The sequence below is a fragment of the Papio anubis genome, chromosome 9, assembly GCF_008728515.1.
Source record: "Papio anubis isolate 15944 chromosome 9, Panubis1.0, whole genome shotgun sequence".
Taxonomy (NCBI): Eukaryota; Metazoa; Chordata; class Mammalia; order Primates; family Cercopithecidae; genus Papio; species Papio anubis.
In genome coordinates, this window is record NC_044984.1 from 114,969,774 (window position 1) to 115,032,125 (window position 62,352).

The 62,352-nt window shown below is 49.6% G+C and overlaps 1 protein-coding gene and 1 long non-coding RNA gene across 4 annotated transcripts; one reads left to right on the forward strand and one right to left on the reverse strand.

Annotated features, from left to right (window-relative positions):
- Positions 1 to 13,566: 13,566 nt before the first annotated feature.
- LOC110740771 lies at positions 13,567 to 24,994 on the reverse strand. Its single transcript, XR_002515894.1, has 2 exons — positions 24,501 to 24,994; positions 13,567 to 14,453 (listed from the first exon to the last, which is right to left on the reverse strand). It is a non-coding gene; the product is annotated as an uncharacterized LOC110740771 (long non-coding RNA).
- A 23-nt stretch (positions 24,995 to 25,017) lies between these two features.
- On the forward strand, positions 25,018 to 51,239 carry CABP1 (calcium binding protein 1). 3 transcript variants are annotated; one of them, XM_009181846.4, is made up of 7 exons: positions 33,200 to 35,026; positions 40,383 to 40,562; positions 44,119 to 44,149; positions 44,420 to 44,563; positions 44,957 to 45,066; positions 45,297 to 45,444; positions 50,790 to 51,239. In XM_009181846.4, the coding sequence occupies exons 1-7, from the start codon at positions 34,982 to 34,984 to the stop codon at positions 50,813 to 50,815; spliced, it is 684 nt and encodes a 227-aa protein (XP_009180110.1). In that variant the 5' UTR covers positions 33,200 to 34,981; the 3' UTR covers positions 50,816 to 51,239. The 3 variants fall into 3 exon arrangements, with proteins under 3 accessions (XP_003907313.1, XP_009180110.1, XP_009180111.1); XM_003907264.4 differs by lacking the exons at positions 33,200 to 35,026; positions 40,383 to 40,562 and adding an exon at positions 25,018 to 25,802; XM_009181847.3 differs by lacking the exon at positions 40,383 to 40,562 and having other exon boundaries at positions 34,629 to 35,026.
- Positions 51,240 to 62,352: the final 11,113 nt, after the last annotated feature.

Consider the following 62,352-nt stretch of genomic DNA (forward strand, 5'->3'; position numbering starts at 1 on the left):
CTCTCGGGTTCAAGCGATTCTCCTGCCTCAGCCTCCTGAGTAGCTGAGATTTACAGACGCATGCCACCCATTTTTTGTATTTTCAGTAGAGACGGGATTTCACTATATTGACCAGGCTGGTCTCAAACTTCTGACCTTGTGATCCACCTGCCTCGGCCTCCCAAAGTGCTAGGTTTACCGGTGTGAGCCACTGGGCCTGGTGAGTAGGTGTTAGTTTTATCAAGAGTTTTTTTCTCATTAATTGACATGACCATGAAGTGAACCCAGATATATAGTCTTTTTTTTTTTTCTGTGCTTATGTTTACCCAGTTAACCCAGATGTATTCTTTTTTTAAAAAAAGAAACCTGAGATAAGATTCACATAACATACAACTATTTAAAAGTGAACAGCCAGATGTGGTGGCTCATGCCTGTAATCTAATCCCAGCTCTTTGGGAGGCTGAGGCAGGTGGATCACTTGAGGTCAGGAGTTCAAAACCAGCCTGGCCAACATGGTGAAACCCCGTCTCCGCTAAAAATACAAGAATTAGCCAAGAGTGGTGGTGCACACCTGTAGTCCCAGCTACTCGGGAGGCTGAGGCAGGAAGATCGCTTGAACCCGGGAGGCAGAGGTTGCAGTGAGCTGAGATTGCGCCACCACACTCCAGTCTGGGCAATAGAGTGAGACTCTGTCTCTAAATAAATATATAAATAAAATAAAAGTGAATGATTCAGCAACCACCACCTCTACCTAGTTCAAAAACATCTTTATCACCCCAAAGGAAACCCCACACACTTTAAATAGTCACTTCCCATTTCCCTCTCCTCCCAGCCTCTGGCAGCCTCTAATCTGCATTCTACCTCTATGGATTTGCCTATCTGGACTCCTCATATAAATAGAATAATTTCATATGTGACCTTTCGTGTCTGGCTTCTTTCACTTAGCATCATGTTTTTGAGGTTCATCTGTGTTGTAGCATGTGTCAACACTTAGTTCATTTTCTTTCTTTCTTTTCTTTTCTTTCTTTTTTTTTTTTTTGAGATGAAGTCTTACTCTGTCTCCCAGGCTGGAGTGAAGTGGTGTGATCTCAGCTCACTGCAACCTCCACCTCCTGGGTTCAAGAGATTCTCCTGCCTCAGCCTCCTGAGTAACTGGGATTACAGGTGTGTACCACTATGCCTGGCTAATTTTTGTATTTTTAGTAAAGACAGGGTTTTACCGTGTTGGCCAGGCTGGTCTCGAACTCCTGACCTCAGGTGATCTGCCTGCCTTGGACTCCCAAAGTGCTGGGATCACAGGCGTGAGCCACTGTGCCTGGACTACTGAGTTCATTTTCATGGCTGAATACTATTGCATCACTGTAGGGGTATAACAGGTGATATGGTTTGGCTGCGTCCCCCCCCAAATCTCATCTCGAAGTATAATCCCCACATGTAGAGGGAGGGTCCTGGCGGGAGGTGATTGGTTCATGGGGATGGTTCCCCCCATGCTGTTCTCATGATAGTGGGTGAATTCTCATGTGATCTCTTTTATTTTATTTTATTATTTTATGTTTTTAATTTTTGAGGCAGGGTCTCACTTTGTCATCCAGCCTGGAGGGCAGTAGTATGATCTCAGCTCACTGCAGCCTCAATCTACTGGGCTCAAGCAATCCTCCTGCCTCAGCCTCACAATTACCTGGGACTACAGGAACACACCACCATGCTTGGTAATTTTTTTGTATTTTTTGAAGAGATAGGGTCTTGCCATGTTGCTCAGGCTGGTCTCAAATTCCTGGGCTCAAGCAATCCTCCCACCCTGCCCTCAGCCTCCCAAAGTGCTGGGATTACAGGCATGAGCCACCATGCCTGGGCTCAAGCGATTCTCCTGCCTCAGCCTCCTGAGTAGCTGGGACTACAAGCAAATGCCACCATGCCCAGCTAATTTGTTTTAAATTTTTTGTAGAGATGGTGTCTCACTGTGTTGCTTAGGTTGGTCTTGAACTCCTGGGCTCAAATGATCCTCTTGCCTCAGCCTCTCAAAGTATTGGGATTACAGGCGTTAGCCCCCTTGCTCAGCCCTCGACATATTCTTAACCACTATTCTGTGCTGTCTGCCTGTGTGCCAGGTGCTGTGTTCAGTTCTGCACATACAGTGTGGAAGAACAGAGAACTGATTTTGCTCAAACTGAACCTAAGTCACTTCTGGAACTTAGTACTCTCTGTGGCGATTATGTATGTCCATCTCAGATCACACAGGGTCCTGTGAGGCCCTGCTCATTCATCTCCATAGCTCCAGTGTCTAGCGCAGTGCTGTTAGCTGAATAGATGAGTTTAATCTGAGAAGGCTTCATGGAGGAAGCAGCTTTGAGTAGAACCTCAGAGCTAGAGGAGTTGAGCAGTGTCCTTCAGCCCACAATGATTACTAACAACAGCCACGGTTTATCAAGCACCTTCCTGTGCCACACAGTACAATGAGCATGTTAACCTCCCAGGGACATCCAGCCAGTGAGGGGCAGAGGACAGCTTAGATTGGAACCCAGACCCACAGCCCTAATGACTACCTTATACTGCCCTTCCAAGCCTGGTTCCAAATTAGGGGTTGGGTCTTCCTACTCTGCATTCTCAATCCCCTGTTTCTCTTTTGCTAGGGACATTTGGATGGGACTAGAGAGTGACAAAATGATGGTCAATGTAGCAAAGCCCGGACTTGGGACACCTTGATGTCTTGGGAAAGACTTTTCACTGCCTCCCCTGCCAGGTCCTTCAGACTCTGGGGGACAGTGCCTTCTGCCCTGTCCTTCGAATCCTCCTTTCCTCCTTCAGCCCCCTCTCCCCCTCCTCCTTCCTTAGCCCCTCTAGTTCATCGGGCTGTGCCGGAATCTGTGGGGAAAGGAGCAGGATTTCAGCTAAATATAAACCAGGCTGTTCCAGTTTCCAAATAGAACAAAGGAGCAGGGTGTTAAGTTGATTTTTATAAATAAAGAGAGAGGGAGTGAGAGAATATTTTTTCGAGATGTTTAATAAAATCGCCTTGGGAGAGGCAGGAAAATCACTGGGCTGCGGTGGGAGGGTTTGCAGGAGGAAGGGGAGGGAGAGGAGGGAGAGTGGGGGATGCTTCCTTCTTTCTGCAGGGATTCTTTTCCTTGGACCAGGGAGAGAAGGTGGTGCAGAGAGGGGTGGAGGAGAATGGGGAGGGGCATGAGTGTCCCTGGGAGGAAGAGGAGGAGGACAGGGAAGGCTTGTCATCATAATAGTTACTGCGCATTATAGAATAGTTCCTGCATATTGAGCACTTACTGTATGCCAAGTTTTATGCCTGATTACTGCATCATCTCATCAAATGCGGTCAGGATTCTCGTCACTTGGAGCTCTGTGATCTAGCACCTGCCTACCTCTCTGACCTCATCTCCTCCCTCTTTCTCCCTAGCTCACTCTACTCCCACTACTGAGGCTCCACACACCAAATTCATCCCTTCCTCAAGGTCTTTGTACCCCCTAGGTCTCACAGCCAGCTCTTTGTCATCATTCAGGTCTCAGAATGAATGTCACTTCCTTCCTGACCACCTTATGGAAAAGAGAGCCCACACCCACACCAGTCAGGATTACATTCCCTTGTTTCATTTTCTTCATTAAGATATCACTTCCAAAACTATTTGCTTGCTTTATTATGTCTCCGTGCTTCCCCCAGCAAAATGAAAGCCCTATAAAAGCAGAAACTTTGGCTGGATGTGGCAGCTGATGCCTGTAGTCCCAGCTCCTTAGGAGGCTGAGGCAGGAGGATCGCTTGAGCCAGGAGGTCGAGGCTGCAGTGAGCTGTGAGCCAAGAGGTCGAGGCTACAGTGAGCTGTGATCACACCACTGTACTCTAGCCTGGGTGACAGAGCAAGATGCTGTCTCAAAAAACAAACAAATCCAGAGACTTTTGTCTCTCTCCTTCACTGCGGTAAGGCCAGGACCTAGACCGGTGCCTGGCACATGGTAGACACTGCTTAGTATGTATTTGCTAGATGAATGGATAAGTAAATGAAGCTCAGAGAGGTGAATGGACTTGCCCGAGGTCACACAGCTAGGAAATGACAGAATTCAGGAGGAAGCCCAAATTCGTCTGATCTCCAAATGCATGCCCCACTTTTTTTTTTTTTTTTTTCTATTTTGTAAGGCTTCCAGCAGGATGGAAGAGAGGATTAAAGGGGATCACTATGGAACCTTGGAATTTTGGGGGATGATCAGGCACAACCCTGATAGTGGGTCAGTGAAGCCAAATGTTACCATCACCCTCATCCTTAAGCAATGTGTGTATCATATAAAAATGGTTCCACAGGCTGGGCGCGGTGGCTCACGCCTGTAATCCCAGCACTTTGGGAGGCCGAGGCGGGTGGATCATGAGGTCAGCAGATTGAGACCATCCTGGCTAACACGGTGAAACCCCGTCTCTACTAAAAATACAAAAAGTTAGCCGGGCGTGGTGGTGGGCACCTGTAGTCCCAGCTACTCGGGAGGCTGAGGCAGGAGAATGGCGTGAACCCAGGAGGCGGAGCTTGCAGTGAGCCGAGACGGTGCCACTGCACTCCAGCCTGGGCGACAGAGTGAGACTCTGTCTCAAAAAAAAAAAAAAAAAAAAAAAGGTTCCACAGACAGATCTCCTTTGTGGGGGCTATTCCATAGTGAGAGTTTTACCCAGTACCACCCAAGGGAGAGCTAGTCTAGGTTTTGGGGAGGTGGCAGAGGGTTTCTCACCTTAGGAACTGGAAGGGATGGCCGGAGGAAGCACATATTGTACAACTCTACCTGCCCTGCCTTGCCACTCCTTGAATCTTTACTCTTTTACCTCCACACACAGTGGTGAGTCAGGAGTGGGTTGGGCTAAGTGGCTGCACGGGTCTCCGGGGCACCTAGTCATGTGATTATGTCTTCCTGCTGACACCAGGTCCTGCCTCACCAGGGATGTCCAAGGCATAACCGTGAACAAGTCATGGGACTCCCTCGGTGTCTCATTGTCTTCCTGTGTAAGACGGGGCTGGTGAAGCTTGCTTGGCTATGAAGATTAGAAATCCTGAATTAGGCCAGGCATGGTGGCTCACACCTGTGATCCCTTGGGAGGATTGCACAAGGCCAGGGGTTTTGAGACCCAGTCTGGGTATCACAGTGAGACCCTGTCTCTACAAAAAACTTTTAAAAATTAGCCATGCATGGTGGTGCGTGCCTGTAGTCCCACCTACTTGGGAGGCTGAGGCAGGAGGATTGCTTGAGCCCAGGGATTTGAGGCTGCCATGAATTATGATTGCGCCATTGCATTCCAGCCAGGGTGATGGAGTGAGACTTAGTCTCAAAAAAAAAAAAAAAAAAAAAATTGGGAACTCAAAGAACTTCCAAGCACATGACATGGTAGATGCTCAGCAGAACAGATGAAAACTGTTCTTCTCTTACTTATTATCACCTCTCTTTGGATTATAATCTAATTGAGCACAGGGACCATGACTCCATTAATTGAGCAGCTACTGTACGCCAAGCTCTAGGTTATGCATTTTGTGTGAGTTATCTCATTGAATCCTCATTCTAATTCCATGAAGTAGGTACTATTATTAGGTACTATTATTATTATTGTTATCCCCATTTTATGAATGGGGAATATTGAGCTCTCAGGGGTGAAGTGGCTGACCCAAGGTCACACAGCCAAGAAGCAATAGAACTAGGCCTGAAATCCAGGCAAGCCCAACTGTGGATCCTGGGCTTTCAAATATTATCCAATCCTGGCTGGGTGCAGTGGCTCATGCCTGTAATCCCAGCACTTTGGGAGGCCGAGGTGGACGGATCACTTGAGTCAGGAGTTCGAGACCAGCCTGGCCAACATGGCGAAACCCTGTCTCTACCAAAACTACAAAAAAGTTAGCCAGGCGTGGTGGCACGCACCTGTAGTCCCAGCTACTTGGGAGACTGAGGCAGGAGAATCGCTTGAACTCAGGAAATAGAGGCTGCAGTGAGCTGAGATCACGGCACTGCACTCCAGCTGGGGCGACAGAGCGAGACTCCATCTTGAAATATATATATAAAATCCAATCCTGTGTCTCAGAACGAAGGAAGTAGTGGGACTGTCTGGTGCTCCAGGAGATAGAGCCTGGCATAAGCGGGGAATAAAGAGGTCAGAAAGGGTCATGGTGAGAAGAGAAGCGGAGGCCTGACCTTGGTGAAGAGGACAAAGAGGGAGCCCAAGGTGGGATGGGGGAGGGATGCTGCAGTTCGGGGGGCTGTGGCTCTGCGCCTCTGACTCATTCGGACAGAGCAGCTTGATTCCCTGCGGCAGGAGATGCTATTTATAACCTGCAGGTTCTAGCATCCTCCTGAGCACAGAGCCCTGCAGCTACCTGGGGCCCTTCTTCCTGGACTGTAGGGCGAGGGGAGTAAGGAGCAGGATGTTGGGATGGAGGGTGTCTGGTGGCCAAGGAGAAGGCCGTGGCTGACCCTCCTTTCTCTTTGCTGTGGACTCTCCAGTCAGCACAAAATGCAAATCAAGGGCCCTGTGGGTCATTCTGGGGATGTCTAGCTTGTCATTAGCAGTGTGTCTGGCACCTAAGAGGAATGAATGAATGAATGAATGAATGCATAGAAGTAGCTTCAGTCTTTTTCATTTAGTCAGATCATGTCATGTCTCTGCCCCAAGCTCTTCAATGCTTCCCCATCTCCCCATCTCATTTGGAGTAAAAGTCAAAGCTCTTACAGTGACCTATGAGGCTGCTATGTGACCTGGTTCCTGTTGCTCCTTTTTTGTGTGTGTGAGACAGAGTCTCACTCTATCACCCAGGCTGGAGTGCAGTGGCGTGACCTCGGCTCACTGTAATCCTCATTTCCCAGGTTCGAGCAATTTTCCTGCTTCAGCATCCCGAGAAGTTGGCCTTACAGGCGCACACCACCACACCGGCTAATTTTTGTATTTTTAGTAGAGACAGAGTTTCACTATGTTGGCCAGGCTGGTCTCGAACTCCAGACCCAGGTGATCCGCCCACCTCAGCCTCCTAAAGTGCCTGGGATAACAGGCATGAGCCACTGCGTCCAGCCCCTGCCCCTTTCTTTGTCCTATCTTCCTGCTCACCCGCTTCACTCCTGCGGCCTCCTTGCTGCCCCTGGGAACGCACTAGGTCCATTCCTGCCTTGTGGTTCTGGTCTGCTTTCTTCTCCTGGGACACTCTTCCCCCAGACACTGGCATGTTTTTGTCCCTCACCTCCTTCAGGTCTTTGCTCAAATGCCAACTTCTCAGGGAGGCCTTCCCTGACCATCCTACTTAAAATTACACCCATGCAATATACACTCCTTATTTATTCCCTTTCCCAGCTTCATTTTTCTCCATCGCATTTATCACCATCCAGCATACTACGTATCTCACTAATTCATCTTTTTATTGTCTGGCTCCTTCTACCAGAACGCCAGCTCCAAGAGGATAGGAGTTTTTGTCTGTTTTGACTCTGCTGTCTCTGTAGGGGCTAGAATAGTGCCTGGCGCATAGCTGGCACTCAGAAAAATATGTGTTGGCTCCATGAATTCACTGGGATTCTCAGGGCCTTGCTGTGTGGCCCTGGGTAGTGAATCTCACCTCTCTGGGCCTCAGTCTGTTGAACTCACTGGCCTTCCAGTTTAGACATCCTAGGGCTCTGTCCCTTCATCCTGGCACTCAAGGGTTTCTGTTTATTTGTTTGTTTTGTTTTGTTTTATTTTATTTTGTTTTGTTTCTCCTCACAAAATCTGCTAAAAGGAGAACTGGCCAAGGCCTGGCTTGCTATTTTTCTCCTACGCTAGACTTTGAGCCAGGCACATGCCAGCACTCTTACATCTGAGTAAGGGGCTTTGACTAGATGCATTTGTGTGAACGACCTTCTATATGTGTTTGAGAACCTAGGGCGGTGGGCCGGGCGCCGTGGCTCAAGCCTGTAATCCCAGCACTTTGGGAGGCCGACGGGCGGATCACGCAGGTCAGGAGATCGAGACCATCCTGGCTAATATGGTGAAACCCCGCCGCATTTGTGTGAACGACCTTCTATATGTGTTTGAGAACCTAGGCGAGATGGGACATTCCAGCAGAATGTCAGCATAGGCCCGAATTCTGTCTGTTTCTTTTTGTTTGCAGTGGAGCAAAGAGTAGAAATCTCCAAGAGCACCGCAGACCCTTCTCTAATGTATCAGGGGAAACGCCCACTGCTCTGGAGACGTAAGGGAAGAGCCTGCTGGCTGTGATTCCCCACACCTGTAACAGGCTAGTTCCACTTCCTCAGGAGCCAGCTGTGACAAACCCACAGCAGAACTGCCCACCTTCCAACAAGGGAAGCCTGCAGGAGAATTGCAGGCTTCAATGGGGATGCCAAGCCCATTTTTAGATCTCATCTGTTCTTAATGAGAAATGGGTCCAACCTTGCCCAGGTTTCTAGAACAATCCCTGACAGGGCTTTGGAGTTTATTAGCATGTTCACACGCTATCTGGCTTAATTGCCAGATGAGCTCTTATCTTCTCTTCTTTTTATGTTACACTCCCTGGGACTAGCATAGTACCTAGCGTCTGGTAGGGATCACTGGATTTTTGTTGGAAGAGTTAGTTTTCATAAGTCATAAGAGACAGGCAATATTGTCATCATTTTTTTTTTTAAGAGGTGGGGCCTCACTCTGTTGCCCAGGCTGAAGCACGGTGGTGTGATCATAGCTCACTGCAGCCTTGAATTCCTGGAGTCAAGGGATCTCCCACCTCAGCCTTCCAAGCAGTTGGGACTACAGGCGTGTGCCACAGTGCCAGACTATGTCATCAATTTTTTTTGTGTGTGTGAGACGGAGTCTCGCTCTGTCGCCCAGGCTGGAGTACAGTGGCATGATCTTGGCTCACTGCCACCTCCGCCTCCCTGGTTCTAGAGATTCTCCTGCCTCAGCCTCCTGAGTAGCTAGGACTACAGGCCCGTGCCACCATGCCTGGCTAAATGTTTGTATTTTTTAGTAGAGATGGGGTTTCACCATGTTAGCCAGGAAGATCTCGATCTCCTGACCTCGTGATCTTCCCGCCTTGGTCTCCCAAAGTGCTGGGATTACAGGCATTAGCCACCGTGCCGGGCCTACGTCGTCATTTTATAGATAATGAAACTCAGGCTCAGTGGTGATATGACTTGGTCCAAGGTCACACAGCCAGGACATAAATCCATGCAGGCAGCTGGCTTGGGGTTACTAGGAAGGAAAAGAAGGAACTCCCTCCCAGTGGTGACTGCACTTTGGGAAAACAAACTTTACTTGTGAATACGGTAGGACTTAAGAGAGCTTGGGCCTTTGGAAGCCAGAGCAACTTGAGTTCAAATCCCAGTACTGCACTTGTGCATTTGGACAAGTTCTAAAGACAACAGGGGCCGGGCACGGTGGCTCATTCCTGTAATCCCAACACTGGGAGGCCAAGGCAGGTGGATCACCTGAGGTCAGGAGTTCGAGACCAGCCTGGCCAACATGGTGAAACACCATCTCTACTAAAAATACACAAAAATTAGCTGGGCGTGGTGGCGCGTGCCTGCAGTTCCAGCTACTTGGGAGGCTGAGGCAGGAGAACAGCCTGAAACTGGGAGGCGGAGGTTGCAGTGAGCCGAGATTGCGCCATTGCACTCCAGCCTGGGCGGTAAGAGTGAAACTGTCTCAAACAAACAAACAAAAAAGACAATGGGGCCTCAGATTTTCTATCTGTAAAATGGACACACCAGTGCGTGTGTCCCTCTTACACAGAGCCTTTGGGAGTATACAGTGGGAGAATGCAGTTCAATGCCTGCCACCGGGTGGTGCTCAATACACTCCAACCCCACGCTGACCTTTCAGGTGATCTCTGGAACCCCCAGCCCCACTGCTGCACTGTTGCCTGCCCTCCAACTTCGGGGTAGGGCTGGAGAGAGCCTGCTGAATAATTGCCCTGCGCATGTGCAGCTGCCACGAGTCATGTGGCCTGGTGCCACCCAAGTCCTCAAGGGCGAGGCCTCAGGAACTTTCTGTCAGTGGGGACCCTTGGGACAGCTTTGTTCTCACCTCAGCCAGAGCTCGGGGTCCTGGAACATCCAAGTGTGCACTTGAGGGGCTGAGAGAGAAGGCAAAGACCTTCTAGAACCTCAAATGAGGATTCTTTTGACCTTTGTCTGTTTTCTGCTTTGAGACAGGGCCTAGCTCTGTTGCCCAGGCTGGAGTGCAGTGGCGCAATCACAGCTCACTGCAACCTCCGCCTCCCAGGTCAAGCGATCGTCTTGCTTCAGCCGCCTGAGTAGCTGAGACCACAGGCTCGCACAATCACCCAAGCTTTTTTTTTTTTTTGAGACGTAGTCTCATCTTGTCTCCCAGGCTGGAGTGCAGTGACCTGATCCTGGCTCACTGCAACTTCCACCTTCTGGGTTCAAGCAATTCTCCTGCCTCATCCTCCCTAGTAGCTGGGATTACAGGCAGCTGCCGCCACGCCTGGCTAATTTTTTGTATTTTGATATAGACGGAGTTTCACCGCGTTGCCCATGCTGGTCTCGGGAACTCCTGAGCTCAGGTAATCCGCCTGCCTCAGCCTCCTGAAGTTCTGGGATTACAGGCATGAGCCCCCATGCCCGGCCCACCCAAGCTATTTTTTAAAATTGTTTGTAGAGAAGGGGATCTCACTTTGTTGCCCAAGCTGGTCTGGAGCTCCTGGCCTCAAGTGACCTGCCCACTTTGGCCGCCTAAAGTGTTGGGATGACAGGAGTGAGCCACTGCTCCCGGCCACCCGTTCTATGTTTGAGGGAGGCTTTGGCAGGCCCCTGGGACCAAAGGAAACCAACGAGGGAAATGGCTGGCCTGAGGCAGGGCAGCCCTTCTGGGCAGCCCTTCCTCATCCGTTCACCCAGGTAACAAATAAGCCCTTCTCTGGTGTTCAGCACTAAAGATACCGTGACATGGGCCCAACTGGGGAGATAGACTTTCCCTGGGAAGTGGAAACTGAGTAGAAACTGAAGGGATGCATCCGAGGTAATCTGGGGGAGCTGGGAGCGGAAGAGGTTGCAGATGGACCAGTGACATGGAGGAGGGTAAAAGCTTTCAAGGGAGAATGAGCCTGGATGGTCTCGAGAACCGGCGGGCGTGGGAACAGTGGCCCTGGGAAGAATTTTGGACTTGATCCTAAGAGCAGCAGGAAGCCACTGAAGCTGGGGGATAATGTAATCTTTAGAGTCCTCCACTGAATCATTTTGCTTTGCCTCCTCATTCGGAAAAATGGATTTTGAATTCCACACCTGCCACACTAATTTTTAAAACTTTATTTTCAGAAATAGGAAATAAGAGAATGATGGACTATGTGTTTCTTCTCAGGGTTAAATATGCTAAAAGATGCAAATTGCCTAGCATTCTATATGTGGTCTATAAATGGTAATTCCCTCTCTCTCCTCTAAATTCCATTCCACAATTTCCACCATTCTAGGAGCATCGAAGGAGATCAATCCTCCCTACAGACTAAAGAGAAATTTCATTTGAAGTACCTGGATGGATGAAAAATTTGATTGGTTCAAAAGATTCAAGGGTAATTATTTTACAAATTATTATTCAAATAGTATGCTCCCCATGACCATACAATGTATTATTGGATTTATGGAATTGCAATTTACATTCAACTTTTTAGAAGCACATTTATTTGTTTACTTAAAAAAATCGTTTTGAGACAGAGTCTTGCTCTTTCATCCAGGCTGGAGTGTAGTGGCATGATCATAGCTCACGCAGCTTCGATCTCCCAGGCTCAAGCAATCCTCCCACCTCAGCCTCCCTAGTAGCTGGGACCATAGGCATGTGCTACCATGCCTGGCTGATTTTTTATTTTTAGTAGAGATGAGGTCTCAGTATGTTGCCTGGACTGATCTCAAACTCCTGGGCCTGAGCAATCCTCCCACCTCAGCCCCACAAAGTGCTAGGATTACAGGTGTGAGCCACTGAGCCCGGCCTAGAAGCATATTTATTTTAGAAAACAAGACCAAGTTTCACAAAGGCAGGGGCCACGTCTATGTTCTTCCCCACTGTAAGATCACCACCTTGCTGGACGCATAGTAGACTTTCAAATATTTGTTAGATAGATTTAAATACTGGAATATATTTTCTGCTACATTGAAAGTCAGGGGCCTCAATTCTAGGGTTTTCTCTTTATAGTTGTTAACATGAATTTTGATGGCATGAAAATGCTTGTTCTCTGAATTATATTTAGCTCATACAAACTCTACTGCACAATTATGTTGTAAAGATGAATTAAGTTTTATCTTTAAGTTGTTATTATAGCCTTGGGAAAAGGTGAACATTGAGAATAACTACATGAAGTGGTAGCATATTGTAAAGTTTGCTACTTTTTTTTTTTTTTTTTTGAGACAGAGACTCGCCCTGTTGCCCAGGCTGGAGTACAATGGTGCAATCTTGGCTCACTGCAACCTCCGCCTCCCGGGTTCAAACAATTCTCTTGCTTCAGCCTCCTGTGTAACTGGGATTACAAGCGCCCGCCACCACGCCCAGCTAATTTTTGTATTTTTAGCAGAGATGGGGTTTCACTATGTTGGCCAGGCTGGTCTCGAGCTCCTGACCTTGTGATCCGTCTGCCTCGGTCTCCCAAAGTGTTGGGATTACAGGCATAAGCTACTGCACCTGGCCCTACTTTTTCTTTTTAATGTGGTGTAGGGCCTAGAACAGACTGTCACGTGTGAAAGGTATGTCAGGCAGGGTCTGTATAAGAAACAGATGGCACATTCAAATTAGATCATTAGAAGAAGATTTAATAAATGGACTATTTACAAGGTTTAAGCAGGGCGTGGGGAAGCTATAAGGGATAGTGCAGTACCCACAGGGCCTTTACCACTCTTAGATCTAAAGGTTGAGGGGAGGAAGAAATGACAGAACCCAGAAAGAGAGAGTTGTGTGGAGCAGGCTGCCTTGAGAAAGAGGGGTGACCTTTTATCAAAAGGCACAACCAACCTAAGGCCATCTGGCAGGAGGGAAGTGGGGAAAGCAACACTTCACCCATGCTCTCCTCCTGCCCTGCCATCTCCTGCTGCCGCTCCCATTGGCTGTGCCCGCTGGAAGCTAGAGGGCAGGAGAGCTGCTGCAGTCCATGTAGGTCAGCCCGCCAGGGCCAAGGGCAGCACGGAGAAGGGTGGAAGAGCAGATCCAGAGGGCAAATGGAAACTATCTGGTAGAGGAGACTTCATGTGCATGTTGGATAAAGACTTGATATTTAAATCCTGGTATCTTAGGGAGGCTGTGAAACCTTAAGGGATGGAACTATGGCAGCAGGTTCAGGGTTCTCATTTGTTCATTCCTTAGATCTCCTGAGGATACTAGAAAAAGTATTGTGCTGGGTATTTGAGAGAAGCCCAGCAATGGCAAAGCACTCTGAGAAATTCAATGCATTTTCCTTCCTGATGCATATATATATATATATATATATATATACATATATATATATACACACACACATATATATTTTTTTCTGATTCATATATTTTTAAGAACACATCCCTCCTCTATCAAGAGCACTTGTTTAGAGCTCTGAATAGTAAATACAATCCCACTGGTCTCAAAACGAGACACTGCTTCCCCAGAAGCAAGAAAGTTCAGGCAAAGCACACAGGTTCTGATTTTTTATTTTTATTTATTTTGAGACGGAGTCTCACTCTGTTGCCCAGGCTGGAGTGCAATGGCATGATCTTGGCTCACTGCAACCTCTGCCTCTTGGGCTCAAGTGGTTCTCATTCCTCAGCCTCCTGAGTAGCTGGGGTTACAGGTGTGTGCCACCACGCCCAGGTAATTTTTGTATTTTTAGTAGAGATGGGGTTTCACCATGTTGGCCAGGCTGATCTTGAACTTCTGACCTCACATGATCCACCCACCTCAGCCTCCCAAAGTGCTAGGATTACGGGCGTAAGCCATGACGCCTGGCCTCCGGCTCTAAATCTTATGGCTAGCAACTGACAATTATGTCCCTCACCAGGTCGGTACCCTTTAGGTAGTCGCTGGATAGACATTTTTTCAGGCCGGGGGACCAGAATAGAATGTGTGAGGGCGACTCTGGAAAGTGGACTTGCTCTTATGAATGGAGTGGATTGTGGTCTCACATTTTCTGAATCTGTGAAATCATTCCACTCGTTAATGAGGTCCTTTTAGAAGAGGAGGGAATAGATCTCCTTTAGTGACATGACTTTGACAAGCAAATCAATTCGTTCCATTTGTTTCCTCTTTGAAAACAGCAATCCTCGAGCGTTACATAATCTAATCTTCATGCCTCACTGGTTTGTTCTGTCCTCCTGAGGAATTGGCAGATGGTGCCAATGCGGAGACCCGCGCACACGCCTCGCAAGCCTCATGGTAACAGGAGAGTTGCTCACAGTGTCTGTCTCTTTGCTGTGGGGTCCCTCGCTGGCATTTGTTTCCCTGGATCGGTTGGCTCTTTAGCCTCCCTCAGGCACTGCTGGCTTCTTGCCCTCGGCTCTCATTCCAAGATTAATTGGAAATGCTGAAAGCAGATAAAAAGAGAACAGAAAGTGAAGTTGAAAGGGCAGAGAATTTGCTGGATTTTTTTCTAAAAGCCCTCCTCCGTTAAAGGCTGAGTATCTTTGGAGATTTTTAGCTTCAGAATGGTGACTCCCTCCTTTAGCCTGGTGCCTGTGTACATCTTTGTTGCTGGGTTACACACAGCACAGGGACAGGGCTGGCTGTGTCAGAGCTGGGAGAGTAGAGATCTGCTTGATAAGGTCTCTGAATTTCTCCAACAGCGAGTCACATATCTGCGAAATGATTGTTCCCCAGATAGGGCAGTTACCTGGAGTCCACCTTCAGGTCGGTGATGTCACTTACAAAGGGAAAATTATCTCAGAACTCTGTAAGGTGAGGAGCCTCCCGGCAAGGCCCTGTCAGCCAGAATCACAATGCTGAGATGTCCTAGTAGAGGCATGGCCTATACATCTTGTTTAAAAATCTGGAAGTGGCAGCTTCCAAAGGAAAGGAGTATGGGCAGAGTTCTAACATTGAGGACTGGAAAGCAGCTGATGTGCTCTGGTATTGCTTTTCTTTTCTTTTTTTTTTTTTTTTTTTTGAGACGGAGTCTCGCTCTGTAGCCCATGCTGGAGTGCAGTGGCCGGATCTCAGCTCACTGCAAGCTCCGCCTCCCGGGTTCACGCCATTCTCCTGCCTCAGCCTCCCGAGTAGCTGGGACTACAGGCGCCCGCCACCTCGCCCGGCTATTTTTTGTATTTCTTAGTAGAGACGGGGTTTCACCGTGTTAGCCAGGATGGTCTCGATCTCCTGACCTCGTGATCCGCCCGTCTTGGCCTCCCAAAGTGCTGGGATTACAGGCTTGAGCCACCGCGGCCGGCCTGGTATTGCTTTTCAATTGTTAAAATATTGAAATACTTCCATACTACTGGGTAAAGAGTTGAATCTTTGAATTCCCCATGCTCCCATCCCTCTGCTAATACTTAAGTCTGTTGAGAGGATCTTATTTTATTTAATTTCATGAGGAGCTCTACCCGTCCATGCAGCAATGGGAGCTTCCTTTGCTGAACCCACTTTGCTTTCACCGTGAGCTACCAGTAGGCCTTCTTGGTGCACGGCCAGGCACCACTCCAAGTGCCACAGATGTAACCGCCCTGCTCACAGACTGCACTGTTGGCTGACTGCTTTTGGATGGAACCTCCAGGCAATTATAACACAGCACCCTCCTGCCTGTGGCGAAAACATGCCTGGTCCTTAAAGGTCACATACACCTTTATGCTTGCGGTCACTCAGGATCCAGGTTGTATTTGCACGCAACAGAAATGAGCTGTCTGAAGGAGAACAATAGCCCCTGCTGCACCTTCTTTTATGGCCACCCTCCCCCACCCACTGAGTCCAGGCATAGAGGACTCATTTCCATAAAAGCAATAATGGGCCAGGTGCAGTGGCTCACACCTGTAATCCCAGTACTTTGGGAGGCCTAGGTGGTTCGAGAGCAGCCTGGTCAACATGGCAAAACCCCATCTCTACTAAAAATATAAAAATTAGCCAGGTGTGGTGGTGCACGCCTGTAATTCCAGCTACTTCGGAGGCTGAGGCAGGAGAACTGCTTGAACCTGGGAGGCAGAGGTTGCAGTGAGCCGAGATTGCACCACCGCACTCTAGCCTGGGTGACAGAGCAAGACTCTGTCTCAAAAAAAAAAAAGAAAAAAGAAAAAAAGCAATAATGGTTATCTTTTCAAAAATTTGTTATTCATTCACTAAATAATATGATGTGAGCACCTATTATGCTATTATGTTTTGGTCACTGTGCTAAGTCCAGGATATACCTAAAGCAGAGCTTGTTTCTGCTTTCATGGAACGTCCAGTTTAGTGGGATGTTGGGAGACAGACCATAAAGGAGGCCGCAGTGGCTGAAATGTGGTGGGGTCATCTGAACATGCGTTGCTTTCGTCTCATGGAAACTGCATAGATGTCGTGGGTGGCTTCTGGTGTGTGGTCAACTTATCGAATGTATCTACCCTGTTAGAGTACCGGGGTGCAAGGCACCAGTATTAAAGGTGCAAAGCATAGGGGGTGACTACTTCCTGCATCCAGTGAGGATCTCAGAGAGGCTGGGAACTGCTCTGGATTAGGCAAAGAAAAGGGGGAATATTCTGAATGAGGAATGATGGAGACGATAGGTTCTAACATTTGGAGATCAGGCATGCTATTTATTTATTTATGACAGAGTCCCGCTCTGTTGTCCAGGCTGGAGTGCAGCAATGGGATATTGGCTCACTGCAATCTCCACCTCCTGGGTTCAAGCAATTCTTGTGCCTCAACCTCCCGAGTAGCTGGGATTACAGGCTCCCGCCACCATGTATGGCAAATTTTTGTATTTTTAGTAGACATGGGGTTTCACTATGTTGGCCAGGCTGGTCTCAAACTCTTGACCTCAAGTGATCCACCCACCTTGGCCTCCCAAAGTGCTGGGATTACAGGCATGAGCCACTGTGCCTGGCCAAGTGTGCTGCTGGAGTCCAATGGCGCGATCTCGGCTCACTGCAACCTCTGCCTCCCGGGTTCAAGCGATTCTCCTGCCTCAGCCTCCCGAGTAGCTGGGATTACAGGCATGCGCCACCAAGCCTGGCTAATTTTGTATTTTTAGTAGAGACGGGGTTTCTCCATGTTGGTCAGGCTGGCCCCGAACTCCCGACCTCAGGTGATCCGCCTGCCTCAGCCTCCCAAAGTGCTGGGATTACAGGTGTGAGCCTCTGTGCCCGGTCCCAAGGGTAACGTTTTTAAAAGATGGTAACTTCTGACCAATCAGTCATCTGTAAGGAATAGGATTTCCTTCATCAATGCTTATCCCTCCTTTGCCTCAGTAACCAAGTGAGTTCAGTCACCAAAATCATAATTCATGCCCCTAAGATGGTCCAGTTGACCGTTGTGCTTGTCAGTATTAATTATTTTTGCTCTATCTGTCCTGATGGTTTGATTTTTCTTTTTATTGAGTTATTATTTATATGCAGTGAGATGTACAGTCTTAAGTGTATAGTCAGTTTTGACCCATGCATATATTCTTGCAACCCATACCCCTTTTCATTTTTATGTTAAAAATCTTGGAGGCCAGGTGCAGTGGCTCAAGCCTGTAATCTTTGGGAGGCCGAGGTAGGAGGATCTTTTAAGCTCAGGAGTTTGAGAACAGCCTGGGCAACTGAGCGAGACCTCATCTCTACCACAAATAAAAAAAAAAAAATTAGGCTGGGTGTGGTGGCTCACGCCTGTAATCCCAGCACTTTGGGAGGCCAAGATGGGCAGACAATGAGGTCAAGAGATCGAGACCATCCTGGCCAACATAGTGAAACCCTGTCTCTACTAAAAATACAAAAATTAGTTGGGCATGGTGGCACGCACCCATAGTCCCAGTTACTTGGGAGGCTGAGGCAGGAGAATTGCTTCAACCCAGGAGGCGGAGGTTGCAGTGAGCCAAGATTGAGCCACTGCACTCAAGCCTGGCAACAGAGGGAGACTCTGTCTAAAAAAAAAAAAAAAAAAAAAAATTGGTCCAGTCAACCGTTGTACTTGTCAGTATTAATTATTTTTGCTCTATCTGTCCTGATGGTTTGATTTTTCCTTTTATTGAATTATTATTTATACACAGTGAGATGTACAGTCTTAAGTGTATAGTTCAGTTTTGATCCAGGCTTTTTTTTTTTTTTTTTTTTTGTCTGAGACGGAGTCTCATTCTGTCGCCCAGGCTGGAGTGCAGTGGCACAGTCTCCGCTCACTGCAAGCTCTGCCTCCCGGGTTCACGCCATTCTCCTGCCTCAGCCTCCCGAGTATCTGGGACTACAGGTGCCTGACACCGCGTTTTTTTTGTTGTTGTTGTTGCTGTTTTGTTTTTTTGTTTTGTTTTTGAGACTGAGTCTTGCTGTGTCACCCAGTCTGGAGTGCAATGGCACAATCTCCACTCACTGCAACCTCTGCCTCCTGGGTTCAAGAGATTCTCCTGACTCAGCCTCCCAAGTAGCTAGGACTATAGGCATGCGCCACCACACCCAGCTAATTTTCGTATTTTTAGTAGAGCCAGGATTTCACCATGTTGGTCAGGCTGGTGTCGAACTCCTAACTCAAGTGATCCACCCGCCTTGGCCTCCCAAAGTGCTTGGATTACAGGCATGGGCTGCTGCACCCAGTTCCAGGCATAAATTCTTGTAACCCATACAAACCCTTTTCATTTTTATTTTAAAAATCTTGGAGGCCAGATGTGGTGACTCACATCTGTAATCCCAGTACTTTGGGAGGCCGAAGTGGGAGGATTGCTTGAGCTCAGGAGTTTGAGACCAACCTGGGCAACTGAGTGAGACTTCATCTCTACTACAAATAAAAAAAATTAGGTGGGCATGGTGGCATGCGCCTGTAGTCCCAGCTGCTTGGGAGGTTGAGATGGGAGGAATGCTTGAGGCTGGGAGGTCAAGTCTCCAGTGAGCTGTGATGGCACCACTGCACTCCAGCCTGGGCAACTGAGTGAGAATTTGTCTTGAAAAAAAAAAAAAAATCTTGACATTCTCTCAAGTGATGGACATTTGGGTCCAAGGGCAGATTATTGGAAAAGAATCTTCTATGTAGTCCACTGACTATTACCCCCACCCTCTAAAATCTCATCCAATCCTTTCCTGAGTTTTGCAATCACACAGAGGACTTAAAACCGTAAGAACATTTTGTAATCGCAGCTTTCTGAAACCCAACAGAGATATTGTCGTCTGAAAACAAGGGGAGATTACGTGCAAAATTTGATTCTGACAATAGCAGAAAGGAACAAGTTAGACAAAGAACGTCACAGAGAATTAATTCAAGCACCACCGTGTAAATGCTCCACAACCTTTTTCAAGACTCTAAACATGACATACAGTCTTGGTGAGGAAACAACAATTTTTAAAGGAGTTTGCTACAGGGACATGGCATCATCAAACTGAGATCTGTTAAATGAGAGATCCAGGTACATTTTAGGAGTTTTGCTCTTAACCCTGCCTTACTCTTTCTGGATGGATTCTCTTAGACATGAGGCATAAAGACAGCGAAACACACTGTTCTCTCTACACCGATGCAGTCCTCCCAAACCCACCTTTTCCATTCCACTGCCCATGTATGCTGAGGTGCTTTTCCTGCGCTGCAAAACAGCTCTTTTTCTGCCTAGTTTTCACCCATGATTATACAGTCAAATAATATAACACCATGTAATTATTTAATAATTACAATTTGTGTAACACCTAAAGGCAAATAGAGGCTTTATGTGAAAATGCTCTTTTTGTGAGATGGAGTTTCACACTGTCGCCCAGGCTGGAGTGCAATGGCGCGATCTCGGCTCACTGCAACCTCTGCCTCCCAGGTTCAAGCGATTCTCCTGCCTCAGCCTCCTGAGTAGCTGGGGTTACAGGCACCCGCCACCACGCCCAGCTAATTTTCGTAGTTTTAGTAGAGACGGGATTTCACCATGTTTGCCAGGCTGGTCCCGAACTCCTGACCTCAGGTGATCCTCCCGCCTTGGCATCCCAAAGTGCTGGGATTACAGGCTCGAGCCACTGCGCCTGGTCGTGAAAGTGCTTTTAAAGCTGTAAAGGTATATACAATCCAAAAATACTCTTTTAAAATTGTTTTTACATGGCAGGATACTTGGAAGCAACTGGATTTCCATTGCATCTCACAATCAGTGAGCAAGTCATTCTCATTTTCTGCATTCAGGATTTTCCATGTCTTAATGATGGTATTTCTGGAATATTCCTGGATCTGACCCAGCCTCTGAAATTAGTCCTCATGACCTCCCCACCAGACTTAAAATCCATGAAGAAAGGTATGATATTCACTTATTTACTATTCTATTGACGAGGCCTAGCCCTTGGTGGGCGCTCAGTAATTTCTGTTAAGTGAATGAACCTTATTGGTCTTGCCTTCAGTCTCCTTCCATCCTACCTGACAATGTATTTTTTGCATTGCATTTTTGAAGCATCATTTCAAAACCACAGTTCTGGGCTGGGCGAAGTGGCTCACACCTGTCATCCCAGCACTTTGGGAGGCCAAGGTGGGCGGATCACTTGAGGTCAGGAGTTTGAGACCAGCCTGGCCAAACTGGTGGAACACTGTCTCTACTAAAAATACAAAAAAAAAAAAAAAAAAATTAGCTGGGCATGGTGGCGGGCACCTGTAATACCAGCTACTCGGGAGGCTGAGGGAGGAGAATTGCTTGAACCTGGGAGGCGGAGGTTGCAGTAAGTCGAGATTGGATCACTTCACTCCAGACTAGGTGACAGAGCAAGACTCCATCTCAAAAACAAAAAGCAAAAACCAAAAAATCCACAGTTCTGCTTGCATTTTGCATTGCATTTTGAAGCATCATTTCAAAAACACAGCTTGCATCCTACACAAACTCACAAAACCTTCAAGGATTCTCCATTGCCAATAAAATAAAGTACAAACTGCTGAATGTCACACTCGAGATCTTTCATGGTTTAGTTCCAAACCACCATTTTAGGCCCATTTCCCAGCCCTTATTCTCTCTCCCTGCCCAATCGCCAAATGATTCCCAAGCACGCCATGCAGGTTCACACTCCCAACCCTGACTTAATCTATGCCCCCTGCCTGACATGACCTTCCTTTGGCCCTCTTTATTCATCTGATCGAATTTCACTTATTCTTCAAAAAGCAGCTCAAATGTGACCTCATCTAATGCTTTCTCTAGCTCCCCTTAGGGTTCTCCCATATAATTTAGGTCACAATCCTCTTATTACATGTTTCCCAGTTTAGCTGGTTTTCTCCCCTGACTCTCTGCCTTTTTTTTTGTTTTGTTTTGTTTTGAGACAGGGTTTGGCTCTTTTGCTCAGGCTGCAGTGCAGTGGTGGGATCTTGGCTCACTGCAACCTCTGGCTCCCGGGCCCAAGCCATTTTCCCATCTCAGACTCCCAAGTAGCTGGGACTACAGGTTCATGCCAGCAAGCCCGGCTAATTTTTGTATATATTTCTTTGGTAGAGATGAGGTTGTAGGCTGGGTGCGGTGGCTCACGCCTGTAATCCCAGCACTTTGGGAGGCCAAGGCGGGCAGATCATGAGGTCAGGAGATCGAGACCATCCTGGCTGACACAGTGAAACCCCGTCTCTACTAAAAATACAAAAAAAATTAGCCGGGCATGGTGGCAGGCTGTAGTCCCAGCTACTCAGGAGGCCGAGGCAGGAGAATGGCATGAACCCATGAGGCGGAGCTTGCAGTGAGCTGAGATTGTGCCACTGCACTCTAGCCTGGGTGACAGAGCAATACTCCATCTCAAAAAAAAAAAAAAAAAAAAAAAAAAAGAGATGAGGTTGCACCATGTTGCCTAGGCTAGTCTTGAACTCTTAACATCAGGTGATTCTTCCCGTCTTGGCCTCCCAAAGTGCTGGGGTTATAGGCATGAGCCATTGTGCCTGGCCCCAATGGTGCTTTAATAATGCCAACTATCATATGCCACCCACTGCTGCAAACCCACCAGTGGCTTCCCTTCACGCAAAGCCTTGACTTTTTTGGCCCCTGCTTTCCTCTCCAGTTTCATCTCTCCTACATTCCCCCTCGCTCACTCCAGCCTCCTTTATCTCCGCTTCTCCTGGAACATGCCAAGCTATTCCCTCCTCAGGACTTTTGAACAGCCTCCCCTCTGCCTGGAAAGCTCTTCTCCCAGATATATACATGACTTGCTCCTTTACTTCATTTGAGTTTCTACTCAGATATTCCCTCTGCAGAGAGGCCTTCCCTAATCACTGTCTAAAAGAGCACCCTCAGCCAGGCACAGTGGCTCACGCCTATAATCCCAGCATTTTAGGAGGCCGAGGCGGGAAGATTGTTTGATGTCAGGAGTTCAAGACCAACCTGACCAACATAGCAAGACCCTGTCTCTATGCAGAAATATTCAATAAAAATAACAATAAAAATAAAAAATATTAAATAAATAAAAATAAATATTAACGGAGGGCACCCTCCATTAAGCCCTAATCTCTTACTTGCTTTATTTCTCCTCATGGCATGAAACACCAACAGTTTGTCACCATTACTTTTCCATGCATTTATGTATTTGTTTATTTGTTGCTGAGGATAGAGACCATTTTGTTTGCTATCATATCCCTGGTACCTAGAACACTGCCTGGCAGATAACAGGCGCTCAATTATTTGTTGAATGAATGGATCAATCTTTGTATCCAAGATGACTACTGCAGTGTCTGGTGGTATACATATTTGTCAAATAAGTGATCAAATTAATACATTTTACAAACGAAATGGAATCCTGGCATATGTCCAGGATTATCTGGGATATGAGTGCAGGTGTTTCATCCATTTGCTTCATGGACATAATTTTTATTTATTTACTCTAGTAATCATAGGTAACATAATCAGATTCTTCAGTTTTTCAGAAACTAGTTGGTGATCGAGGTCTTGCCCAAAAATATTTAGGGCATTCCAGAAAGGTTACCAACAGTGGCACAGCAGGGATTTAGAATACCAGCAGTCCTCTGCCTCTCATTGGCTCCTGAGGGTTTCTGACAAGGTTCTTTATCTCCTGTGATTTATATTGAATGTGCCTTTGTTTTTATACCTGCCAAACACTGATTATTCTGAGGGCTGGAACAGGTAAGACATTGACTGACCTCAGAACTCAAAGGGTGGACTCATTACACCCTGCATATTCCAGCGGACCCTGCAGTGAGCCTTCAGGGCTGCAGTGCCCCAGCCTGCTTCAGGATTTGGGCTTTGGGAACCTGAGTGGCTTTGATGTGGCTATTCAGTCCCTGAAGGGTAGCTGATCTGGGGAACAATTTGCCACACTTTCTAGTTCACTTTAGCCTCTGGGCAGTTGCTTTCCCAGCCCATCCCATTTTCCTTAATTCCTTGCCTATGGGTAAGTAAAAGAAGCACACAGGGCCCAGCGCAGTGGCTCACGCCTGTAATCCCAGCATTTTGGGAGGCCGAGGCAGGCAGATCATGAGGTCAGGAGATCAAGACCATCCTGGCTAACATGGTGAGATCCTGTCTCTACTAAAAATAAAAAAAATTAGCTGGACGTGGTGGCGGGTGCCTGTAATCTCAGCTACTCGGGAGGCTGAGACAGGAGAATTGCTTGAACCCGGGGGGCAGAGGTTGCAGTGAGCTGAGATCGTGCCACTGCACTCCAGTCTGGGCGATAGAGTGAGTCTCTGTAAAGAAGCAGACACTGCAGAGAAGGATGAGCTCTCGGCATGAGTGAAGTGTAATATTGGCAATCTGTTCGTGTATCCTATTGTGGTTTTTTTTTTTTTTTTTTTTTGAGGCAGGGTCTCATTCTGTTGCCCAGGCTGGAGTGTAGTGACCCAATCTCAGCTCACTGCAACTTTTACCTCCCAGGCTCAAGTGATTCTCATGCCTACAAGTGGCTGGGATTACAGGCGCCCACCACCATGTCTGGCTAATTTTTGTATTTTTAATAGAGTCAGGGTTTCACCATGTTGGCCAGGCTAGTCTTGAACTCCTGACCTCAAGTGATCCGCTGGTCTTGACCTCCCAAAGTGCTGGCATTACAGGTGTGAGCCACTGTGCCCAGCCTTGTGTATCCTTTTAATGAGGCCGAGCAGTGACCAGACTGTGGATGGCATTGGGGCCAGGGACCAGAACAGGGAGAGCCTGGGAGGAACCCCTCTAGCCCCCTGCAAATCTCAAGCACCGGATACTAAAGAAGAGTGGTAGATGGGGCCTCATGAGGTGCAGGGGGAAGGGAACTGGCTTAACTGGATGGTTCCCTGTCCAAGCACTGGGCTAGGCCTTTTGTGTGCATAGTATCGTCTACTGTTACCAAGAAATTAGTTATACTTATCATCTGCATTTTACAGAAGAGGAGAACAAGACTCAGAGAGGTTGGTGACACCTGCCCAAGTTACCCAGATGGCAGGTGGCAGAGCTGGGATTTGAGATTCAAATCAGGCCTGGGAGGCTCTCTGGCTGCCCACCAAGAGCAGGAATTTCTGTAGCATCTAGAAAGGCATGAAGGTGAAAGAGGCGACAAGAGCTGGAGGGGCAGCAAATGGGTCCTACCTGAGAGTTGACCATCATCAGGTGCTGTCCAGACCTGGCTTCTCTTCTATTCTGAGAACTGATATCCTGTGACTGACTTACCAGGCTCGTCCTAGTCCCCCCGCACGATATTGGGAGTGGAGGCAGCCCTCCACGGAGGCGCTGAGAGCCTTTACTCCCAGCAGTGTCCTGTCACTGCATTCCAGCCCCTGCGTTTGTAGGCAGTGGTGTCATAGAGTGCCTTCATGCTCCTCGGGTCTCCGGTTCTCCCTGGACCTCTGTGGTCCTCACTGCCAAAGTTGTACCCCCTGGGGAGTGCACCCTGCCTGCGTTTCTGGAGGTTCGGGAGGTTCCGGGACTCTGCAGGAGCCTCCAGGCGTGATAAAGAGCGCTGCCGGCACTCTCGGGGTCTCGGCCTCTTTGGGGCCCCTTGCCAAACCCCTTCCCTCCTCGCGCTCCCGCTCAGCGTTGCAGCGTCCCCTTCGCCGCCAGGGGCCGCCCGGAAGCGGGGCTCCCCAGGGCGGGGCGGGGCAAGGGGCGGGGCGCGGCGGTACCTGGGCCGCCAGGGAGCCGGGGGTGGGCTCTCCGGGGACAGCCGGCAGCGCCCCCAGATCTGCACCGCCAGCCGCCGGGAGCTCCGGGCTCCGGGCATAGAGGCTGCGCTGTCACATGGGCGGCGGCGACGGGGCCGCATTTAAGCGGCCGGGGGACGGCGCCCGCCTCCAGCGCGTCCTCGGGCTTGGCTCCCGCCGGGCGCCCGGTTCTCTGCCCGCCGGGGGCCCCGCGCCACGCCGCACCGCGCCGCCCCCGCCGGGCCATGCGAGCGCGGGCCCCGCCGCGATGAGCTCGCACATCGCCAAAAGCGAGTCCAAGACGTCGCTGCTGAAGGCGGCGGCGGCGGCGGCGAGCGGGGGCAGCCGGGCTCCCCGCCACGGCCCTGCCCGGGACCCGGGGCTGCCCAGCCGCCGGCTAACTGGCTCCTGCCCGGGGACGCCGCAGTCGTCCGGGGACCCCAGTTCGCGGAGGCCCCTGTGCCGGCCGGCGCCGCGAGAGGAGGGCGCGCGGGGGAGCCAGCGTGGGCTCCCCCAGGCGCACTGCAGGCCCCGGGAGGCGCTGCCGGCCGCGGCGTCCCGACCTTCGCCGTCGTCGCCGCTGCCGCCGGCCCGCGGGCGGGATGGGGAGGAACGGGGACTGTCCCCGGCGCTTGGCTTCCGGGGCTCTCTGCGAGCCCCGGGCCGCGGGGACTCCGTTCCAGCCGCCGCGTCCGAGGCGGACCCGTTCCTCCACAGGCTGCGCCCCATGCTCAGCTCCGCCTTCGGCCAGGTAAGGGCCGCGCCTCCCGTCAGCGCTCCCGGGAAAGGCGCTCGGGACCCTGCTGGCCGCGGCTGCGCGTCCACAGCCTCCTCCTGCGGCCCGTGGCCCCCCTCCCCCGGGTCACGCCTCGGCTCACCTCGTCCTCCCCGGGCCGGCGCCCTTGCCGGCACTCCTCCTCCCCGTGCCTGGTTCAGCACCCCGTGCGCTGTCCACGCTCCGGGCCTCTTCGGGGCAAGGCCCTCCCCCATAACCTCCCTCATACCTGCCGGAACCCGCCAGTCCTGGAAGAGAGCGACCTCTATGACCCTCCTGGAGATTTGCGGGGGTCGAGGAGGGGCGCTCCGAGCAGGTGGCGCCAAACCCACTCCTCTGGCCTCTGGCCAGTACCGCCGGGGAGCGACTCAGGAGAGCAAGCGGTTTGGAGTCTGGGGGTCAAGAGAGGAGACCTCAGAGAACACAGAATTACTTGAGGGCGAGGGACATTAGCCACTGCCTATCATGTCCCTGGAGGCCTGGGAAAAGTTAGGAGATTCAAAAATATGAGGAAAGAGAAGAGATATCTGGGTAGGCATGGAGGGACATGCAGAGCTGTGGCTCAAACTGGAACTTTGGAGTGGTTTAAGGAGACTGTCACTTCAGGGATGCCATTGTAAGGGTCAGAAAGGCCACGAAGAGGTCATCAGTGGTTCCCGCAACCTTTTCCTCAAGAGTCCCAGGCACCTGGGCACCTGCTCTTTAAAAACTGCTCCGTAGTCACAATCCAGGTCTACAGTTGGGGGCTGTGCTGCTGGGGAGACAGCTCAGTAGAAGGAAACCTCTGAACTCCCGAGCAAAAAAGCCAGGGTTTCCCCTAGTTCGGAGTCTGTAATCAAGTCAAACTCATTGGCACAGCTTTGAGACAGTTCTGTGGCAGCCTCTGAGAGGTGTCATGCAGAGGTCTGATTAGAGCGTTTGCATGGTTTGTAGGGAAACAGGGGGGCCTGCGCCTTTCTGTGCTAAGATCTAAAATAAAAAAGCTGTTTCAAGCTCGTGGCTTGCCATGCCGGATCAGAATTCCAAGGAGGCCCTGTGTGTTTTGCTTCAGATCTGCACATTTCTTTTCAAAATACTACTCTGCAGTGGCTGATGCTGGTGGAGGTCTGACATGAAGGCAGCTGCACATGGATTTGGGTTGCGTGGGGCTGCTGTGGTGGGGCCATAGGGCAGCGGTGTGTGGCTTTGTTCCTGCAGGGAGCCCTCGTTAGCCGAGTTAGCTGGAAACAGTTCTCTGGAGTAGAGGTTTGGATGCAGAGCCGTGAGAGTTAGTGAGGCGATGTGTTAGGGGAGTTCACTGCAGTGGTTTGTGTTAATGAGGAGGTGTAGGCTGTCAGGGCACTAGTGGTCTTTGGATTGGGGCTGGGTTGCAGCAGGAATGCTGGTTTGTTGAATGGGTGATACCGATTCATTCATTTATCAATCTTCTTGAGCATTTATTAAGGAAACCTTCAGGGGTTTCCTTAGTTCCTGTGGTTTGTTTGTTCAGACATTTGCTAGACACCAGGAGGACAACGGTGAACCAGGTAGCCAGGGCCCTGGCTGAACCTAGCAGTGTGGAACGGCAGGTCATTGGCTAGAATCATACACTTTCTGGTTACTCAGTTTGCTGCTGATCTGACTCAGCTCCTGAAAAAAAAAAAAAAAAAAAAAAAAGAGTCCTTTCTTTCCTGTCTTGCAGAATTTGCCTGCATGAGCCCTTTCTGAGCTCCGAGCATTGTAGTGACGTACTTTTGTTTTTCCTTCTAATTTCTCAGTCATTAAATGAATTATCCAGCCCAATGTTCTGAAATGTCACCAGGGTCACCTGAGTCAGGAGGAGCTGGAAGTTCCCATCAAATATTTACTACCTCCCTCTGGAAGCTCTTGCGTCTCAGAGCTGCGGGCTTTTACTTTAAAGCCCAGCACATTCAGTTTGGGCTTCCATTTGACACCTCCAAGTCACCTACGTGAGCCACAACAACAAACCCAGGCTGGGACTTTTATGTCAGAGCCTCCAGTCTCCTGTGACAGAGAGGAATTAATCTTTTCTTCCCTTTTCTCTGAATTGAGATTTCGGTCCTTAGAGGTAGGGTCAGAACCAAGAGAAGGCAGATGGGGTTCTGAATACAGAAACTTTTAGTTAAGATCTGCTTAGGACAAAATACAGCCCTGGGGAAGTATAATTTTCATGTCTCCCCAAGTTTCATTTGTTTTTAACTTAACTGAATTGCCTGACCTCATTAAGTCTATTTCTTTTTTAAAAAATATTTTTTATAATAGAGACAGGGTCACACTGTTTTGCCCGGGCAGTCTGGAAGTCTTGGGCTCAGGTGATCCACCTGTCTCAGCCTCCCAAAGTGCTGGGATGACAGGCATGAGCCACCATGTCTGGCCAAGTCTATTTTTTTACCTGCAACGTAGGGATCATCAGGGTGCCTAGGAGATTAAATGAGACATGGAGAGATAGAGAGAGCTTGGCTCAGGCCTGGCACGGAGCCCTTGCTAACTCTATCAGTGTTAGTTATTATTCTTGTTGTTGTTATTGTTGATTAACTACCAAGGCCTTCTTCCTTTTCATTTGTAATAACCTCAGAGAGCCAGGGTTCAGAATGACACTGAAGGCATCAAGATGAATTCCTACCTTAAAGGAAACAGGGATGAAAATTCTCCCAGTGATCTCATAGAGCATCCTTATTGCATATGCATGGCGACAGCATGGTTTTGAGGCTAAGGCATGGAATGGTGGCTTGGGAGATAGCAGAGATGCAAGTTCTAATCCTGGCTCTGTCACTTTCAATCTCTGTGACCTTGGGCATGTTATTTTCTCTCTGTGGTCTTGGTTTCTTCATCCAGGAATGAGATTGACAAAAACTGCTTTGCAGTTATTAGGAGGCTTACACAAGATTAAGGATATCAAATGCCTGACTCATAGTGGGTGCTGGATAAAGGGCAGCTTCCATTAATGTTATTGCTGTTATTAATAGGGTAATTGAATGAGGGCCTGTGTAAGGTACTTTGAAAGCTGATTCTGAGCCAGGTGAGGACAGCTATTAAGGGAAGGAGCTGAATGTCAAAGGATCTTCCCTACTCCCGCTTTGTGGCCGGCTAAGGACATGCCACCCAGCTGCCTAGAGAAGATGTGATGTCAGAAATTAGCTCGGCAGAGGCATGATGACATGGGGCTTTGGGTCTTGAAAGAGTATTTTAAGAAACAGGCTTTCTGCTCCTTACCCTGAGCTTGAGAAGAAACATGCCTTGTGGAGGAGGCAAATGTGGATAAAACCCACAGCTTTGTCCCATCTTTTCCATTTTTCCAGCTGTAGAAACACGTCTCCTAATACAGATAAGCTATCCTTGTTCCCATACTGCTTTGCACATAGCAGGATCACAGTATTTAATGAATGAATGAATGAGAGAATGAATGGTATCACCAGCCTCTGGACTTCAGAGGCTTCCTTAGTTCCTGTGGTTGGTTTGTTTGTTTATTTTGAGACATAGTCTCACTCTGTCACTCCAGGCTGCAGTGCAGTGGTGTGATCTTGGCTCACTGCAACCTCCATTTCCAAGATTAAAGTCATTCACGTGCTTCAACTTCTTGAATAGCTGGAATTACAGGTGCCTGCTACCACACCTGGCTAATTTTTGTATTTTTAATAGAGATGGGGTTTCACCATGTTGGCCAGGCTGGTCTTGAACTCCTGACCTCAAATGATCCACCCGCCTCAACCTCCCAAAGTGCTGGGATTAGAGGCGTGAGCTACCGTGCCTGGTCAGTTCCCGTGGTTTAGATGGGGAGAGAGGCCATGGTGGTTTTGTTCATGGGTTTAATTGCACTAAGCCTATGTTCCTAAGATAGGGCTGTGTCTATTCCTCACGCCTGCTCCAGTCACGTGTCTCCCTCCTTCTCTCTGAGACCGCTTGGAGCCCCTATAGCCTTTCTCCGGGTCCTGGGGAGAGGCAAAGTGAAGGTCAGCTTGTGGTTAGCATCAGTCATAGGTGATAGGAGTGGCTTGGAGTCAGTTCAGTGAGAGTCCTCCAGGAGGTGGACCTTTGCCTCCAGCTGTTTTTGAGAGGCAACAATCGCACTTGAGGCCTCAGTCTAGAGCCCACTGAACAGTGGACAAAGTACCTTCTTATCTTCACAGCTACCTGTGAAGGTTAGCATCATCAACCCCCACCCCGCCCCCACCACCACAATTTTAGAAATGAGGAAGGGTTGGCCAGGCACGGTGGCTCACACCTGTAATCCCAGCACTTTGGGAGGCCGAGGCGGGTGGATCACTTGAGGTCAGGAGTTTGAGACTAGCCTGGCCAACACAGTGAGACCCGTCTCTACTAAAAATACAAAAATTAGCTGGGTGTGGTGGCGGGCGCCTGTAACCCCAGCTACTCGGGAGGCTGAGGCATGAGAATTGCTTGAACCCAGGAGGTGGAGTTTGCAGTGAGCTGAGATTGTGCACTCCAGCCTGGGTGACAGAGGAAGACTGTCTGGAAAAAAAAAAAAAAAGAAATGAGGAAGGCTGAAGAGAGAGGAAGTGACTTGTCCAAAGGCCATATAGTAAGTACATGGCAGGGCCAGGTGTAGTGGCTCACATCTGTAATTGTAGCACTTTGGGAGGCCAAGTCAGGAGGATCGCTTGAGCCCAAGAGCTTGAGGCTGCAGTGAACTACGATTGCACCACTGTACTCCAGCCACAGTGACAGAGCGAGACCCTGTCTCTTAAAATAAGTCAATAAGTAGGTGGCAGGACTGTGCTGAGAACTGTGGTCTGCTTGTCTCCAAAAATACCTGCCTGTTCTGTATGTGCCATGCTGCTTTGGTGGGAAGTCATATAAGTGTGTTCCCTGTTCCTCAGAAGCATCTGCAAAGCACCTCTCATGTTACAGTCCAGCTTTCCCTGAGTGTCTTGGTACCGGGCTGTCATCCAAGTTCAAATGCTGGTGATAGAACTGACCAGGGCCAAAGGCCAGCCTCCCTTCTAATCAGGAATAATCAGCAATGAGTTTATCCTTCTCATCCCTCTGATCCTATTATTCCATTCTAGCACTCAAAGTAGGGCTTCTGGAGGCCCAAGGGCTGCTGCCACAGTGGATAGAGATGGGAGGTGGGGGCATACAACATGCTTCACTCCTTATAGGGAGCCCCCACCGTTCAGCCTTTTGTGTTTTTTGTTTTGTTTTGTTTTTAAGAGACAAGGTCTTGCTCTGTCACCCAGGCTGGAGTGCAGGGTACAATCATAGCTCACTGCAGCCTCAAACTCCTGGGCTCAAGTGATCCTCCTGCCCCAGCTTCCTGAGTATCTATGACTAGGGGCACAGCCGCCATGCCTGGCTAATTTTAAATTTTTTAATAGAGATGGGGTCTTGCTATGTTGCCCAGGCTGGTCTTGAACTCCTGGCCTCAAATGATCCTCCCACCTCAGCCTCTCGAAGTGCTGGGATTACAGGCATAAGCTGCCATACCCAGCTGTTCAGCCCTTTTAAAATTTCCTACTGAAGGCTGAGCCATCTGTCCCTCCTGTCTACCTGCCCAGCTCAAGTTAGCTTAAGTAAGCTTTAAAGCACATCGAAATCCCTGGATTCCTTGCTATCCTCAAACCTCAAACTAGTATCAGCTCCTGCACCTGCCTCCAAAGCAGGATGGGATTTCTTCAAAGTGTGTGATTTTTTCACAGGGGCGTGGTTTTGCCAGCTCCTGTCTCCTGTTTGCAAGGACAGAGGCAAATCCCCAGGTCGACAAGTGGGTGCTATGCCCGAACTGGCCTGCAGGGGGCAGTAACCACCAGATTTGCCTGAGTTGATGCCCTGCTGAACAAATGGATGCCACACTTGGTCCTTTAAGACCAATGCTGGGCAGGGGAAGAGGGTGCTTTCTAGATGCTTGGCACGGTGCCAAGCCCTTTGCATGTATTATCTCATTAGCTCCTCACAAGAGCCCTGTGGGAGGTGCTATTAGAATCCCTATTTTATAAATGAAGAAACTGAAGCCGAGAAAGATCAACATGTCCTCTAGGCCACACGGTTACTAAGCAGCACACAAGATTTTTTTTTTTTTTTTTTAAATAGAGACGAGGTCTCACTATGTTGTCCAGGCTGGTCTCGAACTCCTGGGCTTAATGATCTTCCCGCCTTGGCCTCCAAGGATTACAGATGTGAGCCACCATGCCTGGCTGGAGTGCAATGACATGATCTTGGCTCACTGCAGTCTCCGCCTCCCGGGTTCAAGGGATTCTCCTGCCTCAGCCTCCCGAGTAACGGGGACTGCAGGCACCTGCCACCACGCCCAGCTAACTTTTTTCTTTTTTTTTTAGTAGAGACGAGGTTTCACCATGTTGGGCAGGCTGGCCTCGAACTCCTGACTTCAGGTGATCCACCTGCCTATGCCTCCCAAAGTTCTGGGATTACAGGCGTGAGCCACCACGCCCCGCCCCAAGCTCTTAGCCTCTACATCAGTGCTTCCCAACACCGGCTGCAGGTTAGAATTACCTGGGAGTACTAAGCAACACCAGTGCCCATCAAAGACAGAATTAAGTCAGAATTTCTGGGGAAGCTCCCCAGTCATGCCAGTCTACAGCCAGCATTGAGAATCTCTGCTTTACACTGTGCTGTTTTGGCCTTTTTATATATCCACCCATTCACACCTGGACCTTAACCTGAGCATCCCTCTGAGGTCCCTAGTGAGTACTATTGTTTCAAAGGAGCCTACGTATGGTCTATTCTCTAGATTTTGCCTGCAAGTCTTTCCTGATCCCCTAGACTCAGACAGATTCCCCTCATTCACATTCTCAGAGTTTTGGTGTTTTCCCTTCATAGTATTTATCTGAAATGTAATCAGATAACTGTGTCCCAGCTCTAATATCTCCTGCCCACTTGCTAGAACGTAAGCGTCCTGAAATCAGGAACTGTGTTTCTCTTATCCCCCCACAACGTTCCCAGAGCCAAGCACGGCACCTGACATTTCTCCATTGGACAAGTGATACTTCTTTCTTCCATGTAAATAATTACTGATCCAGTAGCTATTTGGTGTCTCACACTTTCCCATGTATGCTATATAAGCAAGCTAGGGAAGGCCCCATTTTCCAGTGGAGGAAACTGAAGTTCAGGAATGGGAGGCAGCCACCACCCAGTCAGAAGCTGTCAGTGCTGGGCGCCGGGGCTCCCGCCTGGAATCCCAGCACTTTGGGAGGCCAAGGCAGGTGGATCACCTGAGGTCAGGAGTTCAAGAGCAGACTGTCCAACGTGGCAAAACCCCGTCTCTACTATAAATACAAAAATTAGCCAGGCATGATGGTGTGTGCCTGTAATCCCAGCTACTCAGGAGGCTGAGCCAGAAGAATCGCTTGAACCCAGGAGGCAGAGGTTGCAGTGAACCGAGATTGCGGCACTGCACTCCAGCCTGGGCAACAGAGCAAGACACTGTCATTAAAAAAAGAAAAAAAGATAAGCTGGCAGAGCCAGACTCAATCCTAGGCCTCCCTGTCCTTCCCATTCATCGGAGTCTGCCGACCCCTGCTTGAGTCTGCTTCCTTCATGCTGTTTCCAGGAGACACGCATCATCACCCTCTTTTCTGTTCTTTAGTCATCCATACCCGCCCCCTAGTCTCCTCCTCCTCCATCTCCCCCTTCAGAGGTTTGGCCCAAACAAGGCTGCTGAGTAACTCCCCTGATTAAACCATTGCGTGGCTCTCAGCAGCCGCACTGGGGAGGTCAAGGAGTCATCCAGGGGCCTCCTTCCCAGCTCCCTAGGAGTGAGCACCCTCTGGGCAGCGCCCCCACCCATCTTCCTAACAGGAGTTCTGAGCAGCCACCCCACACGGGACAAAAGTTCCTGGGAAAGGAGATTCTCCGGGCTGAAAACTGAACTAGCGTGCAAGAATCGGCTGCATCGGGGGCCTGGGAGGAGTTCGGCTTCCAGTCTATCTCTGGTGCCCCCTGCTGGAGAAAGCTGGGTGCAGGAAACAGGGATACTTGCACTCGGGGAATCTGGCTGGGGCTGTAGGTCTCAAACAGGACATCTGAGGAGTGAGATGAATTCATATCAAAACCGACCCTGGAGGGACGAGGAAGAGCCAGTCACCTAAAAAGCTCCAGCTGTGTGAACTCGAAGAGCGCTTCGTAAAGGGCTTCTTCTCTGCTCGGCACCCCAAGGAAGCTGGGGAGAGGTCTTTGCTCCGGATGAGGCAGGGGGCGAGAAGGAGGAGGTTCAGAGACCTTTTGTTCATGCCCTCTCTGCCTGCGCTGCCTCCGTCGTGCTCCCCTCAGGGCCATCTCCTGGTTTCCTTTGGGTCGGAGATATTGCACACAGAGCAGAAGGATCTGATCTGACTGTTGGCTCATCTGCACTGCCGGCCCCGGAGCCTCGTCCCATTTCAGTGACAAGGCAAGTGTGAAAAATGGAGCATGGTGGAGACGTCACCAGACCTCCCAGGCTCCGGACTGGAGCCGCAGCTCTCAATGCAGCTGGAATTGCCAGGGGCAGTGAGTGCTTGTCCAGCTTACTGCTCTTTGGAAGGGGCATACATCTCCCTGAGTGCTTGTGTGTGCATGCATGTGTGTGTGTGTTTGTGCGCGCATGTGTGTGTGTGCATGCACGTGTGTGTGTGCGCGCATACAAGGCTGGGAGCTGTGTGGCAGGCACCCTGGCTTCGGGGACCCAAACTAGCCAGCTTCCCTTTCTGGGCCTGCTGGCCTAATTCCCAGCCGCAGCTGCCATTCTGGGCCCCCCTCCCTGAGGCCATCTCCCTGCAGATTTGGCAGCGGGGAAAGGAGGGGCCGAGAGAAGGGGAGAGAACCAGAGAGAGGACTGAGTGCTAATCTGATGTAGATGATCCGGCAGCCTTCTCCAGCTTGGCTGCCCTCTGCCATCAGCTCTCCAGGTGATTTTCCCTGTGCCCTGCACTCTCCCCTTCTGCTTTCATCTCCTTAAGAAAGTGCCCAGAGAGTTAAACCCACACACAAACACACACAATCCACCCAAAAAAAAAAAAAAAATCAGAGAGCAGGAGCAGGCAGACGAGTAAGAGAGCACGCGCGCAAGAGAGGGCTCACATCCGTCCTGGAGGAAGAACGGCACAGACGGAGGGAGGCTGGGGTTGGCAGAGACTGGGACAGAAGTCCCTCAGGAGCCTCCTTCATGGACCCGGGAATCCCAAGAGGGGCTGCCTCAACTTAGGATGGGCAACTGTGTCAAGTCTCCACTGAGAAATCTCTCAAGGAAGGTAATGTTTCTGGAGTTTCCAAGATCTGGGGCTGGGGATTGGGGGTGTCTTACCATCTGTCCCAGAGGTTGGGGACAGAAAGGGTGGCTGGAGCTTGCTACCCTTCCCAGGGGTTCTGTCCAGGGCTGCCTCCCTGCTCCTACCCCGGACACCCTCCTGCTGCCGTTTTCTGTGTCCAGGCTTTGGGCATGGGGGTGAGGGTGAAACTGTGTTTGGGAATTTATACAAGGCTTGGGAAAGAAACTGTGTAACTTTGGGGTTTCTAGGGTGTAAAATGAAAAGGGTGGAACCTTAAGATGTCAGTGAACTTGACTGGCACCTTAGTCATTCAAGGGACTGGCCAAGTTCCTTAAAACTGGCGAAATCTGAAGACCCTTCCCAGCAGCAAGGCCAGGGACTCATTCATATCCTTTGAGGGTCTGTGAGCCTCTCTGATGACCTCTAAGCCTTCAGAATTGTGGATTTTGAAGTAGATCTCATTGCTACTGAAAGGAACCAAACAGAGTATATCCCCTTCTGCCCCAGTGATTCTTGAGTTAAGTCAGAGCATCTCAAACAGGACCCGAGTGGTTTTAGGGCCCAGGAGTTTTTCCATTAAGAAGGAGGCTGCCTGGGCGATGTGTTGAGCAGGGGTTGTATATAAGTCACTTTCTGTAGTGGCTTTATCGCTCATACACTTGGAATTTTTTTTTTTTTTTTGCAAAAATTCCTTTTAGAAAGAAAATGATCATCTCTAAAGCATCTTTCATGCAAGGCTGGGTTTGCACCTATAGGGTTTTGGGTTAGGTGGGCTCTGCCTATTTTGCTAGCCCTCTGTAGCCAGGCCATAGAAGAGACTCAGATATTATTTAAAGGAAGAGGGAATGATGGGGTGGTTTTCTTCCAATTCTTCCATTTTCCAGAAAAGGAACTTCATTGACATTCAGAGGGAGGGGGTTAAGTGACTTACCTGTGGCCTCGGGTGAGCTATTGGCGTCTCTATCCCCAACCCCATCCTATCTCGGTCAGTTTAACAGCCTCTCAATTTAGGACATTTTGGGCTTTTCTGCTTGTCGTCTTCCTCATTTGGCTAAGCTGCTCACATCAAATTCCTTCTAATCTTTGCTGCTCCTTGGATCCTTCCAAGGGCTTGTTGTTTCTTCCGTGCACACCTCCCCCATAATCTGGTGTCTTCTTAGGGGAGCCTTCTGCATCGGAAGTGGCCTCCGCGCTGTTTCAGAGAAGCAGAAAGTGATCCGAATTAGCCCTTGTAATAGGTTCCATCCAGAGCCTGAGGAAGTGAACTTAAGAACAAGAATCATCCTTCTGTCCCCCCCCCCCCATCCTCCCTTACACAACAATGTGCTTAAGAGTCAGACTACACAGGCCTCCTCTTTCTGGCCATGTGACCTTAGACAAATTACTTAACCTCTCTGTTCCTCGATTCCCTTGTCCATCCATCAGTTGGGCATACTAATATCCACCTCTTAAGGTGATTCTGAAAATGAAATAAAGTTCTGTGCACAGTGGCTGGCCTATAATAGTCAATAAATGTTAGTATTCTTGTCATCATAATCATAATTGTTCCACTCTGGGTTTTAGAGAAGAAGGATGGAGGAGAAACAGGAAATAGGAGAGATTTTTCAGTCCATAGAGTAAAAGAGAAAAAAAACTTACTGCATTCAATTTCATGTTTCTATCATATTCTTAATAATTGCTTTTTTTTTTCCTAAATATCTACAACATACCTAATGCCTGTTGTCTCATTTTCTCTTTTCCACTACATAGTCATTTTGGCTATTTTATAGAGAAAGAAGCTGGACTCAGAGATAGAGCCTTCCTAAGGTTACACAGTCGATAGGAAGCAGAGCTGGGATTTAAACCCTAGTCTGTATAAAATCAGAGCTGGCATTTTATTTTTATGTTTTCCTCTACGAGAGGCTGCCTCTCTCTTTCCCCTGCTGTCAGAAATGTTATTCATAGATTTCAGGATCTGACCTTAGAAGTCATCTAGTCCAAATTCCCGCTCAGTGCATCAGTCCCCTCCCCGCTCACCAGGCTCTCTCTCATTCAGCTTCTCCTTGAAGACCTTCATTCAGCGAGAGGGAGCTTTGACGTGCATACTCTTGGCCAGCTTGTGTTATTAGAAAGCTGTCAGGTCATGAGGCATGCTTGCCCCTCCTGTTGCTATGCCACACTTAGGAGACGTCACCTTGGTGCCAGGAGAAATTATCTGTCCATGGGCCGCTGCCCACTTGGCTTCCTGAGCCGTATTTGGGGAACTGGAAATGGTGAGAGGCAGCCTGCACCAGGCTCAGAGCTGGGCAGGACCAGGCTGTCAGGTGCCATCATTGGCCAGAGATGAATTGCAGCCTCTGGGGCAACTTGGTGCCAGGCAGTATTATGATCAAGAGATGCAGTGGAAAATCCCCAGCCACCACTGCTCCATTCTTCATGGGAGCAAATTCCTCTCCATCCTTCTCATTTCTTCCTGATTGGCAGATGCTCCCCCACTTCCTTTGCAGCCAGAAGTAAATGCCTTCTGGCTCCCAATATCTCTTAAATTACATCACTACCACCACCATCATCATCGCCATCATTGCCATCACTATGGTAACTCTATTTATTCACCTCCTCTTGCCATGCCCTAGCCACCATGTGGAGCACTTGATGTGTATAACTCATTTACTTGTCGCAGGAATCCTGTGACTAGTCATGATCATCTCCCACGGTATGGAGAAGGAAACTGGAGCACAGAGAGGTGAAATTACCTGCCCAAGGTCACACAGCAAGCAAGTGGCAGAGCCAGAATTTGTCCCTAAGACTGTTTGAGCCCAAAGCCAGCAGACTAAACTGCCTTTTAAAGTTTGTTTTGTTTTGTTTTGTTTGTTTTGAGATGGAGTCTCGCTCGGTCACCCAAGCTGGAGTGCAGTGGTGCATCTCGGTTCACTGAAACCTCCGCCTCCTGGGCTCAGTGATTCTCCTGCCTCAGCCTCCCAAGTAGCTGGGATTACAGGTAGCCACCACCACACCCAGCTAATTTCTGTATTTTTAGTAGAGATGGGGTTTCACCATGTTGGCAGGCTGGTCTTGAACTCCTAACCTCAGGTGATCCACCCGCCTCGGCCTCCCAAAGTGCTGGGATGACAGGCGTGAGCCGCTGCGCCCGGCCTGCCTCTCGGAGTTCTGTGCCACCTGCTGCCTCCCCAGCTTCCTGGGTTATGCCATCTCTGAGCCAAGTGCAGAAGATTCAGCCAGAAACAAAAACGCTGACTCTCTGCAGACACCTCCTGAGACTGGTTCCTGGGTTCGGCCAGTCACTGTCATCTCAGGCATGCTTTGATCCACTATCCCAGACGGGAAGGTCTCTTGTTCTGCCTCGCTCTAGTCTTGTCTCGCTCTAGTCTAGGTCCCAGAAGTCTGAGTGAGTGAAGCCGAGGCTCTGAATCACAACTGTTTGGGATATCAAACCGGGGGGGGGGGCCCTCGGCCTGTCTGACATCCCTTAAGTTCTGGGATCACCTAAAATGGGCATTTATGGCACTCATCGAACTTGGCCCTGGAACTGAGTTTCTTCACCTCCAGCCTGAGAAGCTGCTTCCCCTTTGAGGAACCAGAATACTGCACCACCCTCTCTAGGCCTGGAAGGGGCTTAGGAAGATGGAAGGGAGTCTCGGTCTGTAGCCCCATAGGGCTTTGGGGAGAGGAAGCAGGAGAGGACATGGTGGGCAGGGGCTTGTTCTGCGTCTCAGCCTGGAAGGACAGGCTGCCCCTAGGTTTTGGGATGTTCTCCTAGGCAGGGCCTTCTTTGCCTTGGAGGAATCTGGCTGCAAGTAGAATGCAGTAGGATGGAAGGATAGGGCGCGCAGACCTGCAGTTCTCAGACAAAGACAGCCCTCAGGGTTTCAGCTCCTGTCGCTCCTTGGGAAGGTCCTACTCTAGCCAAATCCCCCCACATTGAAGGAAGGTATGCCGACTCCAGGCTGAAGGCAGAGTGCAGGAGCTGGATTCTGGAGGGGCACTGGGCATCCTGGGAGGTCGGGGCGAACTGAATGTTGTGTCTGGATGCTGCTGTTGTCCTAAGGGGAAGGTCTGTGGGCAGTGCTGACTTTTTATAGCTGCATGGGAACCTTCAGGGCGGAGGACTGGCTGGTCAGGGCCTGGGAGCACAGCTATATTAGGTAAGCAGAGAAGGCCCCTGCCTTAGCCTCTAGAGGTCCGGCACTCTGGGCCAGGCAGGGAGCCAGGGAAGGCGGGAGGGAGGAAAAGAACTGGTGGATGGCAGAGAATATCTAGTCTTGAAATCACAAACTGGGTGGAATCCTACCTACAGCTGTGCCTTGTGTGGCCCACCCGGTGCTTTAAATCAGATCTGGTTACACTGGGCTGGAGTTAAGTAGTGCTACCTCTTCAGAGGGGGCACCATCTCAGGCTAGGTGCAGTGGCTGATGCCTGTAATCCCAGCACTTTGGGAGGCTGAAGCAGGAGGATCACCTGAGGTCAGGAGTTTGAGACCAGCCTGGCCAACATGGTGAAACCCCATCTCTACTGAAAATACAAAAAAAAAAAAAAATAGCCATATGGTGGCGGGTGCCTGTAAACCTAGCTACTCGGGAGGCTGAGGCAGGAGAATCACTTGAATCTGGGAGTCAGAGGTTGCAGTGAGCCGAGATCACACCACTGCACTCCAGCCTGGGTGACAGAGTGCACTAGCCACCAAAAAAAAAAAAAAAGGAGGGGGCACCGTCTCCACTTTGCCCCAGTCCCCCCCCTCACACCCTGCCTGCTTCATTTATGTCAGCAATGGCACCTGCGTGTGCAATCTCCGGTCTGGCAGACCAGCCAAGCCTGGTCTCCATGCTGCCAGCTCCGATTGCCCTCACAGCCTTCCAGCGGGGATCTGGCTGGGGTAGGGCAAGTCCGTTTGGGAGCTGGGAGGAATGACTTAGCCCTGGAGATTGATTGAACTGGGATGTTGGGAGCATTTTGGAAAAGGATGTTGTTTCACTAGGCTCTGAGTGAACACTTGCCATTGATGAGAACAGAAGCCCCCCACTGCTCCTGTCTCTTCATGCACATGGGTGTGTGAGTCTGTGCATATGTGTGTGCCTATGTGTGTGTGTGTTTGTGCACGTGCGCATGTGCCACACAGAGGGCATCACATTCAGCTGTCGCTGGAACCACCATTTCCGTCAAGGATTGGAGACTCCGTCTGTTGGACCGATTTGATGCCTGTGCACGCTCAGGGCTCTCTGAACCCCACTCCTTGACTCTCAGGGTCCCCTCTTGCGGAAAGCCCCTCCCGGGACCAGGAGCCAGGCTGGGCAGGGAGGTGACAACCTGCCTCTCTTTTGCATTTGCTTGGTGTTGGCTGAAGATGTGCCAGGAGGAACAGACCAGCTACATGGTGGTTCAGACAAGCGAGGAGGGGCTGGCGGCCGACACCGAGCTCCCAGGACCGCTCCTGATGCTGGCCCAGAACTGCGCAGTCATGCACAACCTGCTGGGCCCTGCCTGCATTTTCCTGCGCAAGGGCTTCGCTGAGAACAGGCAGCCTGTACGTAAGTTGGCCCAGTGGAGCCCGCTGAACTCGGCTTCACAGGGCGTGAGGAGGTGCTGGGAAGAAGGAGTCTATACAGAGCTCACACCCCCAACTTGTGAATCTGATCCCCAAAGTTTTCCACTCATGGCTACAAAGTGCTGGTGAGTCCATATCCACCAGCAGAATAATAATAATAAAAATAATATCAGATACATTGTTATGAGCACTTACTAGGTGAGCCCTGTGCCTAGTGTGTTGGCGGACTGCCTCATTTAAGCCTCAGAGCAACTCTAAGGGGTAGGTGCTTTTATCGTCCCCATTTTACAGATGAGAAAACTGACTTGGGCTGGGCACAGTGGCTCACACCTGTAATCCCAGCACTTTGGGAGGCCTAGGTGGGTGGATCACTTGAGGTCAGGAGTTTGAGACCAGCCTGGCCAACATGGTGAAAGCCCATCTCTACTAAAATACAAAAATTAGCTGGGCGTGGTGGTTCATGCCTGTAATCCCAACTACTCGGGAGGCTGAGGCAGGAGAATCGCTTGAACCCAGGAGGCAGAGGTTGCAGTGAGCCAAGATCGCGCCACTGCACTCCAGCCTGGGCAGCACAGTGAGACTTCATCAAAAAACAAAAGAAAGAAAGAGAAAGAAAACCGACTTGCAGAGGTCACATCCTCAAGGTAACAGCTTGGTGGTGGTAGAGGTAGAGTTCACACTTGGATAGTCTGACTCAAGAACCTCTTGTGCTCCTAACGACAACTCTGTATACGTGGCACTATCCGGTAGAACTTTCTACAATGATGGAAATATTCTAAATTCCGTGCTGTCTGATACAGTAGCCACTAGCCACATGTGGCTATTGACCACTTGAAATGTGGCTAGTGCAACTAAGGAACTGAATTATGGATTTTATGTTATTCTTACTGAAATTTACATAGCCACATGTGGCTAGCGGCTACTGAATTGGCCAGCTTTCTACAAGTAGCTAAATAGTTCAAAGAGAGGAGAGGACTAATGAGGATGTTATAGACGTAAATATTTGTAGGTTGCATTTATTGAATGCCACATGCTAAACATTTTAATAGCTTGTCTCACTGAATGCACACTAAGGCCCTGTGAGGTGGGAAATGGTATTAACCCATTTTACAGATGAGGAGACTGTGGCTCAAACAACAGAGTGACCTGCCTGAGGAAGCAGATCTGAGCTTCATACTCAGGTCTGTCTGCCTCTAGGGCCCAAGTGTGTCTCCCCAACCACATGAATTGGGGAGAAAGGCATGTTCCTGCACCGCATTCCCACCTGACCCTGAGTTGCTGCATGTGATCTTCCTGGCACATTAGTGGGCATCCCTGGCTCTACTCCAGGGCAGAGAACACACATTGCTACTGCTGTGCCCGGGGAGTGTGATCCGAGGACCAGCCATCAGTGCTCAGCAGACCAGCTCTGGTGGCGGGCACAGGCCGTGAAGGGGCACCCGGCTTTGCTGCCCCCTGGGCTCTGGGTGTACAGGAGGAACGGAAGGGGCTGCGATGGAGTCAGCAATGCCTGTTCCTCCTGAGTCCTGCAGAACTGGGCCCTGGAGAAGTGGGAGGCTGCTTAAAGCCTGATGCGTGGGGTCCTCGGGGGTGTGCTCTGCACGGATGTGTACACACGTGCTTACTCGCTCGCTTTCACTGACTGCTGGGATGACCCATTGCACAAAACATCCTTTTTGGATGGTTTTTCCAACACATATGGGTTTGTGTTGGAATGACTGCGACCTACCCTTGAGCCAGGCACCATGACCAGCTTTTTTGTTTGTTTGTTTGTTTTTGAGACAGAGTCTGACTCTCTTGCCCAGGCTGAAGTTCAGTGGTACAATCTTGGCTCACTGCAATCTCCGCCTCCCAGGCTCAAGTGATTCTCCTGCCTCAGCCTTCCGAGTAGCTGGGACAACAGGCATGCACCACCATGCTTGGCTAACTAAAACAGGTGTTTTTTTTTTTTTGTAGAGATGAGGTCTCACTATATCGCCCAGGCTGGTCTTGAACTCCTGGTTTCAAGTGATCCTCTTGCCTTGGCCTCCCAAAGTGCTAGGATTACAGGCGTGGGCCACCGTGCCTGGCCCATGGCGAACTTTATAGGCGAACGTCCATGCAGTCATCTCAGAGACACGCCTCCCTTTGGGTGACTCCTACCCCCGGCCTGGCGCAGCTGGGAGCTTGCAGTCTGCTCCCTCCAAGGTCACACACACTCTCAACGCTGTCCTGCCACACAGAGCCACCTCTGAGCTCTTGGTCCTATGCACCTGGTTGTCCCATGAGATGTGACTCAGCAGCCCTTCCCTTTCTAGATGATCTGCAGATTTTCTGGTGTTGTCTTTTGTCCTGGGGCCAGTTTGGAGTGACTGTCTCCACCCACCCTGGCCCCGTTGGCTGGAACGGCCTGCATGCACAGTGGAGGTGCCACACGCTCACTATGGCATGCCCGCATGTCTGTGTTCACGAGAGGTATGCCCACAGCTGTGCGAGCCTCTTCAGGATGGGCACACCTGCCTGGTGTTCTCCCTGCCCAAAGGCAGAGAGCTGCAACACGGGGGAGGCTGGACGCTGAAGGCCACTTTTAGAGTGTACTAACCAGGTCCAGCTGGGCACCTGTACCCATTTCATGCCCGTCTGTCTCCCTCCTGGGCAGGCCTGGGACAACTGGCACCTCACCAACCTGAGCTTCCTCCAGGCCTGCTCCTCGGAGATGTCTCTGCCATCTGTTATGACGCCTGGATTCGGGGTTGCCTTGATTGCGCAGGAGACCTGGGCACTACTTGAGGTTGGAGACATGTGCTTTTTGGACCCTGGCTGCAGCCAGAAGCACTGGTGGCCCCTGGGGTCCTATATGGTGTCCTGTGACAGGGCAACATATAAGGATGGGGCTCAAATTGGAGAAGGTGGGGCAGTGCCTGGGAAGCAGGCACAGCCCCATTCTGCTGCCACGTCTCCTCCTGATTCCTCCCTGTCCTCCTACCCCCACTTCAGGATGGCCCTGCCTTCTCTCCCCTCCAGCGCCTCATCTGTTGTCTTGCAGCCTCTGTCGCCCTGCTCTTCCTGTTTCATTGGGTGGTGTTCTCTTCTCCCTGTTGTGGCCTCCCTGGACCCTGTTTTATTTGCAGGTTTTTGCCACCAGACCAACTCTGTTCCCTGACTCATTCTTTTTTTTTTTTTTTGAGACAGGGTCTCACTCTGTTGCCCAGGGTGACAGAGTGCCATGGTACCATCACAGCTCACTACAGCCTCAAACTCCTGCTCATCCATTCTTGTATCTGGAACAAGGGGCTGGAGGCGCAGAGGTTCTGTGCCCAGACTGGTGGGGCTGGTGGCTCCTTGGGAATCTCTTGTTAGCGGTCCAGGAGCTTCCATGTCTAAGCGAGATGTGGAGCTTTCTTTTCCCTTCAAGGATCCGATCCAGGCACACTTCTGCTGCATCCTCGTCACCTCCTACCCAGTGCCTGCTGCCAGTTGGATGGCCCCCAGGTTAGATATTTTGTGACTTCCAGGTCCCTTGTCGCGGCTAATAGGACATGTTCTTTTGTTTCAGGATAGATCACTGCGACCAGAGGAAATCGAAGGTAAAACTTGGCCCCTTGGGGGAAAGGACTGCCTAACCCTCCATGAAGGTGTGGGAAGGGAGGTTGATGGGAAGAGAGGCCCCTGGGAACGGGCTATCTTCTGTGAAACCAGCTGCTGAAGGTGTGCACAGAAGGCAAGAGAAATACCCCAGCATCCTGGGAAGCTCCTGGGCCCCTCTTTCCACGCTGGTGGGCCTTTGGGCTGCCTTTGCCCACAGAGGATCTGCAGGTCCTACCCCCAACGACATCCACCTTTGCTCACTTCTCCAGAGCTCCGAGAGGCCTTCAGAGAATTCGACAAGGACAAGGATGGCTACATCAACTGCCGGGACCTGGGCAACTGCATGCGCACCATGGGCTACATGCCCACTGAGATGGAGCTCATCGAACTGTCCCAGCAGATCAACATGAACCGTGAGTCCCTCTACCAGGCACCTGTGTCCCTTCCGGTCCTCACCCTTGCTGTCCTCTGCAGTCAGACAGGACTGGCTTCAAATTCTGCATCCACCTCTTTCCAGCTCTGTGATCTGGGGCCAACGACTTACCCTCTCTGAGCCTCAGTTTCCTCACCTGTAAAATGAGGGCCGAATTGGAGGAGTGGAGCCCAGAAAGTAGATTAGGGAATATCTGTAAAACAGCCCAATAACTGGCTCACAGGAAGAACTGAACAGAGGGCTCCTGTTATTATTAAGTTTTTCTCTGTCTGATGAGCAGTTCAAGGAGGGGTTGCCCATTCTGTCAGTTGTCTACTTGGAGACAGGGAATGGGTATTATCGGGGATGACCTAGCCCTTTCCTCTTTTTCCAGTGGGTGGCCACGTAGATTTTGATGACTTCGTGGAGCTAATGGGGCCTAAACTCCTGGCAGAGACAGCAGATATGATTGGTGTAAAGGAACTGCGAGATGCTTTCCGAGAGGTAACGGGCAGAGGCAGGCAGGCATGGGGGCAGCTATTGGAATCCTATCTGCAGGATAAATACTTCAAAGGAAGCCTGAGCCCCAAGTCCCAGATCAGGGGAGGGAGCTTGGGCAGAGAAAGGTCTCTGGTAAAGGGGGAAATGACACTGGAGAAGGAGCTCAACTTTGGGACCTGATGCCGCCAATCACCATGTTGGGGTGACCTCTCCTTCCTTCCTGCCTTCTCTAGTTTGACACCAATGGTGATGGGGAAATAAGCACCAGTGAGTTGCGAGAGGCTATGAGGAAGCTCCTGGGCCATCAGGTGGGACACCGAGACATAGAGGAAATTATCCGAGATGTGGACCTCAATGGGGATGGACGAGTGGACTTTGAAGGTAGGTGGGGCTTGAAAGTGGGAGAGAAGCAAGCCAGCAGTGGCCATCCGTGGAGCCCTCCGATTGTGTATCCATCATGTAACCTATCAATCCACTCTAACTTTCCAACCCCCAGCCCTTTCATCCTCCTATCCCTCCACCCACGCCCCCCTCTAATCCACTTCCCATTCCTTCCCCATGCATCTCTTCATGCATCTATCCATCCATCCTCTATCCATCCTCTACCTTTCCATTCATCTGTCCATTTATCCATCCATTCATCTACCTATCTATCCATCTGTCCATCATCCATCCATCCATTTATCTACCCATCTATCCATCCATCCATCCTTCCCTCCTTCCATCCATCCATCCATCTATCCATCCATCCATCCATTCGTCTACGTATCTATCCATCTGTCCATCCATCCATCCATCCATCCATCCATCCATCCATCCATCCATATATCCGTCCATCTGTCCATCCATCCATCCATCCATCCATCCATCCATCCATCTGTCCATCCATTCATCTACCTATTCATCTATCTGTCCATCTTTCCATATCTGTCTCTCTGTCTCTCCATCTTTTCTTTTTTTTTTTTTTTTTTTTTGAGACAGAGTCTTGCTCTGTCACCAGGTTGGAGTGCAGTGGCACCATCTTGGCTCACTGCAACCTCTGCCTCCTGGGTTCAAGCAATTCTCCTGCCTCAGCATCCCAAGTAGCTGGGACTACAGGTGCACGCCGCCATGCCCGGCTAATTTTTGTTTTTAATTTTTTTGTATTTTAGTAGAGGCAGGGTTTCACCATGTTGCCCAGGCTGGTCTCGAACTCCTGAGCTCAAGCAATTCACCCGCCTCAGCCTCCCAAAGTGCTAGGATTATAGGCATAAGCCACCGTGCCCAGCCCTATCTCTCCGTCTTTTCATCCGTTTATCTTCTTATCTGTCCAGATGCCTATTTATCCATTCCTCCATCTCTAAACAATCATTCCTGTAGCCATTTATCCATGCATTTATCTGTCCATTCATGCATCTATTAATTCGTCTCTACATTCATCCATGAATCTATCCACATATTCATCTACTCATATCGATCTCTCTATGCATTAGTACTTCCATGCTTCCATTCACACATTCACGTGCATATACTTCTACCCATACTTGCATTGATCTACGCATCTATCTGTTCTGTCATTTCCCCATCTATATCCAGCTACTCATCCATTCACCCATCCCTGTGTCCATCTGCACCCATCCTTCTCTGTCCATTTATCTGTCTACCCACTCATGCATCCATCCACAGTAGGTGTTTTCTGAACATTATGTTCCTCAACTTAACACTCAGGCTCCCTAAAATCTGACCACAGCTCACCTCCCCAGCCGCAACTCACAGTCCTTCATTCGTGCTCCACCAAAATACCTGTGACCAGTGAACCTGCTAGGGTCTCTCTTGAATACTCTGATTTTTTTGCCAGGAGGGCCTTTTTTTTTTTTTTTTTTTTTTTTTTTTTTAGACAGAGTCTCACTCTGTTGCCCAAGGCTGCAATGCAGTGGCAGGATGTTGGCTCACTGCAAACTGCATCTCCCGGATTCAAGTGATTCTCCTGCTTCAACCTCCCAAGTAACTGGGATTACAGGCTCCCACCGCCATGCCCAGCTAATTTTTGTATTTTAGCTGAGACTAAAAGCCACCGTTGACCAGGCTAGTCTTGAACTCCTGACCTCAAGTATCCACCCTGGCCAGCCTCCCAAAGTGCTTGGGATTTGAGCAGCAAGTATACCACCGTGCCTGGCCACCAGGAGGGCTTTATCCCAGCCTTACCCACTAAGTTCTGTTAGCCCAAGGGACATTCTCACACCCATGTGGGACTCCCTCTAGCACCTTCCCCTGGTTCCCTGGGTCCGAACTTCCTCTTTTCCGGGTTTTCACAGCACTTCAGACTCACCTGTTCTTCACACTGACCCCTAACTGCTGGTTAGAGTTGTCTTCCCAATTGACTCTGAACTTTGAAAGAAGAACCCTATTTTTTAAATATCTGCATTTCCTGCGTAACACAGCTAGTGTTCAGTAAAAGCTTATTTATTTATTTATTATTTTAAGACAGGTCTTGCTCTGTCACCCAGGCTGGAGTGCAGTGGCATAATCGTGGCTCACTGCAATCTCTGCCTCCCGGGTTCAAGTGATTTTGTGCCTCAGCCTCCCGAGTAGCTGGGACTATAGGTGCCCACCACCATGCTCGGCTAATTTTTTGTATTTTTAGTAGAGACAGGGTTTCACCATGTTGGCCAGGCTGGTCTCGAACTCCTGGCCTCAAGTGATCCACCCGCCTTGGCCTCCCAAAGTGCTGGGATTATAGGCATGAGGCACAGCACCCAGCCTCAAAGGCTTTCTTTTTAAAGAATCAATAATAATCATAATAGTTATCATTTACTGTACACTTATGTGCAGTCATTGTACTAAGTAGCTTTACACATACTATTACATTTAATTATCACAGTGACCCTATGGGTTGCATTATTATAACCTCGTGTTACAGATGAGGAAACTGAGGCTCAGAGAAGTAATAGAACTAGCTCAAGATTGCCCGCCTATTAAGAGGCAGAGCTGGGGCACAGCCCCAGGCCTGAAATCACAGCAGAATGCAGTCTTGTGCATGACACCATGCGAGGCACTAGGGGATACAGGGAAAGGGTAAAATGTTGACTCTGCGCACCAGGAACTTGCATGCTGAGCAGAAAGACAAGAGAAGCATGTGCCAGAGATTGTGAGTGTCCAGAACACAAAGGTTGGGAGGTTTTCTCTCAGGAGCAGTCAGCCTTCAAGGCTGGGGAGCGTGGATAGTTGGATAGAAGGCCTTATTGTCACCAGATCTGAAAATCTCAGGTCTCCCTGTATCCAGGTAGTGCCCACCACAGATGATAGCCTTGCTCTTAAAAGCCTGGCATCCCCCATTCATCCTACGAAGATGCATTGTAAATCTGCTGTGTGCTAAGATCTGGTCTCTGCCTCGAAGAACCCAAGCCCAGCAAGAAAACCAGAGAAAACAATAGCATAATCCATGTGTGCTGGGGGAAACACAGGGGGCTGCGATAGAGGGGGAACCTGTGCCAGGCTGCAGAGAGGGATTAGGGAAGACTTCCTGGAGGAGGTTATAAACAATCAGAGCCCCCCAAAATGAGAAGAGCCATCAGGTGAGAGGGAAGGGCAGGTATTTACCCAAATGAGTTGAAAACCTATATCCACACAAGTCTGTACGTAGATGCTTATAGCAGCTTTATTCATAATTGTCCAAACTTGGAAACAACCAAGGTGTCCTTTCAGTAAGTGACGGATAAATGAACTGTGGTACATCCAGACAATGGGATATTGCTCAGTGCTAAAAAGAGATGAGCTAGGCTGGGTGCGGTGGCTCACGCCTGGAATCTCAGCACTATGGGAGGCCGAGGCGGGCAGATCACTTGATGCCAGGAGTTTGAGACCAGCCTGACCAACATGGTGAAACCCTGTCTCTATTAAAAATACAAAAAAATTAGCTGGGTGTGGTGGCGCGCACCTGTAATCCCAGCTACTTGGGAGGCTGAGACACAGAATCACTTGAACCTGGGAGGCAGAGGTTATAGTGAGCTGAGATGGCACCACTGCACTCCAGCCTGGGCGACAGAGCAAGGCTCTGTCTCAAAAAAAAAAAAAAAAAAAAGAGAGAGAGAGAGATGAGCTATCTAGCCATGAAAAGACGTGGTGAAGAGGGGACACAAATGCATATTACTAAGTGAAAAACCAATCTGAAAACACTGCATACTATATGATTTCGTCTATATGACGTTCTGGAAAAGGCAAAACTATGGAGTCAGTAAAAAGATCAGTGGTTGCAAGGGGTTAGAGGGAGGGAGGGATGAATAGGCAGAGCAGAGAGGATTTTTAGGGCAGTGAAACTATTCTGTATGAGGCCAGGTACAGTGGCTCATGCCTGTAATCCTAGCATTTTGGGAGGCCGAGGCAGGAGGATCACTTGAGGTCAGGAGTTTGAGACCAGCTTGGGCAACATGGCAAAACCCTGTCTCTACTAAATACACAAAAACAAAATTAGCCAAGTGTGGTGGCGTATGCCTGTAGTCCCAGCTACCTGGAGAGTTGAGGCGGCAGGATTGCTTGAGCCTGGGAGGTCGAGGCTATAGTGAGCCGAGATTGTGCCACTGTACTCCAGCCTGGGTGACAAAGTGAGACCCTGTCTCAAAAATAAATAAAAAGAAAAAGAAACGATTCTGTAAGATACAACAGCAGAGGATGCATGTCATTATACGTTTGTCCGAACTCATAGAATGTGCATCGCCAGCAGTGAACCCTGATGTAAACTGTGGTCTCCGGGTGATAGCGATGTGTCGGCGTAGGTCGCTCAGTTATAACAAATGCACCCTCTGTGTGGAATGTGGTCGGGGTGGGAGGCTGTGCATATGTGGCGACAGGGGTTGCAGACAAAAATCCCCATACTTTCTACTCCATTTGGCTGTAAACCTAAAATTGCCCTTAAAAAGAGAGGCAGGCGCGGTGGCTCACGCCTGTCATCCCAGCACTTTGGGAGGCTGAGGCAGGAGGATTTCTAGAGCCCTGGAGTTTGACGTTACAGTGAGCTATAATCATGCCACTGCGCTCCAGCCTGGGCGACAGGCGAGACTCTGTCTCTACATTTAAAAAAAAAAAAAAAAGAAGAAGAAGAAGAAGGGAGGGGGTACAAGTTGGGCTTTCAGAAAAGCTGAGAGGAGACCAGCCTGGCCAACATGGTGAAACCCTGTCTCTACTAAAAGTACAAAAATTAGCCCAATGTGGTAGTGCACAGCTGTAGTCCCAGCTACTCCGGAGGCTGAGGCAGGAGCATCGCTTGAACCCAGGAGGTGGAGGCTTCAGTGAGCTGAGATTGCATCACTGCACTCCAGCCTGGGTGACAGAGTGAGACTCCATCTCAAAAAAAAAAAAATGCTGAGAGGTGAGAGAGAGAGAGAGAGAGAGAGAGAGCGAGCCAGCTGCATTGAGGGGCCGAAAAGATCTGCGTAGTTGGAGCACATAGGTTGGGAGTTAGCCTGAGAGATATGGCTGGAGATGTCAGCTAGGGCCAGATCAGGGAGGGCCATGAGGCTGTCAGGAGATTGGAGATTTTCCAGTGGAGAGCCGTGGGACGTTTACGCAGGGGTCAGATCCGCAGATTCGAACCCTCTAGCTGGCTGCTGTGTGGATGGATTGGAGGGGGCGGAATGGATGGGGGACCAGCACAGAGTTGGGGCAGTGGCAATGGGGAGGGGTCTGAAGGCAGCACCCTGGGGAGGCCTTTGGCTGCCGCTTGCTCCCCAGCTGCTCGTCTACCCTTCCAGAGTTTGTCCGGATGATGTCCCGCTGAGGCCGCGGGGGCCCCTCCAGGACTGCCAAGCTCCCAATGGCGGGGCGAAGAGGAGCCAGAGCTTGCCTCACCCGTCGTAGCCGCCGAGAGCCCAGGATGTATTGGCGGATGGGGCCTGCCTGCACCCCGGGGAGGCGCCCACCCCGGACCCCCACCCCTCCGCACTGTGAAAGACTCACTCCTGCAACTGGAAAGCGGGGGCGCCCGCCGACGAGGAGGCCACCGTGCCAAGCCGGCAGAGGTCATGCCAGGCGCCAAGGGCCATGTGCCCAGCTGCTGCTGGCTGGGTGGGCCAGGGAGCCCGCCAGCAGATCCCACACAGCATGTCCGCCCCAGGGCAAAGCCTCCCACCTTCGCTCTGCGCCCCTCCCAGCTCGCCTCAGCCCTGTTATCTCAGAATCAATAAAAATATTTCCAAGAGCAAGACGGCCGTGATGGTCTTTCCTCCTTGGGCCTGGTTAGATGACCCTCATGTTTCCTGAGCACCAACTGCATACCCAGAACCAGCTGTCCTGAGCACCAACTGCATACCCAGAACCAGCTGAGCATTTCTGCATTTGGCATTTTTTATTTATTTATTTCAAAACGAAGTCAGATGAGGGTTCTTTTGACCTTCCTATGTTTTCTGTTTTGAGACAGGGTTTAGCTCTGTCACCTGGGCTGGAGTGCAGTGGCATGATCTCGGCTCACTGTAACCTCCACTTCCCAGGTTCAAGCAATTCTCCTGCCTCAGCCTCCCAAGCAGCTGGGATTACAGGCGCCCGCCACCATGCCTGGCTAATTTTTGTATTTTTAGTAGAAATGGGGTTTCACCATGTTGGGCAGGCTGGTCTCAAACTCCTGACCTCAAGTGATCTGCCCTCCTGGGCCTCCCAAAGTGCTGGGATTCCAGGCATGAGTCTCCTTGCCTGGCCAACATACATTTATTGAGTACCTATTATGTACTCGGTGACTTCCATTCTCATCCGTGGGCCAGAACCTGGGACTGCTAAGGGAGACTGAAGAATGTAGTCAGTTATTTAGCTGGGTACTCAGCTTCCCCAAACAAAATCAGGTTCTATAAGAAGAGAAGCATCCAGCAGGGTCTGTATCACTTCTGACTTTCTGGAACTTCCATACTGGTTGGAGAGACAGACATGAGAGAAACACATCATATAGGATTACAAATTGGGATACTGCTATTAAGTAAAAATATAGGGACCTTTGGCAGGCCTGGCCTCCTCTAGGGAGGTCAGAAAAGGCTTGGCTAAGGAAGTGAAGACAAGGGTTTTGCCCTGGAGGAAATCCCAGTGTGTGCGGACAGACAGATATAGATACAGCTACCATTGGCCAGGCGCGGTGGCTCACGCCTGTAATCCCAGAACTTTGGGAGGCTGAGGCGGGAGGATCACTTGAGTTCAGGAGTTCAAGACCAACCCGTCCAAATGGTAAAACCGTGTCTCTACAAAATAGAAAAATTAGCCGGGCGTGGTGGCACGTGCCTGGAGTCCCAGCTACTTGGGAGGCTGAGTCAGGAGAATCGCTTGAACCCAGGAGGTGGAGGCTGCAGTGAGCCAAGATCACGCCAGTGGGTGACAGAGCGAGACTCTGTCTAAAAAAAGAAAGAAAGAGCTGCCACCCTTTCTGCCGCGTGGGAAGATGTGTAGCCGATAGGCCCAGGGTTTGCTTGCTGTGTGACTTAGGGCCGGTCGCATCTCCTCTCTGAACCTCAGTTTCCTTATGTGTAATGTGGGGATGATAAAGGATGGGGTCAGTGCATAGCAAATGCCCTCAGGGCATTGCATGGCATCGCACACCCCAGGAACTGCTATTCAGACTACAGTGGAATCATGCCATTGAAAAGACCCATTGTAATTCATTTCTATAAGCGAAGTCTTAAAGGAGCCCAAAGGAGAAATTTGTGGTTAGAAGTTGTTCAGAGTCGGCCGGGCGCGGTGGCTCACGCCTGTAATCCCAGCACTTTGGGAGGCCTAGGCGGGCGGATCCCGAGGTCAGGAGATCGAGACCATCCTGGCTAACACGGTGAAACTCCGTCTCTACTAAAAATGCAAAAAATTAGCCGGGCTGGTGGGCAGCTGGCCTGTAGTCCCAGCTACTCGGGAGGCTGAGGCAGGAGAATGGCGAACCTGGGAGGCTGGAGCTTCTGCAGTGAGCCGCAGATCAGCCACTGCACCCAGCCTGGGCGACTAAGTTAGACTCTGCCCTAAAAAAAAAAAAGAAGTTGTTCAGAGTCTTAGACAGGCTTGGGGCACACTTGGGCAGGTGTGTGGGGTGGCCGGTGTACTCAAGCCATTGGTTCCCAAACCTTAGCATACAGCAGAATCAGCTTGGAGACGAAGCTCCAGATTCACACCCTTCAAGAAAGTGATTCTGATCCTATGTCTGGGATGCGGTCCATGAATGTGCATTTCTTACAAGTTCCCAGAGGATGCTGATGCTGCCAGTCCGTGGACAACAAGCTGAACAGCACTGCTGTAAATCCTAGACACAAGGGAGGCTGGTGTGCCTCCAGGCAGCCAGGGGAGGCTGCGGGGCTGACGGCTGGGGGTGGGAGGTGGGCAGAGCATCTCCTGCCCCCTGTGCTGCCGCAGAGGGACGATGCGTATTCTCAGACCTGGCAGGGAATGTGGAGGATCGTGGGCCCCAGTCAGAGGCCCGGGTAATCCTCATGTCCCCGAGGTCAGTGGGGCTGGGAGCTCCAAATTCACTTTAATAATCCAATTCTGAGACTAAGCCCTTGGCTCTGTGCCCTGCTAGGCAGGCCTGCAGCCCTGCCTGCCTCTGTACTAGCTTGGCTCTGACCAGAGACTCCAGAGTTTCACTGTTTCAGAAACACAGTGGACTTGTAGGGCGATTTGCAGGAAGAGGGCTTCTGTAGACATCTCTATCAGCTGGCAGGGTGAGCCCCCAGGAGCACCACTCAGGATAGACTTAGGGATAAACTAGGACTCCTTTGTCCCCACTGTGTGGCTGCCTAAAATCAAAGATGTGGGAAGCCTGGCCAACATGGTGAAACCCCGTTGGTACTAAAAATACAAAAATTAGCCAGGCGTAGTGGTGCCTGACTGTAATCTCAGCTATTAGGGAGTTTGAGGCAAGAGAATTGCTTGAACACGGGAGGCAGAGGTTGCAGTGAACCGAGATCACACCACTTCACCCTAGCCTGGGCAACACAGTGAGACTCTGTCTAAAAAATAATAATAAAATCATAGATATGCCAGTTGTGATAAAGGAAGTGGAGAAGGTAGCCAGGCTGCTGTCCAGAGGCCCCTTCACGCTCAGGGTACGGGGGCCCAGGGCAGGCCTCCTGCCTTCTCCCATGCTGAAGCCAGGACTCCTCCCCATTAATTTGTCTTTTTGTTGGTTTGTTAATTTTAAAATTATTTTTGTTTGCTTTTGTTTTTTGTTTTGGCTCCTGCCAGAAAATGATCTTTTGTTTGTTTGTTTGTTTGTTTGCTTTGCTTTGTTTCTTTGTTTATTTGAGAGACAGGGTTTCACTCTGGCATCTAGGCTGGAGTACAGTGGTGGGATCATAGCTCACTGCAGGCTTGAACTCCTTGGCTCAAGCGATCCTCCTGCCACAGCCTCCTGCATAACTAGGACTACAGAGACACACCAGCTGATTTTTACATTTTTTTGTAGAGACAGGATCTCAGTCTGTTGTCCAGGCTGGTCTTGAACTCCTGGCCTCAAGGGATCCTTCCACCTCAGCTTCCCAAAGTGGTGGGATTACAGGTGTGAGCCACAGTGCCCAGCAACTTGTCTTATATGTGGGGGTTCCTAGCATGATTGTTTGAAGAAAGGGCTCTGAGACTTTTCCAGGACTGAGATGTACTTTCCCAGGCAGGAGTTCTTTCTGCAACCGGCACCACCACCTTCCCTGGAGGGAGCTCTGCGTGTGTCATCTTAGAAAAGCTCTTTGTCTAAGGCCGAGCGCGGTGGCTCACGCCTGTAATCCCAGCACTTTGGGAGGCCGAGGTGGGTGGATCACTTGAGGTCAGCAGTTTGAGACCATCCTGGCCAACATGGTGAAACTCCTTATCTACTAAAAATGCAAAAATTAGCCAGATGTGGCGGTGCATGCCTGTAATCCCAGCTACACAGGAGACTGAGGGACGAGAATCACTTGAACCCAGGAGGCAGAGGTTGCAGTGAGCGGAGATTGCACCACTGCACTCAGCCTGGGTGACAGAGTGAGATTTTGTCTCAAAACAAAAACCAAAAAAACCAGCTCTTCCATTGTGCCTGGGTTTGCCTCCTGGGTTTGCCTCCTGCTGACTCATAAAGGCCAATTTGTCTGCTCGTTCATGCACACATGCACTTGATGTTTATTGAGCTCCTACTGTGTGTCAGGCCCCATGCAAGACTTCCTATCCTCAAGGAGTTCAGACTCTAGCAGGGGAAATAGATCAGAAACCAGACAAATATAATCTAGTGGCCTAAGTGCTACTTATTAGTAGTACCCACTAGGTTAGCCTAGAGCCCCGGAGGTACATAAAAGGTACCCAATTCAATCTGGTGCCTGGTGTGGGGAGGAATGGACAGATCTACTAGGACCTCAAGGATCAGCAGTGCTTAGTTAGGAGAGGTGGGCAGGTGGAGTGGGCATGGTGGCTCACGCCTGTAGTCCCAGCACTTCGGGAGGCCAAGGTGGGCGGATCACTTGAGGTCAGGAGTTCGAGACCAGTCTGGCCAAATGGTGAAACACCATCTCTACTAAAAATACAAAAATTAGCCAGGCATGGTGGTGTGCGCCTGCATTCCCAGCTACTCGGTAGGCTGAGGCAGGAGAATCACTTGAACCCGGGAGGCAGAGGTTGCAGTGAGCCGAGATTACGCCACTGCACTCCAGCCTGGGAAACAGAACAAGACTCTGTCTCAAAAAAAAAAAAAAAAAAAAAAAAAAATGAAGAAGTGGTGGTCAGCGAAACAATTTCTGGTCTGGGAACAGCATATGCAAAGGCCCTGAGGTAAGGGAGAGTGTGGCCCTTTTGGGAAACTAAGTGGAATTTTGTCTAACTGACGTACTGGGTTGGAGAAAGGAGCAGAGAGAGGTGATGCTCAACAGAGAGGCAGGACCCCATCCCTCCACAGACCTTGGAGTGTGAGAGGCTCAGATGGGAACTCTGAGGGGCTGCCTTCTGGCATTAGCCAGGCCCATGGCCACAGAAGCGCTGGAGCTATGAAGGGCTCATCTTTGGGGACAAATCTGTCCAGAAGATAGAAGAAAACCCAGGCAGCTGAGGGTAGCCGGGAGGTGTCCCCATAGCAGTGTGGTTAAAAGCATTAGCTCCGATCAAAAAGCAGAGCCAGGTTGGGTGCAGTGGATTGCGCCTGTAATCCCAGTGCTTTAGGAGGCTGTGGTTGGAGGATCACTCGAAGCCAGGGGTTCAAGACGAGCTTGGGCAACGTAGTGAGACCTCATCTCCACAAACAATTTTAAAAATTAGCCAGGTGTGGTCGCATGTACCTATAGTCCCAGCTACTTGGGAGGCTGAGGTGGGAGAACTGCTTGAGCCCAGGAGTTCGAGTCTGCAGTGAGCTATGATCATGCCACTGTAGTCACCACTGTAGTCCAGCCTGGACAACTGAGCAAGACTCCATCTCAAAAACAAACAAACAAAAATACCAGAAAGCCAGATATTAGATACCACAGATGAGAGAACACACCACCAACCCCTGGGGTTGCTGAAGGGATCAAATCTGAATCTGATCATGCCTTGAGATCCAGCTGACAATTTGCAAAAAATCCAGGGGCAGAGAAACATGTTGAGCTGTACCATGAGGAGGACATCAGTTTTTGACATCCACAAGCTCCAAACTGGAAAAACAATACAGGTCAAATGACTCACATTCTTCAAAGCAAATTACAAGAAAAAGAAAGAGATGGGCTGGGTGTGGTAGCTAACGCCTGTAATCCCAGCACTTTGGGAGGCCAAGGCGGGTGGATCACCTGAGGTCGGGAGTTCGAGACCAGCCTGACCAACATGGAGAAACCCCATCTCTACTAAAAATACAAAATTAGCCGAGTGTGGTGGCGCATGCCTGTAATCCCAGCTACTCGGAAGGCTGAGGCAGGAGAATCGCTTGAACCCAGGAGGCAGAGGTTGCAGTGAGTTGAGATCGCGCCATTGCACTCCAGCCTGGGCAACAAGAGTGAAACTCAGCCTCAAAAAAAAAAAAAAAAAAAAAAGGATGGAGAGAGAGAACTTATAGATCAAAAGAGAGTAAAAAGTATAGTGTTTTAAAAAATGGACCTGACCAAATGATAGTATCTAGGGATGTGCACTTGGGTGGGAAAAAGAAACAAAACCAAACACAAAGAAACCCAAGGGAGTCTGGGCGCAGTGACTCACGTCTGTAATCCCAGCACTTTGGGAGGCCGAGGTGGGTGGATCACTTGAGGTCATGAGTTCAAGACCAGCCTGGCCAACATGGCAAAAACCCGTCTCTACTAAAAACACAAAAACTAGCCAGGCAGGGTGGTGGGTGCCTGCAATCTCAGCTACTCAGGAAGCTGAGGCACGAGAATAGCTTGAACCTGGGAGGCAGAGGTTACAGTGAGCTGAGATTGTGCCATTACACTCCAGCCTGGACAACATAGTGAGATTCTATCTCAAAAAAAAAAAAAAAAAAAAAAAGTGACCCAAGTGAATTATTACTATAAAAGTCAGGAAAGTGGTTGCTTTTAGAGAGAAGGAGGGGAAAAGCTATGATTGTGAAGGGGCACAGAGAGGAGCTTCTGCGATGTCTGACGAAGTTCTATTTCTTAACAAGTAAGGTGATTACAAGAGTGTTTGCTGGAATATCCCTTCATGCCCCTTGGAGGTGCCTGCTGCCTGCTTCTGCACTCCAGCTGATGGCTGTCTTTCCTACAGAGGGGACAGGAGTCTGAGTATCATGACTGAGGGATGAGGTTTGATGTTAACAAGCACATGTTTTTTGGCAGGGCAGGGTAGCCATGCCTGTAATCTCAGCATTTTGGGAGGCCAAGGCGGGTGGATCACCTGAGGTCAGGAGTTCAAGACCAGCCTGGCCAACATGGTGAAACTCCGTCTCTACTAAAAATACAACAAAAATTAGCAGGGCATGGTGGTGCGCACCTGCAGTCCCAGCTACTCAGGAGGCTGAGGCAGGAGAATTGCTTGAACCCGGGAGGCAGAGGTTGCGGTAAGCTGAGATCCCGCCACTACACTCCAGCCTAGACGACAGAGAGAGACTCTCTCTGCCACCTCCCTCCAAGAAAAAAAACAAGAAAAAAACACCAAAAATACCAAGCACTTGGTTTCTGACCCCAACTCTGCCACTTAAGGGAGTTAAGTGATGTACATGTGTAGGATGTATGTGTGAAGGGAGTCCCTCACTATTTGTTTTTTTTTATTTTTATTTTTAGTTTTTTTTTTTTTTTTTTTTTTTGAGACGGAGTCTCATTTCTGTCAGCCCAGGCTGGAGTGCAGTGGCCGGATCTCAGCTCACTGCAAGCTCCACTTCTCCGGGTTCACAGCTTACCCTGCCTCAGCCTCCCCGGAAGCTTGGGACTACAGGCGCCCGCCACCTCGCCCGGCTAGTTTTTTAAAAAATATTTTTAGTAGAGACGGGGTTTCACCGTGTTAGCCAGGATGGTCTCGATCTCCTGACCTTGTGATCCACCCGTCTCGGCCTCCCAAAGTGCTGGGATTACAGGCTTGAGCCACCGCGCCCGGCCTATTTTTAGTTTTTTTAAACATCAGGTTTTGTTTTTTGTTTTTTTTTTTGTTTTTGAGGCAAAATCTCACTCTGTCACCCCTGCTGGAGTGTAGTGGTATGATCTTGCCTCACTGTAGCCTCTGCTTCCTGGGTTCAAGTGATTCTCCCGCCTCAGCCTCCCAAGTAGCTGGGATTACAGGTGTGCACTACCACGCCCAGCTAATTTTTTGTATTTTTAATAGAGACGGAGTTTTACCCTATTGGCCAGGCTGGACTCAAACTCCAGACCTCAAGTGATCTGCCCGCCCTGGCCTCCCAAAGTGTTGGGATTACAGGCATAAGCCACTGCGCCCGGCCATTATCTGTTATTAATGATAATAATATCATCTATCCTGTGGGGGGATATGAAGAAATAACCCTTGCATAATGCTGAGTGGAGGGCCTGGCTCAGGGCCCTCACACATGCTGTTCCCTCTGCCTAGAGTGCTTTTCCCTGCACTCTTTGAATAGCTAGATCCTTCTCATTTCTGGGGTTGAACTTAAATGTCTTTTTCTTGACTTACCTACTGAAGGAAGGAAGGAAGTCACCACCACAGTTTATTTGTATTCTTCAGAGCACATATGAAATCTCTGGCCTGAGATATTTATTATATAACAGTATGTTTGTATTTGCTTATTGTTTGAGGCTCCCTCCCACTTACTAGAATGTAAGCTCCATGTTGGCGGAGAGCATTTCTACCTTGTCCAGCATGGTATCTTCAGTGTCTAATAGGCACTCAGCAATGATTTATTGTATTGGGCAGGCACAGTGACTCGCACCTGTAATCCCAGCGCTTTGGGAGACCAAGGCAGGCTGATCACCTGAGGTCAGGAGTTCGAGACTAGCCTGGCCAACATGATGAAACCCCATCTCTACCAAAAATACAAAAATTAGCTGGGCATGGTGGTGGGCACCTGTAATCCCAGCCACGTGGGAGGCTGAGGCAGGAGAATTGCTTGAGCCAGGAGGCAGAGGTTGCAGTGAGCTGAGGTTATGTCACTGCTCCAGCCTGGGTAACAGAGTGAAACTCCATCTCAAAAAAAAAAAAAAGAAAAAAAAAAGATTTATTGTATAAATGAACAAAATCCATGAATATATAAATAAATAATTTGTTCACTTCTGTATCATGTGTCTCTCCAGGCTGGCTTAGGAGGAACACAAGGGCACAAATCTTGTCTGGCTTGTTCTCTCCTGTGTCTCCTGAAGCCCTTGCACTGTCCAGGTGCATACAACGTGCGCAGTAAATCTCATCACATGGATACGAAGCTCAGGGTGTGGTGCGGTAGCGGGATGAGGGCGATGACATTTGCGACCACGGCCCTCGGGTACAGGAAGGGATCCAGGCCCCTCCCTGGTGACTCTCCTGGCCTCAGGTCTCCCTCTGCTCCAATTCTGGCTCTTTCTAAATCATTTCCTTGTGCTTCAGGGGCCTCAAAGTCACAGGGAGGGCCATGAAATGGGCAAAGGTAAAGAATTGGGAACTGGACAGACCTAGATTCTAGTTTTTTGTTAGTTTGTTTTCAGAGATAGGGTCTCACTCTGTTGCCCAGGCTGAAGTGCACTGGTGTGATGTTGGCTCAGTGCAGCCTCGACCTCCTGGGCTCAAGGGATCCTCCCACCTCAGCCTTCTGAATAGTTGGGACTATAGGCATGTGCCACCATGCCTGGCTAATTTTTTGTAGAGACAGGGTTTCGTCATGTTGCCCAGGCTGGTCTCGAACTCCTGATATCAAGTGATCTGCCTGCCTCGGCCTTCCAAAGTTCTGGGATTACAGGCATGAGCCTCAACACCTGGCCTAGATTCTAGTTTTTGGTCATTTACAGTCGCTGAGACTTTGAGCCAATTGCTGAAGCCTCAGTTTCCTTATCTGTTCAAAGAGAGATAATAATCAAAATAACAATAACAATATATCTGCCAAATAAGGTGTTGGTGATCAGATCGGGTAACAGACATGAAAGCCCAATACACATTGAACAGTCTCATACACATGTGTTGTCCCTGTTATTAATAGCTACAAATTCTTTTTTAAAAATTGTATGTATTTAAGGTGTACAACATGATGTTTTAGTATAGTAGTTACAGACTCCTGAAACAGCCATTGAGAGCCAAATTCTAGGGTAAAATTGGAGTTTTAGGGAAGGAATGTTAGGTGTCCCCCAACATCTGTTCTTCTTATCCTCCTTAGTGACAACAACTCTCAGTTTCTATGACATTTTGAATCAAGATTATATTTCTCAGCTTCCTGTAGAGCTAGGCGTGGTCTCGTGCCTATGTTCTGGCTAATGGAATATGTCTTAAGTCTGTTTTGTGTTGCTATAAGAGAATACTTATGACTGGAAAATAACAATAGAAGTTTATTTGGCTCATGGTTCTGGAGGCTGGGAAGTCCAAGAGCATGGTGCTGGCATATGGCAAGGGCCTTCACGTTGCATCATCCTATGGCAGGAGGCAGAAAGGCAAGAGAGGGTGAGAACTAGTGAGCAGGAAGGGGTCCAAACTTGTATATATGAAAAAGCCACTCTCATGACAACTCACTCACTCCCACAATGATGACATTAATCCAGTCATAAGGGCAGAGCCCTCATGACCTAATCACCTCTTATCAGACCCTACGTTTCCACATTGTTGCATTGGGGATTAGGTTTCCAACACACAGACTTTAGGGGACACATTCAAACCACAGCAGGATAGAAGCAGTTGTGTGTAACTTCTGGGAAGCATCCTCTTTAAGGAGACACCTAGTCTCCTTTGCCTTCCTTCCTCCTTGCTGGCTGAAATGTGGTTTTGTTGCCTGGAGCTTGAGCAGCCATTAACCATGAGGAAGAAGTCAGTGTTGAAGATGGGGGAACAACGAATTGAAGGACCCCCAGTCTCTGACAGCTTCTGGAAGCCCCCCTAAAAGCCCTGCAGTGCTCCCTTCAGATTCCTTTATAAGAAAAATAGAAGACATTTCTGTATCATTTAAGCCCTTATTACTTTGAATCTTTCTGGCACTTGGAATCAAACTTAAATAGAACAAAATTACTCTTCATAAGACTTACCAGCTATGTGCCAGGCGTTCTATTAAGCCCTTTACAAATATTAACTCATTAATTATCACAATAACTTTATGAGCTAGCAACACTATTTTCTCCATTTTACAGGTAAGTCTTGGATATTTCATGGAAAGAGGAAGGAAACAGTTCTTAAAATGTTTTCTAGGCCAGGGACAGTGGCTCACATCTGTAATCCCAGCACTTTGAGAGGCCAAAGTGGGAGGACTGCTTAAGCCCAGGAGTTTGAGACCAGCCTGAGAAACATATCAAGACCTCATTGCTACAAAAAATAAAAGCATTAGCTCAGCACTGTGGCACGTGACTGTAGTCCCAGCTACTTGGGAGGCTGAGGTGGGAGGATTATTTGTGCCCAGGAGATCAAGGCTGTGGTAAGCAGTGATTGGGCCACCGTACTCCAGCCTGGGTGACAGTGAGACCCTGTTTCAAAAACCAAAATAAAATTTAAATGTTTTATTTTTAGTCCCTGTATCAGTCTGTTTTCATGCTGCTGATAAAGACATACCCAAGACCGGGCACTTTACAAAAGAAAGAGGTTTATTGGACTTACAGTTTCACATGGCTGGGGAGGCCTCACAATCACGGTGTAAGGCAAGGAGGAGCAAGTCACATCTTACGTGGATGGCAGCAGGCAAAGAGAGAGCTTGTGCGGAGAGACCCCCATTTTTAAAAACATCAGATCTCATGAGACCCATTCACTATTATGAAAACAGCATGAAAAATACCAACCACCATGATTCAGTCATCTCCCACCTGG

What these genes read in the sequence shown, in the direction of transcription:
- CABP1 (XM_003907264.4), top strand. Translation starts at nt 25,149, where the DNA reads ATGGGCGGCGGCGACGGGGCCGCATTTAAGCGGCCGGGGGACGGCGCC. An exon ending in TCAGCTCCGCCTTCGGCCAG is followed by an intron (nt 25,803 to 44,118) that starts GTAAGGGCCGCG and finishes CTTTTGTTTCAG; the next exon opens with GATAGATCACTGCGACCAGA. An exon ending in GCGACCAGAGGAAATCGAAG is followed by an intron (nt 44,150 to 44,419) that starts GTAAAACTTGGC and finishes TCACTTCTCCAG; the next exon opens with AGCTCCGAGAGGCCTTCAGA.